The 72089-nt window shown below is 35.6% G+C and overlaps 1 protein-coding gene across 1 annotated transcript; it reads left to right on the top strand.

Moving 5' to 3' along the window:
• The first annotated feature begins 20683 nt into the window (after positions 1-20683).
• Positions 20684-64830, top strand: LOC124364560 (neural-cadherin-like). Its single transcript, XM_046820117.1, has 27 exons — positions 20684-20793; positions 39120-39263; positions 41849-41964; positions 43405-43569; positions 45698-45835; positions 45940-46126; positions 46947-47180; positions 48087-48259; positions 48436-48585; positions 48775-49080; positions 49559-49832; positions 51660-51868; positions 51996-52328; positions 53311-53517; positions 53622-53893; positions 54018-54223; positions 54309-54451; positions 54577-54837; positions 54948-55113; positions 55929-56113; positions 56222-56335; positions 56448-56634; positions 57174-57363; positions 58679-58920; positions 60668-60868; positions 61302-61463; positions 62323-64830. The coding sequence occupies exons 1-27, from the start codon at positions 20742-20744 to the stop codon at positions 62436-62438; spliced, it is 5133 nt and encodes a 1710-aa protein (XP_046676073.1). The 5' UTR covers positions 20684-20741; the 3' UTR covers positions 62439-64830.
• The last annotated feature ends 7259 nt before the right edge of the window (positions 64831-72089 follow it).

Here is a 72089-nt window from a genome sequence, read left to right as displayed (position 1 = left end):
ATATTTAACTGCTTTTTATTGCAATAAAGTAAATATTATTAATAGCTAAAATGTTGCAACACAATTTTTGTTTAATTAGGCTTATTTGATAAAGACACCTATAGTAAATTTATTTAAAAGAACATCTATTTCACTCTTTTGTTACTCTTTGTGTGTACCTAATACTTCACAGTTATGCCAAATAATAGGGAGTTTGCTAATTACTAAACTGTAACAGGTACCTAAAGTCACCATTAATATTGACGGAAGCACATGAAAGCCAGTTTTGCATGAAAACGAGAAGACATCAAAAGGTGTATTGAACTGAGACAATCTTATAGAATGTCTTGTTCGGTTGAAGAGAGATAGGGAGAGAGAATGGAGCACGATACAAAGGATTTAGGTTGTTGCTATAACAGTAAGCTCATTTTGTACCTCGTCGTTACAAAATCTGGTTGCTACGTGGAGACTTTGTCGTTTTCACTCCCTTACCGTGAGTTCCAAGATCAGTTCCTTATGTTTCCATCCACTGGAAATCTTTTTTTTATTTATTCGTTGGAGAGAACTTTTGTTTGCTTGTAAGTATTCTCAAAGCGAGTCTGCTTATATAAACATTTTTTGTTAACGCTATCCAGTTATTTTACCATGTCATACAACTATAAGAAAATATATAATGTCTTAAAATAAATACATAGTTTGAGTTTTTTCTTCATAAATAAAACATAATAAAAATAATACTGTCTTGTTTTGAATTTTATGCTTATAAATATAATTACCACTTTATGTAAGTTGTACCTATGATTAAATTTATACAATAAATTGTTAATAACATAAACTGGTAAAAATTGTCCAATTTTACTTATTTTACATTGTTACTTTAATTTTGTTCGGTCTGGTAAACTAATAAAACGCTGTTCAGTTATTTGAGGCTAGAGTTGGCCCAGTGCATAAAAATATATGTGGCTAGTAATTTTTAATTTGCTCAAAGTTATCAAATAATGAATTACCAAACATTTAATATATTACATACATGATCGAAACTATTAACAAAAACATGCCTATATAATTTGTAATGTATGGCACTAGCTTTTGAAATTATCTGATCTCATCTTTTTTTATATTCATCTTGCAATATCGTGTTATGAGAGATTGGTTTGGGAGTCCTTTAAATATCTTAATGGCCACAGCAATATTTGCATCATCTGAAGAGATATTGAAGAGATCTTCTTCCCTTATACCTATCCTCGTACACATGTCAAATCTAAGGACTCATTTTAGAGGCTTGAGTGAAGAAAGTAGGGTGAAAGTGGTGATTTTTATATGTTTTTTAGTTTTTCATATTTGCATTATAACAAACTAAACGTGTAGTTATTTTCATCATCAGTTCTTATCTCGGAGTCGTCCCGAGTTATATTTATAAAAATCTTATTAAATGAAAATATAAGAAGTACAATATATGTTTCGGGATCAGGTTAATATGAATAAGATTTTTTTCCGGTGATTCAATCGGTACTACTTCTAGAAAAGTTTGAGATAATTTTAGGGGATAATATCCTTAAAATCCTTATATCTTAAAAATCGTCTAGATGTATGTCAGATTCAATCATTGTGTTTTTAAACGTTAATCATATTCATAGCCATTAGCTCCATTGACCTTCTCGAAATACGATTAAGTAATTTACTACACGATAGAACATTTCTGTAAGTCCTTTTACCCCGGTCCATGGTGAAACAAACGAAAATGATTTCATTTTTTTACTAGATCAATTAAAAATGCATTAGTACTAGATTGCATCTAGTTTTTGTGGGATATCGAAACGTACATAAATGACTAATGTATACATAACATAAATTCGCGTTTCATAAAGTGGAAGATTTTCAGTGCCTTTACTGAAAAAGTTGGTCCATCTTTAACCAGTTTACATAATTTGTGGGTTGGAAGGGGTCCAGGCAGCAGCGTTGTCGGCCACTAAATTCAATTTACTCCTATCTGAAATCGTTCGGCATAAATTGGAGGTCTTTACCAGAGATTGTGAAAATTACTCTGGTAGTATAATTGTGATTGGTAATAATTGTTGTACATGAACGAATTTAATTATTATTTCGTGTTTTACGCACCTAAGCGTAAATATGAATGTTTTTTTATGAATGGCTTGGTAACAACGAATATAGCGCTAATTCAATTCGTACTTTTATAGGAAGACCTTCAAGAAAAGGAAGTAAATTGCTTGACGATGCCTCGACCTACTCTCCCCGAGTGAGCCTGAGAGTGGTTCTTGAGTACGTTTCTTAGCCTCTATCCTTGATCCTGGAACTGATTAAGGAAACTGGTTGGAGTTTCCTTCTGAAAGGGAAAAGCTAACTCGTCTCCTTCTCAGCCGAATGAGCGATGTGTTCCGTTATTGTTGAGATGTTGAGTATTACAAAATTACAATTCGGTTTACTGTAGAAATCTTTATTAGTGAGAAACGTAAATTTCTATTATCGCTTAGTTGGATTATACATCCATATTTATTTTTTTGGCATTCTCGAAAAATAAACTGAAACAAAAGAGACTAAGGATAAATTCAAGGAAGCGAAGGACTGATATATCTGGGTTTCTAACTGGGTTTTCGAGCAGCCCTCGTAGCTCTAGTAAACCTTTTATCCACGAATGCAGGCCTTTTGATATCTCAGAAACCCGACATGATTCCAAGTATACATGTTACAGCCCAAGTATATATTCCAGCTATTATATATGATATCCTGGATCAAAATAATTATTAACGCGTTATATATCAAGTTATCCGTCCATTGTGCATAGTAATAAAAGTATTTGTTAACCTAACCTGAGAAAATATAACGTAACCTAAACTAACCGGACCCAACCTAACCTATACTAAGATATCAACGTAAACTATTGAATTTGCCTAGGACTATTCATCGCGGTGGCTATTATGAATGGACTGGTTAATGTCGTTAATTTATCACTTTCACTAGTGAACTTCGTCATTGTCTGATTAATCACAATGAATGTAACATATACACTACAGTGCACACAATGGCTACAGATGTATTGTAGTATAACGCATTGATTACGATAGACATCTCCTATATCAAGGCTCTGTGAGATCAACAATGTACTGTGCTGCAGCGAAATTTAATACCAAAACTCGTCAAGAGCTTCGCACTCCCCAGCGATCGTGCACGACGTAGGGACGATGGTACAGACCCAACCTTCACAGTGGGATCGCCCAACACAGAGCGTCTATTTACTGCATTAGCTTTCAATTACTCATCAAAAGTCGTTACCCATTCTATAAGTGACCGGTTTTCACTTTTAAGTATTACGTAACTACACAAAAATGTGTGTCATGAGTTAAGATTGCGAAGTTAGCAACTGAGATCAGTGCATATCAAATCCTAATGTCCTGTTAATAAAAATACTACGACTGTACTTCGCATATTGCTCTCAATACTTTTTTCTGTTATGTGGTAATGGACCTTACTGACATAGTCCGATCTCCGTGGTCGAAAGAAATTAGCGTAAGACTACTTTTTATATGAAAGGGTAATAAGATTTCGGAAATTTTCTGTCTTTCTATGTAATAAAAGTTAAATTTAATACTGTATATTATCCTCAGTCTGGACTTCATGTTGTTGGTTACCAGTCAGGTAGATTCACCCATGTTCTCGCTTCTTAGTATTTAGTTTTGTTATGCATTTGAGTGTTTCTCACTTTCAAAGCAGGTTTACAATGGTTTGTACATATAACCATGCATATATAAGAAATTATATTCTGTTATCCTTTCAAATCATACACGTCAATAAAAAGCTTCAAACAAAGAATTGATTTTGTTACACCGTAGAAGAATTGAATAGAATAAGCCTGAACATTTCTAACATGCAAAATCGGTTCGCCTATGTACCAGATTTCTTATTTTGTTAATTTTTTTAATAACCAGTTACACTATCCACTTGATATTATACTGTGTTTAAATAATGAGGACGAATTTATGTGTAAAGTATTTCGATGGGAATGAAAATGTGTTACACATTTGAGAATTGAGAATGCCCTTTATGCATTCAGGAGATTTCACATTTACCAATAAAAAAGCTCTTACCAGGGATGGGAAAATGTTTAGGTAACACACTTGCTTTTCCATTAACTACGTAAAAGTACATTGTTTAACATAATTACAGTAGCCGTTATCACATGTTTACCTTCGAAATGTTTTTATTTAAGCTGGAAAAAATTAATGTTCAAAGAAATTCAATAGACTGACCAAAACAACTACGTTGTTGACCAAAGTTAATTCAAGGATCAGACTTCATAATATGGCTAACAATGTGAAGTGCAATGTGAGTTAATTTGGTGCAATAGTAGGTCTGGAGCTCTTTGTACATGCCTTAATAAAAACTAAACTAGGTACGAATGATATTGTGGTGAAAACGTATAATTTATATACACGATATTTTCGTGTCGAGCCAGCAAAATAACTTACTTTATGTTTTGAAATTAAAAGTAAAATGTTCAAAACCAATGACAATATTTTATAAAATAAGGAATTTCACCAACTTATTTTGAGATTAATCACCGATTTCATGCAACAAAAAAAAACTAAGAGGTAAAGACTACGCTATAGTTTTTCATAATCATGACAAAGTTTCTTCCTTGATTAATTGTGATTTATTTTAACAGTGGTGATATTTGGTCAATAATAATGGTAATAAATTCGAAACACTACTACGTAAAATAAGTCGAAGTTGGTCATCGTCGTGATTTCATTCAAGACAGAAAGGCACCGAGATAAGTAATTCCTTCCAGACAACGAAGTGAGCACAAGTTGGTTGGTCTTAAGATTAATGTCGGTCAGGCCAGGTGGGTCGACTTGAGGGGCAAATGTGGCGGGAATGTTGGCTTCTCTGTTTCCGGCTCTCCAACGATATTTCCGGTGATCCATCTTGGACAATCTTCCCCGTTTCTCCACTCACTTGGAGCGAATCCTAGCTTCAACGGCGTGTGTTATCCATATGTAATAAATTCTGAAATCAGGAAAAATGTAGCTAAATAATTTTACTTCGAAAAATATCTTTTTGTTGCAAAATACTGTTTGTTGCAAATTGGTTTGGATCTTTAATTTGTTTTTTTCAATGGGTTTACCAACATCATTGAGTTACAGTGAATTTTGTGTTAAGAAATGTTTTTTAATGCTAGACTTTTTAATTCCCTTATCATTTTTGTGGAGCCCACATTTTATCTAGACTAATACTTTAAAAACCCTTTATACACTGTTTGAATATATTATAAATAAACCAAAATTTTTGTACAAATTTTGTATACAGTGGCGCCTAAGATTTTAATCCTGGATTGTTAGACGTTTTGAGTAACCAACGCCTGTTCATCTAGAGTAATTTATCCCTCCTTGTTATGCCCAAATGTTCAAGGCATTTAAAACTCATCTGAAAATTACGTTAATTGCAAAAGCATTTTACAGTACGGGCGAGTTCATGGCACATGAGAGGCCGCAGATTTGGAACACCGTCCTAGTGCTAGAGTGGAACAATTTATATGATTAAGATTAGTGGATGTAGAATTTAGTGATTGTGCCTAGAAAAAGATTAAGATGGACGGATGTATATTTGGATTTATAAATACAGTATATGTCGATTTCCATGCAATATGAATTGTTAAATGCAATAAAACATTTATTATTATTAAAGCCCAAGGTCTAAGAGTACTCGACTAACGAAAGTGGAGTTTGTAATGAAAATTACGCTAAAATCATTTAGTGTCATTCGAACATTTTAGTCAGAGTAGACATACTCTCTCTACTTAACGGAGTAAAATGACTAAAAGAATCCAGTCGATGAATAAGAGTGAATGAATGATTCCCCAGGGCGAGTGGATGTGAATGATTGACTTTTACCGCGAGAAGAGGACCAGGGACCGTTCACAACTGCTCTCCTGGGATTTCTCCCGCTCCTACAAATACGGTGTCGTTCGTTTTATCGACTTCAGTTGACTCAATCTAATGAAATTGTGCGGCGAGCAGCTAAAGTCAAAAAAGGGGAAAGGGGTTTCTTTCTGGAGGGAGTGATTTAATTTAAATTTATTAAAGGGTTTTAATTTGATACAACTAGAGATGATCACAGATGTTCCAGTATTAATGTTTATTTTTATTATTTAAAATTTTAAATTTAAATTACGTTTAGCTAACAACTAAAAATTAGAGTTTACAGGCCTACCCTTATAGTGCCAACCTTTACGAGTGACCACTGTTATTTTCAAAGTTGGTTTCATGAGTAAACAGTTAAATATGTCAGACTACAGTTTTAACAAAGTTAACATATAAAATAGATTATTGTGCTGTTTTGATACAATAATACGTATAACACTGTGAGATTTTTCTTTTTGAAATCACTACTGTGTATCACTTGATGCGTAGTTTAGTACATGTACAACGGCCAGTAAAAGCTGGACTAACTTTATTAAAATAGTAACGGGCGTCAATAGAATTAACGGTAATGCATTGGAAAAAGGAAATTTTCATTGCCTAATAGAAGGCAGTTATTATATATTTTACGGTGGAAAACATCCGTGAACTGCCTTAGGTCGGACACAATGTGTCGGACACTGAACTGCTTTTATTTTAACAGAATGTTTTTCGACATAAATTGGAAACTTTTAACGAAAACAAGGTGGTAACGGTTTTTATAATTCTGTTAAACAAGTGGTCATTAATGGAAATAAAGGTACTGTATGTTGTTATTTTACAATTTCGCCCATCCCTGGTAAGAGCTTTTTATTCTCTGGAAAATGCAAACTGCTATGAATGTATTAAACCGTATTTGCAGTGAAATAATTTAATTTTTCGTCGAATATTAACGTTCTGTCACCACAAGTGTTTCTTCTCACATGTAAATAAACTCTGTATTTCGAATGTCATACATATTCATTTAAATGCATCAATGCTGTCCAAAAATTAACAATAATTGTTACCAAGTATACGGCTATATTAAAATTTCATTGTTGCAACCCAAAAATGCTGGGTCTACTCAGGTTGATACCCTCGCGACAACCCGTGTTCTACTAACCATCCTGCGTATATTTTCGTATATGTTTCTAGCAAGGCGTAGCTTCTCACCCTTTCTATCCCATCCATCGAAGGTTTGGCGCCATGAAGTTCACATAGAAGTTCATTTATGACAGTTTTGTATGTACTACACTAGCGTTTTGGTACTTTACATTTTCTATGATTATTTTATAAAGAATTATCACGAAATAACTAAAACAAACTTACAGCTTTATATTCATACATTTTAATGTCAAATTTCAATTAAGTCGTATAAAATTAATAGCTTTGATGCAGTTTTATACATGTAATTAACGTTTTTCGGTGGATTCTTGTTTACGTATATTTGCCATAGTCAATGTTATAAAAATAGAGCACTACGTTTCAAAGATTGGAAGCCATCTTCTTTTTAAAGTGTTAAAACTCACATATACCTTATGGTCCAGATGGATCAGAGCTAGTACCAACCATGTCGCTGCACAGAACTTGTGCACTGCACAACACGTCCGCACTCACTAGAGTGACTGACTCCTCGGTCTCTATCTGTTATCCTTTTATTGTCGATATTAAAATAAAAATAGTGATTTTGTAAATATTTTAAACTATTACTGAAAATTGTTACAAATTCCTTTATTACTCTAAAAAGGATAGTGTTTCAAGTCTATATTTTATTGATAAAATGTAACATATGTATATAATCTTTTATTGAATGTATGTGCTAAATTTTAATTTTTGTAATAATTGTAACACCGTTTTAATTAATTGACTTCACTGAGATATAACAGTAAAATTATTTGTATTTATTGATAGAACACCCTTAATTTATGGATGTACTCCAAGTAATGCCGTATATACCTCAGGGGATTTTTGGACTTTCGGTGTGTTAAGGAATCATTATCCCTGGCCAAACTCCAACTACCGACCCGGGCGGCGGCGGCCCGTAATGGGGATGGCGAGACACGTAAACTAGTGGTTACACACATTCGGGTAAGAGTTTATACCGAGTAGAATAGGTTTTATTACGTTGGAAGATCGAATTGTATATCATTATGTTATGTTGTGTTGTTGGTTTTTTCATAACTGGATTTACATATTGGTTACTTGCATACCATTGCTGTTTCGGAGTTAGCATTCAGGATTTAACATAAATCCTGAATAAATGCCTGATGGTGGGTTGTTGGTGGTTTATCGGTTTGTAAATAGTTTAACCCTATGTTTACAAAATAGTCAGATGTGATCTTTAATGCGTGTTATCATATAGAGTGTGACATATGATTAACATTAATGGAATATCCCCGCACAGCTTATTGGCCCTTGAGCACTTTCATAACAAGGCAAAAAAATAGAATTGGCTCCTCCTTAAAATATTTACAATCCTAACACTACCCAACTGTACCAGACACAATAAGTGGGTGTCATTGAGTCTTACCAGGTTTAGTTTTATATTTGATATGTTGGAATTTAGCGATTTTATTGCTTAAATTGGCGTACAGGTTTAACAAGCACGGTCTTCTATGTACAAGTTGTAATTACAACCTGAGTCGAGTAAACCACTACAACCACTGTCCTCGACTGAACAGTGTAATTGGTCCGGCAATTTACTCTTAAAGCCAACTAGGTCAAATATAGTTGAGAGGGTAGGGAAGACGACAGTGTAAGGAAGTCTAGTTGTTATTGACGCCCCAGACGTAAGCTTGCCAGCAAACTACCTCTAACACTATTTGAACAAGTAACGTAGTTATGATGGCGTAAATGATGCAATAAGAGAAAGCTTTGTCAGTTTGTAGAAGAACTAACTGTGGTTGCAATTAAAGGTTCTGTAATAGCTCGTGGCTGCAAGCGCCTTCCTGTCATTGCTATTCAGCAACAAGCACTTTTAAATTAACAATTATGAAGTTCCGTTGTTCAGGGAATTCTTCCCCAACATTATTTAATTGCAAATATAATTGCTAGACAATATTGTAATGCTTTTCCTAACTGTTCTTACTATATTAATCCAAACTGAAAATGTAATTGGTCTTTTTAATTAAACTATCACTTGCTGGCAAAAATATTCAATCAAGGATTGTTCAAAAACTTGTCTTGAAAAGGCGCTAGATAGCAATGTCTTCATCAACTTGCAATCTCCTTCAATCTCACCTATGAAGCACCCCAATGTGTTTCATAAATCTTACTGAACATATACAATGCACTTTACCGTACCAAAAGGTGACTTTAAATGTAGTTAAAAATAGTGTATTCTTTAATACCTATACATTTTGTGTTAAGAAGGGATTCATTTAATACTACAACGCCTATAGTTAACGATTATTTCCATAATCTCGATCAATCGAGTTCGTTCTTCCTTTTTAATCATTCTTTATTCCACGTTTAACTGTCGCTATGTATTTAGAAGGAGAAAATATACTAATCTTACACTCTCCATACCTTACTTATGGAAGTTTTACCCAGATGCTTTATGTTAAAAATGTACACGTCGATTAGATTTAGTTCGATAAATTGTGATGACGATCAGACGGGGAATTTGAGAACGTAGGCATTAGCAACTGTTATCAGTTTTATCCATATTCTAAAAATTAACAAACGCAATAAATAATTTTTCGATTTTTAAGTTTATCCACGGATTAGCTTTCTATCGGTTGATATTGATAGACCCATTACTTATAATGGCCGCAATTGTAAAAACTAGAGGTTAATTTTTAGTGTCGACGTAGAATGGTGGGTGGAGGTGGGGAGAGACGATTAGCTTGTGACGATGAATGGCTTTTATCGCTCTTTAATACCATTCAGGTTAAAATCGTTTGTCATGTTTTTACCTCACAGTATTTAATTATGTATGCAGTTAGTTTTTCTGTTTAGTGAACGATATTAAGTTTATAAAAATCATTTTGTTCAGCTCCATTTAAACAATCTTGGATTTTTAACGACCTTATTTTCCTAAAGGGGTAAAGTCCGATCAATTGCTCTGGCGTGAAAGATAAAAGCTTAAGGGAAGTCTGTCGTCTCACAACCTAATGCTAAATTATTCATATTTCGGTGCCATTTATGTAAAACTGCTATAGCCAGGTAAACTAAATTTCTTGCCATGTTGTTCTGACTCTTCAACTAACTGTTATACCTAAAATTAAGTTTATATACCTTCAGAATAAAAACTGTATATACATATAAACGCAAAGAAAAAAACCCCTTGAATAATTTGTATACTTTAAAAATAGTATTTTTGAATGGTTATTACAGAGTAAATTCAGTTATACAGTACAAAGATGGTAGAAAAAATATGTGATGAAGATTTCTTTATAAATATTAGAAAATATTTTCTTTATTCACACGACAGTATCAATTCCAGACCCTTAATGCTCTTCTTATTCTTCCATGTCTTCCAGCTTTCTCTTCTTAGTTCTTGCTGCTGCTTGGCCATTTTGGTCTCCTCCTTAGATTTTTTGTTGGATTTTATTTGCCTCAATTCATCAAGAGCCGATAGCCCAAGTACACAGTTTTCACAAACTTCACCAAGGAGTAACTAAGTAACCAGAGTTTTTAATTAGGTATTATTAGAATACTTTGAATATTTAAATTGCAACAAAAATCGTTTTGGTATTCCATGACCATTGAACATGCATTATGGTAAGAATGCATGGAAAGAATCCTTTGGACTTTAAATCTTTCCATGCAGACATTTTTGGTGTAGTCTTTTTTTGGCCAATCAATATAACTGCCAAAGGGATTAAAGAGTAGTGTATCCAAACATTATTAGTGGATATAATTCGGCGAAAACATTAATACGCGATCAGTTGTGCAGCTCACAGGGTACTGTTAGTGAGTCACGAGAAGTACTGTGTTTAATTGCGTATCTGCAGTTGAAGGCGTTGCAGGAAACTTATTCCAAATATATAACTACGATACACAATCGATATCTGCAACTGCATCAGTATAAAATGTTTGAACCAGATACTATATTTCCAATGTCTGCTGAATATAATGTCTGGAAAATAACTAATCGTTATCAAAGAGACTTAAAAGACTACCATTACTAGTGAGTGTTATGAAAATAATTTATATAAAGTAGCTATCATGATAGATTTCTGCTTATTGTGAATGGTTTTGTAACATAAACTTGAACGTAAAACAAACATTTCATGGTAGAACGTTGGTACAACGTTAATCTTTAATTAAACATTTTCATAGTTCGAACCGTCATTAATGAATAAAAACCATACAAATAATCGTAATATAATTTTTTTCATTATCAAATATACTGTAAATGTAAATTTATTAATGCATTATATGAGTTACATTGATTGAATAATAACTAATTGAAACTGCTAGCGGTGAAGCGCGAGCTGTAGACGCCTTCTATTTGCTAGATACCGCGTGAATGCTTTGGTGTACATTCGATAATAGGTCAGAGCCTCGTGACTTACCAACAGTAAAGCTCTGTCCAGTTCAAGGGATGGTGGCCAAAAATTGTTCACATCAATGAATAATGAATATCAAATTGTGATGTTACAAAATTTAAATTCCCAAACAATAGTTGTCCATTGGCAGAACCGATCTGGTGATTCTACGGTATTTATCCGTGGGGTACGGTAATATAATATATTACAACAGAGCGTGTCCAGCACTGCAAGAATATTATGTTTAATTTCGTATTCGAAACGAAACAACAAGCGGTATCTTCTGTAGAACGAAATATTGCAGTGTTTGCAGCCAAACAACACGCTACACCCTACCTAATGACAGGTTACAACATGTACAGACATGTCGGTAACAGATAGCCGCTGTCTTGTTAACCAGTAGATATATCATGAGCAATGTACTCCACCCATTCCAGTTCTGTCGGTCCTTACACATTCCCGGAATCATGACATGCATATTTAACTACAAACATGTAACACATTGACTGCATTGTTGTGCTGCTGATTTATCCTTTTTGGGTCATTGGAATGATGAGAGTGTTCAAGTTACTGTGTAAGTCAAAAGTCATGAGTGTGGTGTGAATAAAACATTCATATTAGTTGTTATTTATTCTATTTATATTCTTGGCCAATTATAACTAAAATGACTTTTTGTTTTATAGGTGAGCTTGGAGTGATGGATGAAATGCAGTCGTGGTGAGATTATTCCTTTTGTGAAATTAGTATAGATTTATATTGTTTACCATTTACCAATACTGTGGGTTTCAGGTCTCAGCCTATAATACAAAATCCAGTTATATTTTATTATATTTATCTCTTGGAATTCCCATTAGGTATTCAAGTTAATGTAAACTGCCACGATTTGAGTGTTTTACTGATGTTTCTCGGTTTTGTTCCATTCCATCTAAAATTATCTTGGATGAGTTTGTTAGCTTGCCAAATCTTACTGCAGACTGGGAGATATTTTTAAAAAACTTTCAGTTTTTAATATTTTTATACTTTTAAACAAATATTTCGTAATCTTAAAAGAATAAAAATACAAAACTGCATGCCTTGAAGTAGCTATTTAGGATTAATAGTATAAGGTCTATACGGGTGTTACACAAGCTTCTCATTATCTTATTGCACAAAGTTGTACTCCTCATTATAGTATTTCAGATTGATATATTCTACATAAGTTTATTACAGGAAGTTAAATTTCTCAATATCGTAATGCGCATAGCTCTACTCCTCATTAGCGTATTATTGATTGCTATATTCCACATCAGTTTATTGCAGAAAGTTAAATTTCTCATTAGCGTTTGCATTGTTGAGAGTTAATCCAGTCACGTCTCAACATTGTCTAGTCAGAAGAAATCGAGATGTTAAGTAGATCCGCAGTGTATAAATTACACTGCTGTAGGGTTTTCACTATAATTTATTTATAACAAATTTAACTCCTCTTAAGCTAAAAATATTGTTGTATATTTTTCTGTTGTTACAGAAATGTTTTTTTTTTAAATCACTCTGAGCAAAGAATTGAACAAATAATCAAAACACAACACCGATTGCATCCAGATTCAGGAATTAATATTAACATTAGGAGTCACGTCAAAAGTAACGAACTTTTTTGGGCAGTTCTTATTTTGAAATGGCTGTAGGAAGAAGATACTGGTATACCTTGTATTTCTTATTTTTTACAATAGCCGGCCATTATCTGTATTCAGTAACCCTAAGCTACTCAATATGTGCCGACGGAGACTCTTCTATTCAGACCCGTAATGCACCGTGTGGACTATTCAATAGCCATGGCCCCTTTCCCTCAGAACCTACTACACAAATCTTATCCAACAAAGCTTTTACCTTTTCGATTTATATTTATTCGCTACCTCCCTCCTTCAGTTGCGACGGTTACCTCGGCTGTCACGTAATGTATTTCCCTGACCTTCTGTAGAGTCGTGTCGGGCGATGTGTTTGTAAATTGCAAAGTAATCTTTATCAGTAGACAACTCCACGTGAAAAGATACAATACCGTCTCTGTAAAGTCTCGTCGGACAATTAGTTTTTAAATTGCAAATTAATATTTATCAGTAGACAACTACATTACAAACTTTAATTTTTTTTAAGGTTTTGTTCACTATATAAATTTTCACAATTGATTGCACACAAGACCAGTGTTAAAAGTTTGAAATTGACTTCTACAAACGTAAATCTTTGTGGAATTCAATCAATGCAATGTATTGATGAAGGCTAGAGTCTGGGGACAGAGAGCTAATTAGCTTTGTACGAGCAAACAATCTGGTTTTTCTTGAAATTGAAAGAGTAATTTATCGTAGGGAGACATTTTAGTGTATAATTGTAGTGTATAGTGTAGGTTTTGTGTAGTTCAAAATAGGAAGGTATCGAAAGGGTTAAAAATATAAACAACCTTTTTATGAGATGATATACTCGTATTGTATACTTTGATGCACATTAAACCAACCGTAAGACATTTAAATAAACTTAAATTCGGCGTCAACTAACCTAAGTTGAATTTTAATCTCTTCAATTGTTGTCTGACGGTAATATAACTATTATTTGTATGTCCGACGCTAATGTAACCATTATTTTTATGTCTGATGGTATTTATATGTTTAGCGTTTTCGATATAGTCATTTGCCGATTTCTCGTAAAACTTAGCATGGCTCACGATCGATTCCTTTCTTAGTAGAAATATCGCTATCGATTTCAAGATAAAACAGTTTGTCCGCTTATATAATGTAGATTGGATCAAGAAACCTTGGCTAATTCACTCTAATTGATTTATTTTCTAAGTCTATTAACTATCTAACTCAGCAACTCACCAAGTCTTCTCCTAAGTGCTTTTATGTGAATACCTTGTGATAGTCACTTGCAGATAGTCTTCTATAAATACAGTCTTCAACTAAGATAGGAAGACCCCATCAATCTGTCAATCCAGATTCTGTGATTATTCATTTAGAACAGGAGTATTTTAAGAACATATTCAAAGAAGAAGCTTTGGGAAAGTCTCCCTTTCTTTCCTTGACTAAAACTCATACATTTTTAATGGCAGGATAAGACTTGTGGTACATCAGATGAAACCTTTTTAAAACCGAGGATTTAAAATATAACAGAAATCTTATCAACCCCTTCCGTTTTTACTATGGATGATTTTAATGTGTTACTTCTAAAAGTTTCAAGAGTCTAAAATAGATTTATCGTAGCTGTTTAAAGGCTTGTAAACATTAGCATTGTCCTGCTATTGATTACTTAAAACCTTAATGAACATTTATATTAATTCTAAAATACAACTCATATATATGAGTGAAGCTGTTAAATTTTAGGGTAATGCTCCTGCAATTTTTGTAAACTATTCTTTTGATTAGAGGGTTACAAACGTGCGTGTATGTAAGATAATCGGTGTGCCATGGAAAGCAATCGAACACTTATTCCGAGGATATAATCTCCAAACCAGCCATAGTCATCGGTACGATTACAATTTTGGTAATTACCATTACCATTACGCTGTTGTCGATGACTTTCGGGTTGGAGATCGTGCAGTCAATTAACTTCCGACGTACCAAAAGACTATTACAATTCCCATTAGAGACACACTTGATTTATGGTATGACTAATACATTGGCTACCGAAAAGAAAGCGTTTATAATACGCTAAAACCTACGATGGTTTAAGGTATTTAGGCCGACCTCTTCTATAAGCATCTAACACTCCAAAGTACAAGATATTTATGGGTAATTTAGGCGAACAATAATGAAATAATCTGAGGTCAGTCTTTTAATACTCTGAAAATTTGCACTATAATTAAAACCAACAGTGTCTATAACGTTAAAAGATTCTGTGGCCTACTTTCAAGAAAAGCTGTTAATTGAAACACGGAATATTGAATACTGGGTTGTTTACTCTGATGTAGGGCATTTATTAGTAAACATATTGGAATATTTAGGATTATAAGAATGCAATAACATCACAAGTTCAAGACTGTGATTAAAAATTCTTTAGTGCTTCAGGAAAGATGAGTAAGTAAAGATTAAAACCGTGAAGCCACGCTTACTGGATTGGGAGGTGCGACCTGAATCTTGTAATATGTGTGGAACTCATTATCGCATGAACGTGTTCGCCTATGCACCAACCCGCCGACCGTGTGGCTAATGTGGAGATGATAAAACTTCCATATGCAAAATACTGCTTTTACACTTGCGATTTAGTTTTCAGTGGAGGAGAGAGTTTTGGCGATTTGAGGAAGTAATCCGTCATCATAACTTTACTTCAGATGTTGAAGTTAAACGTCAATACTGAAGACGTAAAAACTATAAAATATTTCTGGAATATGAAAGATATGCGTTTAATAATGAGTTTTTAGGTAACGAGTCATCACTAAATAAATAACAGTTAGTAAAACATATGGTGTGTAAGTAAAATTCCTACAGAATTGGAATCGGGAAAGTTTTGGATTGCACAATGCTCAGTGATCCCCGCCAAACATGCCAGTGTCAATCTTATTGTCTCCCTTAAGTCACTAGGACATTAAATCAAAACAGGAAGATCTATTCTTATATCCAAGTTGTACTTTGGACTACCATTGGGTCTTTTCTCACAATTGTGGACATAGTGAAGTTTAATGACAGTCCTCAATAGCAAAGGAATTCCATTATGAATCTTCTTAAGGTACGTGATGCTATTTGGCAGATATCTTCATCTCTAGATCAGTGTTGGAGCCTTGAGGTGGAAGAGCAAAAATTGTTCCTGGTGATGTAATATGTGGCAATTCATTCCATCCAGAGGGTTATAAGATCTCATTTAGTAGTGGCTAGTAATGTTTTTAAATGTGGTAGACCAGAACCGCCAATGTCGAAGGTTAACAATTAATTTGTATAGTAATTGTTCAAGTATAATCCAACTCCAAAAATGGTTAAGACAAAACTCTTAAACCAGTGAGCTCAACTGTTTTAAGTGACCCTTGGAAGGCCTCTTGAGATTTTCTTACGTGTTTTCAGTTATTTCCCTTGAGTCAATAGGAACATTGGTCGGGCACTTCTGAGAGAAAAGTAGTTTCTCATTGAGGGTTAGTTGTGTGCTACATACGATCTGCTAAAACTGCGTCTTATGTGCACGCGTGGAGCTTTTGTGCGATTAAACCCCTTCAGAGCCTTCTAAGGCATAGACATTATTTACTATGTAACTGTCTCCCTGTTAGAATCAGGTAATAAAGCCAAGTTTGAAATAACGTGATTTTGTCGCCGAGTTCGAGTTAATGGCGTTTTTGCCACCGAGTTCGAGTTAAGGGTGTTTGTGTCGCCGAGTTCGAGTTAACGGTGTTTTTGTCGCTAAGTTCGAGTTAAGGATGTTTTTTCGCAACTGTAAACATTTAATCTGTTAACGGAAAACAAATTAAAAGATTCCGTATTCTTTAATTGAAACGTGTAATTTTAACACTTGTCATGGTATATGGACCGTAAACTATTACTACTACTGTACTTATATTATAACAGAACGATTAATGGTATACGGTATACACCAGCCGCGACATTCAGCTTTGTTAGTCTGTCTATGTATATTTATATAAATACTTCGAATCTAGAAATGACGTTAATGTCTAGAAAGTGACCAAAATTAAACACAAAGTAATCATTTATAATGTTTCCACGAATAAAGGAGACATATATTTAAATAAAAGTAGTATGTATTCATATAATTCTAAGTAATATAAAGCAACTCTGTTCTGACTCAACGCGTAGGTAAATGCACTTTTAATAAAAACACCAGGAAAAGAGGAAACTTATTACATATTTCAATACAGCAGCTGTGTTGCGTATAATTGACTTTTTCCAAGAACTCCTTTCACGGCTGATTAATTAACCGGTTTAAAATATTAAAAGTGGCGTGTTCGGTGACCTATTTTGTTTGTTTTGTGTTGTAAATATTCTGCTCAAAAACTTATCTGATTAAGGAAATAAAAGAACCTGGTGAAAAATCCATCGTTCCAGATAAACGAGTTCAGATTATTTGTACGAGTTGTTAAGTGTATTGAAATATATTTCAGTTGACTTCAAAATGTATTGATAAATGTGGTATATTTAGTTTCCAAAGATTGTTTAAAAATATTAGTTTTGAAATTGTCTTTAATTTATTTTATTACTAGCAGTTATCCGCGGCTTCGCACTAAACTTTGCGAGGACTTGTGGTTTGAGTAAATTATAATTCCGATGCGAATGGTGAGTTTATCTTGTTGCAGTAGTAATTTTAATTTACTCCGGTTTTAGTTTTTTTTTCTCCTGTCGTTAATTTTGTCTTGTTCCTGATCCACAAAACACATATACATACACAGGTCTGAGAAGCTTACACTGTTAAGTTAAAACTTATATGGGTTTTATAACAGTCTTTAAATTTGTAATAAAAGTTAGATATTAACTTTGCCTTTTAATATGTGCTTTACAGTACTGACCAAGCACTGCACACTTAATATTTGCTAAAATGAACATTTAGAAGTATATTTTTTTACTAAAAATTTAAATTTTATAAAATAATTCATTACATTGTGCTCAACAGTGGTTCCAGAAAATGTTGGAATAAGAAGTGTTGTTACTATCAAGCTTACTCTATGCTCACAAAACGGCAAACAAATTCTAAATAGGGATTAAATTAAGTAAACATGTGGTTGTGTTTGTGGTTACAAATAACAGTTGATTACGTTTAACAGGCTCATTCAATATATACCGTTATATAAAAATAATTTTATTTTGCGTTTCCCTGATTTTTGTGTGGACGTTTGCGATATTTTAATTTACAATCCTGCTATTTGGAGAGGAGACGGTTCCAACAAATCTCAGATCATTATAATGAATACAACCATTCTAGCGGTATGAGTGATGCATCTAACCCGACTTTGTTTTATTTATATAGACAACCAACATCTTTATTTATTTTAGTACTTTTGATAAAAAGTATTAAAGACATTGTTAAATTTAGCAACGGCCAATCCAGTTTTTTTTTATACTTTTATCTTAAAGATGAATTACGTGCAAGTGTTCAAATAATAACATTTTGTCGTACATTTATTGTGGACAGTACAATTTTAATTCTTCAAAAAATTGTTGTACAAATTGTGATAGTTAAATTATGTAATTTAAGAAGTCCCAATTGATGCTTATAATAATATAATTTCATCATTAAATAATAAAATAATGATGCAATATAATTGACACGATAAAAACTGTATGGTAATTTTAACTGAGTTAATTCATTCATTAATTTAGACTATGAGAAATGAGGGAAGTCTTAAGGGAGATATATTATATAGTATTGTGCAGCAGAGAAGACAATTGAGGGCGTGGCTTATACGACCGCCACTAGTCTTAACCAACCAGAGTTATGCTGTGTTGCCAAACTGACCTCCCGCCTGACACAGTCACATAGTAACGTTCTAAATTTGTAACCTTGGCGTTCTGACAATATTTTTGACGTGTTCTTACTCAGATGGTATTTAAAAAAGGAGCCTGAAAAGGCCTACGTCTTTGTAAAAATATTATTTCTCTAGGATTTTTCTAGGCTCAAAACTAGGTACTCTATAATACCCTTCCGTTTGTTAACGTGAAAATGTCTTCCTACAGTATTTTCCATCTTGTATCGTCATACTATAGTTGTATATCAAACTAAAACAAAATGTTTATATTGTTGTGAATATCTTTTTTATTCTTTTTCTTTGTATCTTATTTTTAATTTTTTCTCACTTTATTAATAAATAAGAAATTTTACATAAACATTCATTTCTTAGAACTTATTGTTTGTTATTAACTATATACTATTGTGAATTTGTAATTTATATTGACATGTTCATACGCATACGCAGTGTAAACTGTGTAAAAATATTCCCTGGACACCTATAGTATTAAATATTGAACAAATCACATTTTTGTTATTACAACAAAAAATAAAAAAAAATCATACAAGTATGTACGTATTTTACAGTAATTATAAAATACTTCGATTAAAAATGAAATGGAAAGTTGTATTGTTGGGTCGAATGAAGGATTTGTGAAAAGAAGTGAATTATTCAATCTAAAATTAAAAACAAACTATTGAGATATGTTTTTAGTAGTGAGGCGATATGGCAACAGCGACGACATAGTGTGCCGCTATTGGCCGGACCCCAACCGTCTTCTTTGTTGCTCTGGAGGGTAGTATAACATGATAAAACAACAACAAAATGCTATTATATCTTAGTTGCATTTGCAGTTTGAAAAATTTCTTTTACACTTAGTACGAATTTAATTCAAACACTTTATTTCGATACCTGTAGGAAATGCATCTCTTATGAGATGTATTAAACTTATAGTTACTGTACGCTGATATCTTTGAGGTAAACTAATATTTTTATTTTGTCTCGATTTGTTAAATTATCAATTAAAATGCTGGCATATCTCATTAAAAATTTAATATTATTTAGTTGCCAAATGTATTTATTGAATATGATTTCGCTCAATGTATTTTTTCGCCCACTAGGACCAATTTCATGATAGTGTTTTGTACTTCTTTATTTGAAGTTTGTTTTTGACGATTGAAGGAATGTGAAAGAAATAGGATTTTTCCGGACACTTGCCATTGGTTATTGACACAAAATAAATCAGTAACACTACCTTACGAGATCTGCAATCTGATCTCTTCGTCAGATGAATGACTAACCTAACACATAATTAACAATTAGGTTAAAATAAACTAATCATACCAGAGCGTTATGACACGCTTAAGTCAGGAACCACAACCACCATGTTGTGTGTCAACTTCACTAACTCTAAAACATGCACAAGTAAAAAGTAAACACGACACTAATTATTAAAACTGAACTACAGGTCACAATAGGTCTGCATTTGCCGACCAACCACCTACGACTGAAAAGGTAAAGGTTGTGTACCTGAAGAAGAGATCAGATTGCAGATCTCAAAACGTAGTGTTACCATTTTGTTTGGATCACTGAACGATGGCAAATGTCCGGAAAATCCTGTTTCCTTCACATTGTTTTGTATTTTAAATATTCCCAGGACCACTCTTGAAGGTTAAGACTGGTCGTTACTACCCTCTTAGTGCCCCCGTGGCTTACATAGCTAAAGACCATGAACCTGACCTGCCGCAGGCCACCCATTGATGACCGTACGCCGCGCCGCCCCCCGAGGCCCCTGCCGCCCCCGGGCGCATGCCCCCGACCGGTCCGCGCGCCAGTCCCGCCGCGGCCGCCCGCCAGCACTCATGTGCCGCACGCGTGTCTTACACCCCCTGAAGTATGTAAACAATCTTCTCCATGGTGGATCCCCTCAAAGTTTTGTGGGTTCTCACCAACAGCACTTATCTGGGTCAGTCTCTTCTATTAGATGTATGACATGTGAGCCGTTACGCAATCTTTCGCTTTGTTTTATTTTAGTTGACTGCTTCGTCTCGCCGTGAACTATCAACTCGGTAACAATAGCCATTACATAATCCATATGTAGATTTACTTTTGAGTCCTGAAATATGATAAATCTTAATTGGGTACACGGTTTTCCTCAGTGACGTTTAATTTTTTCATGATATGAATAAGTAGCGTTGCTATCAATTGTAACCGAGGTCCCTCGTGAAAATGTTCATAAGGAAACCCGAAGCTTAAACATTTTGTAACATCGCAATTGTATTCAGTACACTGTAAAAAATAAATTTACTTTTCTGTCTTATGAAAACTGTCTTTTCTAAAGATACTATACTAGGAACTGTAAAGTTTTAACTGTTGATTAGTATATACATTGGATAATATAAAATAACAAAGATTAGAACATTCTTCTCTCGGGTTTTTGCAAACAACATTTGATTGGTTTTTGTAACAGATACTTTTCGTTGTCCAGGACTTTTGCACTACTGTTCGATAGTTTGACAGTCCAGAGAATCCGTGGATGCTTGTAATCTTTTATTTATTGCTCTATTTCAACCCTCAGATAATGTTCCAACTATTTAATGTACAAAATCTTTCCTTAAAATAGGCATTAATTGCGTAGCTTCATTTAGTATTGTTCCTATTAATTTTTAGAGCCGAAGTAACGATGACTAATAATGACTAATAGTTTTACATTTCAAAATCCTTACGGTTGAAAATGTTTTATGAGAATTTTTTGTTCGTACTGAACCAACTCAAGACTGTTATTCTTCTTCTTCATTAAATAAGAAAATATTTTTGATTTACAATTAACTATACAGTTATATCTAGATTACATCTATGTGTGATTACAAAATATGGTAAGTACTATATTTTGGTATCAGTCACCTCGTTTTTATTTTTTTAAGAATTACATTTATGAAGTATAAAGTTTATTTCACGTAAATTATATTATTCTATTTGTATTTTTATAAATACTTTTGTATTCTAAAATTTATATTTTGTATTTTGTAATAGTTCATTAATTAAAATTTGACTCTATTGGCTAACTAGATTTGTATTTTAGTGAAATCGTTTTACTAATCATGAAAGCAATGGCTATCAAATATAAATAAACGTCAAAGTATATTATAGATAAAATAAAATAGTTTCGTACTCGATTTACCAATAACTAACTATTATTGCTAAAAATGTGTTCTGATACTCCTTATTTTTATTACACAATAATTGCCCCGATGTTTAATTATGTTGTAATGTTACAATGTGTACGTCACATGGCATGCTTATCGGGTATGATAAATAGTCTATAGCTAAATGAATTTTCGATATGTTCTGTCAACATATAGACAGACAGAAAATCAAATAGAAAATACATTTTTACAGCATCCAGGCAAAATTTTCCAGAATACTCAGTGATAGACTTCAATGACGCTTAGTGCATTGATATAACTCATTTTTGTCTATGTATCATTTTTTGTTTAAAAAAATTATATTTCATGCAAAGTTAAAAATTCAAATATGAATTCCTTGCTGGTATATTGGCAAATGTCAAATGACTACTGAGTTAAAAGCATTCTATGTTCCATAAATTTTCTTGTTAGCAGGAGTCCCTTACATAAAACCTGTGTAAATAAGGCTAAGAACAATCCTGTGTCATGCGTTGTCTGTCTAGTAGAGTGACGTACACCACCATCGAACAGGATATATCCTGTATACAGATGAAGCATTACACAACATTTCAAGTGTGTAAGCCAGTTCGTTCTCGATATTTTGTGCGCACAGACAGACAGATAAGTAATGTGTTCCACTGCTGTAATGGCCTTCGCTAACGATCAGCCAATAAGTGTTCAATTAATAAGATATACGTCAATTATTTCACCACTGTAACGTACAGGGCATGGAGTAACAGTCTATTTGGACTTTTCCTCTTTTAACATGTTAAATTATACTATCGGGCTTATAGTATAATTCTATCAGTTGTAGAACTACTCCTTTAAACAATATTTGAGTGAGATTTGATTAACTAGATTTTATTTTTTGACAGCATGGTTCACACAACTAAAAATCGCTTTTGACAGATCCATAAATAAAGCAATGAAAATGCTATGTGGGTCAGACTTCGCGCAAATGTCGGTCTTTCAGGCCAATTGCAGCCATATGCATTCAGTTAGTCGATGCCCTATATTTTCATAATGGTCAGCCAAATCCCTCTCGCGATGTATAGAGCGTATAGTCGTTAGAGTCCCACAGCTGTTACCCACAAGACTGGCAGTGGCACATGTGGCGCGGGCTTATAAACTTCTACTTTGGGACAGGCACTTTGGGATACCCTAATCGCACGAATATTATAATGGAGTGCTATTTTCTAATTATATTGGTTTCTCATAGTTAAAGCTATTTTATTTTAATGTTTCAATTATTTTCTCAAATAGAAACCGCTTTGTAGTAATCCACTTTCGCTCAAATGTCGATAAATTAGATGACAGCGCAGTTAGAGATATAAATTTGTGGTAAAGCTTAAACAAGTAATAGAAGAAACGTTTAATTATCTGAAATAAAATTGAAAGATGACAGTAGATGAGGGGCATCCACGTTTTGACACTAATAGATAGGAAACTGTTATGTACCAAAAACCAAAGATTGACAGCTGCGATATATGTTTTTATATCAGTTTTCATCGCGAACTTATAAATTGATTATTCTTGAAATTTAATTTTATTGTTGTATATCTCAACAAAACTAACCATATTAGTCCATTTTTATTTTTGAGCTAGGTTGTATCTGAAAGATACAATTATTTATATTGTTTGCTGCTATGGGGAAAGGCAAGGTATTATTATAAAAACAGTCTGAATTGTATACAAGTCCCATTTTCAGATCACTATTTTCCACCACAGAATTTTCTTAAGGAAAAATAATGATAACTTTTGATCGGCGATATCAATTGACATGAACATGTTATTAAAGAACTTAAAAAAAGTTTTATTGATATACCTAAAATGTGATTGAATTAAATTCTCTCCTGGACTGTCCAATACAGTTTCGTTATTGTATGTTAATAGAAGTACTATAAACAATAATTTATTGAATTATTATCCAAAGCATAGGGGGATAAAATAATAACCGGTTGTAAAGGAAGATCTTTGGACTTTAATAATTGTTATGTTTAAAAAGAAAATACAACATGAATTTACCAAGCATTGTAATAAAACAATTAATTAAACTCAAATGAAACAAACTACCTTATTCTGTTTTTGTAACATTACTGTTCAATAAATACAAATAAATGCGTCGTTATAGTAATAACAGGGCTCAAAATAAATTATATCCTATTAAATAGTTTTGTAAAAATATGACTGACGTGTATATGAGTGACAGTAAAAACTTAAAATCCCCGGTTTGAGATCAACACGATACTCGGAGTTGCCTGCGGCAAAGAAACTAAGCGTCAGAAGAAAACTTAAACAAAGGCTTTATGAAGAGAACGCGGGAACTCCCGAGGCTGAGAACGCTTTAGCAGTATTCCCGAGACAGAAGCTGTTCATCAGACAACAAGCGGTTCCGCGTGGCTAACTGCGTTTGTACCGGTTATTTTTTGCAACTTAACTAGTTTTGTTGTTAGAACTCTAATTTAAAAATATTGCACGTTGCCAGTTTTTACACCCTTAAGATAGAGATATGCGTATTTATGAGATTATTTTGTTACACAGTGTGTGTACCACGAGGAACCCGACAAACTTCCCTGGTTTCCTGTCATTAACAAAAGTTCGTATAAACATATGTCCGAAAACGGTTTGATAACGAGCTACAGCTAGAAAAAGATTTACTGATCTTTTAATACAATATGATCCTGATCTTTTTTTTCGTATGTGCTCTGATTTAATTAAACATTATTTTTTTAACTTTGTGTATATTACTATTGTCCTATTTTACATTATTCACTTCAGAATTGCATTAACTATAAGTTTTGGTTATAAAGTTTGCGTGTTTATTAGCTATTTAACGAATTTAATGTACTTCAAATCTAAAGAAAGCATGTTTTTCAAGACCGAATTTTGCTTATTTTGTCTAATATCTCAGAAATGGGTGGCCTTACAGATCTGAGACGTATTTTATTCAATTTTTCAATCTATTTTACATAATATCCAACGAATTTAAGAACTATCTTTACGCTATAAAAACGCCAGTCAGGCGAAATATCGCTAACAAAGCGTTTCCGGACATATGTTTATATGAACGTTTTTCATTATTTCGATGAGACGAAACCACTTTAGGAGTTTTTTAGGTTACCCTTGGGACACTCTGTATATAATATATAAATAAAATTTTGTATTCGTGTATATGTATAAACAAAGCTGTAGTCCTACGCAGTCTCAAATTATCACTAAAATGCTGCCTCGTCACGTACGAATTAAAGGTTTACCTGTAAAAAATGCAAATAGTAGTATTTTTTAATCACACATTAATACTTACGTGTTCATTAATAGAAGCACGAAGTATTTGTGTGTAACATCATAATATTCAGTTACCGCTCACTCAATGTTGCAATGATTCCTTATGGCGTTGTATAAGCGTGTTGGCACCTAAATGGAAGTTAATGGAAATCTTAACTAGGTCACATCTAATTTCCGTTATATGCCACACCCAAGTCAGGAATTTCCAACATAGTTTCGTAGCTTCACGTATTGCATTAATTTGCACCAAAGAGGAGTGACGTAGAATAGAGAGAAATGGCAATTCCACACGCAGTGCCAATCGAAGATAAATATATAATTACCATAAGATATAGAACCAAGCAATGGCGAAATAAGAATGAACGAAAATATTACGTACCTTATATGTTATAAAGCGTTATTCTACTTACCTTTTTATTATCTTTTTACAAGAAGCTAAACAACCTCTTTTTACATTTAGTCTTAAAGGGACCTCTGCGTTTGCTTCCGGAGTGACAAGATATTCTGAATGGGTGAGGTTATATATCTCAGTCATGTCACCTTGGAAGAACAGGGGTTCAACTTTGTACCAGCCTCTTCAGTCAAAACTGACAAGGGTAGCACGCCCTTTTTGTTAGATTAGCAACTGCCTTTAACACTTAGGGATCCTCACCAACTCCAACTAGGAGTAGCCTGGACCTATCGAACTACCCTTGCACTTGCACCCCAATATCTCGACATTCGAGTTCAGTGCTTTACTGCTTCTGGCCCTGATTTTCAGTTAACACAACGGTTTTGCTTCAATTGGAAGGTATAAACCAGCCAGAAGTGAACCCTCGTGAGGAATTCTATTTATTTACTTATGTATCGTAAAATAAATGTCCGAATACTTGTCTTTGCATCGAATAACTTAGAGCTTTCATCAATAATGAAGCAAGGGATGTGGAAAGAACCTATTGTCAATATTACGGTATTGGGATCTTAAAAGTCGAATGAAAGATCTGGAGATAAACAAGAAACGCACTGATAATGGTTAAGATTTATAGTTATCAGCTACTAAAAACTGGTTCTCCATGTACTTGATTAAACATATGTTTGTTAGTCAAGTCGTAAATTACTTTCATACTATTCAATTAATTAAATTAAACAGTGATAGATACTGAAATTTAGTTGGTACCCCTATCAATTCCAAGAGGACATGCTGTGTGTGTGTGTGTGTGTGTGTGTGTGTGTGTGTGTGTTTTCGTATATAGCTAGTGTAAGATGCCTCAAGACATTGTTTAGGGAGTAATGAGGCGCCCGACTATCCTTGAGAGACGTTAAAGTGTTCTCTTGTGCCAAAAACATTTCTTCTGCTCCATCTTCTTCAATTAACTTTAACCCTCGGTGCTGCGTCCAACGTTACAATGTTTCTACTCAGCCACTAAGGCTGAAATTGCGTTGTAGATTACGACAACGGGATCGTAATCTGTTGTTACCTACCAGTCTAGTGGTGTCTGGACGCCGTACGGGTTTTACCCTGTATTCAAAGTGTAATAAATTAATTGTAAAGTCGTATTTGTGTTTTTACCATTGTAATTTTGAACGCTTAGCGTCATTTACACATTTTCTTATCTGTATTTATTAATATATTCTTTGTGTTATTACAAATAATGTTTTAGATAAATAATGGGTACTTTGATCGAAACTTTGAGGAAGATGTGTTTGTGGATGTTGTTATACATTTTTATGTGTTTAACAATAATAATTTGTTTCATAATAACTAATTTTATAAAAACTCGTGTTATAAACCTCTACAAAAGTTAATATGCCTTTACCATATACCAAAAGTTATCGTGCCCTTTACTTGTAAAACTAATTTAAATTATTTGAAACGTACTTGTCACAAATGATAATTCTAGCAATTTGATGTACACCATACTTGATTTTATCGATTGGAAATTTATTTCAAAATAGACTATAACACATGTTGTAGGCTCAATTTAAATGACTCGTATTAAATGGCCGTGATTGGGAAATTACAGATTCAACGCCGGTAAGTTTTTATCTTTGAATAATACTCTTTTTATTTCCTCCCTCACACTAAGGGAAGCGCCACAGCGGACCTGCAGTGCAAAGTGGAGACAATAGACTAACAAGGGAGACTCATGTTAATTGTCGAGGGCGAGCGAGTGGGGCGGAACTGGGAAGACAAACTCGTTGCATTTCAGTTGTCAGAGGAGTTGCATTTTTAATGACGGCCGGATGTGTTTCTCCACCATCGCGGTTTGTGTCACAATTTCGTGTGAGACTAGTTGCTTTGTATTGCTCTTTGAAGATTTGTACCTAATATGCACATTTTCCAGATAATTGTTAACAAGCAATTTATTTTTTCTGCAGTATGTATGTTTGTGATTAGATAATATTAATTTTGCAAACTAAAAAATAATACTTTATTTAACATATGACATCCAGCTAAGAACACTGATGTTAACTGGTCATGTTTAGTAAGGAGACTTAAGGATTGATTTATCGGTACGTTCGTAGAGGTTAATTTTGTCCATGGTCACAAATTACTTGTAGTAACCTGTAGCTTATCTGTTTTGAAGCGGTAGTCGGTTTCTGCCAACAGCTGTTCATACCCACAACATACACACACCTTACCGAGCGGTCTCATACGTTCTATGCTACATAACGTTATCTCGTAACAAGAATTTCAGTCAAGTGAATAAAGAAAGTAAGACAAATTTTCCAGGCTGTGTTTATAACTTATCGTTGATAATTTCTTTGTGAGAACCTTCGGGAAAAGTTCGGCCAAAATGGTAATGAACGTTTTGCAACTTAAACACTATATATACTGAAATTACACTGTAAAATGTTACATTGGAGTTAAAAGGATTTTTGATAGCGAACATATTTCAATTTATATTTCAAATTTATTAATTTAGAACTACAAGTCAATATATTTTATTTGTTCACGGTGTGTTATTTTGGTTTGAAGCGCGAACCACTACAAATTTATTTTATCGCACGTGTATCAGCGTTAGGTCTGGCTCGTCTATAATAAAACATCTATATTTATAATATTTTTACAATCTCCAAGTACAACAAATAAAAGTGAAGCCTAGAAAATATAAAAAGCGTATCCTGATCCTTCACTCACTGTTCCGTGTTGCCAAGGATGGTTCACTTCTGACTGGTTTATACCTTCCAGTTGAACCCACAGTGGGTACAGAAAAAGCCGATTTGTCACCTAAATCTGGGCTTTTTATGGATGTTAAGGGCGGCACATCACTAAACTCAAATGTCGAGATTCTGGGGTGCAAGGATAGTTTGATATTAGTTTTCTGTGGTAGAGGAAAGACTGTTGGGGTTGATGGGGTTCCCTAAGAGTCAAAGGTTCTTGTTAGCTAGCCTAGACATATAAAGGGGGGGGCGTGCCACCCCTGTCTGCTTTGACTTGAGAAGCTGGTTCAGAGCTGGTATCCCCTTCTTCTGAGGAGGCATGACTGATATTAATACCTTAAATTCCTCATAGATCTTGACAGGAGGAAGCTCCTATTCCCATCCTTACACCTCCAGAATATCCTGTCAATCCGGAAGCAGCAAAAAGGTTCTTTTAGAACTACGTGCAATTTTTAAGGTTCTTGTCTTAATAGAAAACACTGTTCCGCGTGAATTTAAAAATAATTTGTGAGTTAAAATTTATCGAGAGCTTTATATTTTAATGGTCTAAGTCATGGTTTGATACCTGAATTTGACAGAAGATAAATAGATGTTGCGTAAATATTGGGTATTAAATAACAACAGGAGGGGTTGCTGTAGGGTGAACTAAGGTAACAACTCCTGTTTCGATTAGTTTCTGACAAACATCACTACAGATTGTTAATCAAGAGACCCACCCACTCACTCTACGGTACAGCTTACATCAACAGTGAATAATAGTTTCATGTGTTGTTTACATGTAAAAGTTTCAATATATAAATCATGACTGTCTGCTTATCGCTCAGCGCAATATATGAGCAGGCCCTTTGGGACTGAATGTTTGAATTGATTAAATAAATGCCTTTACTGCTGGAAGTCTTGTGATTTGGAGCATTCTAAAACGTCAGATCATTGAGCCAATGTCATACTTATATAAATAAAACATTTGTATATTCAAATTTGGATGACCCTTACATAGACACCTGTCAGTATTAGTGAAATATTGGATATCGCTATCGATTGTACGATACTCCGACCAGATAGAATTGACCAATTTAATAATAATAATAATAATAATAATATTATATATATAATTTCAATATATATATATATATATATATATATATATATATATATATATCGTAAGTGAACCATCAAAAAATCACTAGGTTTCGCGTTGTGCATTCTAATATCTTCTTCGGGTTAATAACTATTCTAACATAATCTAGAGTAGAATAAACAGTACTAATTCGTTTTAACATGCATACGTTAGTGATCATAACAGGCACAATGTTCAAACTGTGTCAAGTATGCACGTACTAATATTAATACTCATTATAATGTAACTGAATCAAACAGTATACGTCACAACAGGTCTGGTTGCAACAACCAACCACTGACAACTGACCAGTGCCCAATAGTAAATCGCGATCGTAACGGCAGTAACAAATAAAAAATAGAAGAGTTTGTTTCTAATCGTGGCTACAAAATAAATATCGAACCGGTTGATTTGGAAGCTAACAATTTTTGTGAGGTTCCATCTTTTAACTTGAGGAAGTAAGCAGTTATCGATCTTTCTGACTTTGTTTTAAAGATATTAACAATAACAATGGTATTTGGAACGGAGTTTCACTGTTATTTATGGGTTACTACCTTATACGTAAATGATCTAAACTTTATCTCATATTAAATGATTATAAGTTTGAAGCCATCGTAATATAATAATGTCAAGTACAACCTATTGTGTGGGGCGCTGTGTAGCGGGTACTGCTTCTATAGCAAGATAAAAAAAAAAACAAGCAAGGCTTATAGCAAGGCTGCTGCTAGGACGGGTGACCGCTTGCAAGTATAGCTTGCCTACCTGATCATCGGTGGTGGTTGAGAAGTCACCTTTCATCCATCGGTCCCCATGTTGTATTAGGAAAGGCTTCTTATCCTTAATTTCGCCTGGTAGATATAACATTCTATACAACGCTGTACTTTGGCGAAACCACTAAGTGATAACAGCCAGAATGGTCTACACCTGTGTTACATCCAGTTTATTACTGTCCTGTATATTTTATGCATAGCTTGTATTAGCACAGTTGACTCGAATTGATTTGGGTAGAGTAAGATTTGCTAGGGGAGTCCCTTAGCAAGCTGAGGTGCTTACTAGCAAACGTGAACAAACTTACATACCACAACAAAAACTACAACAACCTAACCTACCTTTTTGTTTGGTTTGTGTATGGTATGTTGCGAGGCTTCTGGTGTACCTGTCTCCCGCGATGGATCAGGGGTTGACTTTGAAACAATTGACCTTGCAAATTTGTATCCATATGGGTATTGTGTATGAGAATCGTTATTCGATAGCAGTCTAATTTTTGTTAAGACAATTTAAAAACCTGTGACAATTTTATTGTTTTAAGCGTGTGTACATGTTTAATACTGTATATATACAACGTTTGAATGGCAACTCTTTATATATATATATATAGCATAGAAAGATATATAAGAGAGTTTGATGTGATATATTCGTTTAACTGCATCATAATTATAAGAGAGTTTGATGTGATATATACTTTTAACTGCATCATACTGAGAATGAGTAAAGAAAGAAGATCAATTTTTGCAAGTTTTTTTAGCAAAGTTTATTTTCAGTCTTCGGGAGATCTGCTTTTACAAAATATAACGAAAGATAACGCCCATCTTTTTACTGAAACTTTAGTTTATCCTAGAATCCGACACTAGTTAACGAGAGTTTCTAAAAGCCCATAGCTATCCTCGTTTAATCAACAGACTGTTTTCATTAACTTCGTGTAAGAGGTGATGAAATAAACTTGGAAAGTTTCTGAGAAAAGTGCAAAATACAAGAGATTCTTCAAAGGCAAGTAAGTGTGGCAAGAGAAGGGGCGAGACGTTTACATGAGATCTTTGAACCTATTCAAAGATCTCTTTGCTGGCCTTTGTCGAAGTGAACATATTTCTCAGAACCAGCTGTATTAATTTGAGACTTGAGAGTGTTAGGGTGTAAAGTGACTCAGATGTACATTAATTCGCTCACTTCTCTTAGTGTAAATTAATTAAAGAACTTAGTTGTTATTTTGTTATTTCAGTTTCTCAGAATGAGCCAACCTGTTTTTAAAAGACATTTCACTTTCTTTTGAAAGCTTAACATCTATTTTTGTTTTTAAACTGTACTTTTTCATTACTTAACGAGGACCAACTTTACACTGTCTAAGTTTGTCGTATGTATATTGTAAAATGCACATAAGCCACAAGGTATTAACTATAATGTTGTATTGTGCACCTCAGTCTACTCTGTAATAATTACTTGTAGTAAACATTTCCAGGGGCCTTTAAACTATTTTTTAAATTACCAGAAAATTGAAAGAAAATGAAACAAAACAAATAATACGAGAGTATTGGTATCCACAATACTGAAATTCGTGTACTTTAGAATTTAGTATTAGTAAAAAATTAATGGTCAGCCGCCTAGTTTTAATGGATGGTAAAATTTTAGTGTAACGAAATGGTTATGATATAATTTTTCTTCACGGATCGTACGCCTTTTTTGTGGATTTTTCCGCTTCCGACAGTCAGACTACCAAAAGTCATACCTATTAGTTAATGAAAATTTGCTTTGTTGGGTAACCCTGATTCATTTTTTATTTACTTGCGTGCCTGTTGGTTTTGAGTGTACTGTACAAAAATACGTACCTCTCAAAGGATTTTTCGTTTGTAACGTGGAACCATTCGTTTTCCATGGACACCTAAACTAGCACTTCTACCGATCGGTTTCTTTCTTAGGAAAATTATTAATTTTCTGGAGTAACTAGACTACGTACTCAGGCAATGCAAACTGACTTTAAACACGTATTACTCATTTAGTATTTATGTTTCAAAATCTGTACAGAAACGTTTGCTAGTCCATGTACAGGAAAGAGTTATACTGAACATCGGGACAATCAGTGTACAGGTTCGGCTGAAATCCTGGAACAACAAACAGAGACACATACCGCCGGTTTGATCAAATGCCACGCGGTCGAGTTTCTCTACAGCTGGTCATTCAATGGCCGTTTGGGATAATCAATGGCCAATCCTCGTTCACTGTTCAAACAACACGTGCAAGCTGTTGACATGCCAGTAGTCAGATGGCATGCTGTTGGTGCACATTCAAATCTCGCTGGTTGTTGTATATTCAATACAAATGACATATAAGTTCTCAAATAGGAATACTGTTTAATTGGAGTGGTTGATATTCATAACTAGACACTTGTGAAACTCATCCTCTATAATCAATTGGTCTAATTAGGAGTTACATATGAAATATCATGAATTTTAATGTATTTAGGGTATTTAATTGTATCGTCCAACCAAGTTTTAATCATTAACAAGGTTCTCAAAAGTAAAATATCATGTAAACTTTTTGCAGTCATAAATTTAAACTCTGTTAAAACTCATCAGTATTCAATAATAACAGTTCAGGAAACGAGAACCGGATTGCTTTGAATAAGCCTACAATTCGGTTTTTTTCCAATTGAATAATTTAGTCTAAGATGGAAATCGATTGTTTGCCGCCTTTCTTTTGGTGGGGGTCGAAATGGGATGGTACCAAAAAGGTTAAAATATTTAAATCTAAAATAATCTAAATTTTCCAGCTTATAAACTAAAACCAACCGTTTTACACATAAATAATTACTATATCAACGTTATTATATTTGGTAAAGGACCGAAATCACCATTTTCAGCCAACCATTCGGTCTCTGTAGGTTTGGATGACCCTGTTTTAACTTCGTGTATTATGGCAATCCTTAGGATTATTTTACTAACTATGCTTCTGAATATATCAATCATATTTACCGCTAGTTTTTAACTCATTAAGCTATTTCTAAAACCAGCTAGATGAAAGTCATATAATAATCTAGAAACTATATTCATTTTCTTTTGTAATTCAAGATTTAAGGTTCATAAAGTGAGTGTAATGTTCGTAGCTGTATAAACATATTTTACTCTTTGAGTTTTTCTGGTTTTTTCATTGGATGTTTGGCAATCAAACCCGAAGAGATAAACAAGATATCCTGGACCGGTAGCAGGAAAAAGGATGACGTATGTAGAACACAAAACTAAGGAATGCCAAGTTTTGATTCCGTAATATATTTACTTCCATTCTCTGCAGCGAGCATTGCAGTGTCATAACTTTGGTGGTACTATCATTTGTCTATCTACACTAAACTTATTTCCCAAAGTCCTGTAAACGATCAAATATAACTGATGAATATTTACTGTGGGATAAACAAATGGACTTTGCCTTCATTAACACATTTTTCAGAGTAAAATGATCAGCAGTGTACAAAATAAAACACGCTTTACAACAACATTATACTCAACAAAAGCGTCTATGCAGCCATTAGTTCTCAAATGACATAAGAGGGCCCTAAAAGGAATATAGGACGGAAATGAAGAACGGGGAAATTGGAAAAGAGATTGAAAACGAAGAGATCGGTTTCTGGAAAATAGCTTCCTCCCTTGTCCGTGTGAATATGGGCTGAAAATGGATCTTGTGGATGAAATTTGTCCTTAATTCCTTTTATACGAAACGTTTATTTCATATAAATGTATTGTATACCTCAATCGTTTATGTTCATTTGCAAAGGAATATATGTGTATAGAATAGATTTCTCGTTGTATTTCATTCATCCCTGTAGAAAATAGACAGTGATTGTGAATTGGTATGTCGTTATTTATGTAAATTTTTGGGGTGTAGCCAGAAAAGATTTTGATTTTAATGGTTTCGAATTAGTTACAAATTAGTAATTTCTTAATTATTATGGTAGATTCTCCAATTTTTCACATTTTATTGAAAGTATACAATATTCTAAAGAAGGTATACAACGGTCAGTATACAATATGTAGTTGGTAACGCCGTGATTTGCATAATAAAGCCTTTCATCCATGTACTACTAACGAAATTCCGTCTTTTTATTGTTATTAGCGTTTGCATGTTATTGGTTTTCATAATTTTTGTACAAATATTCATAGTTTGGTCCTGGTACAATATAATAAATATTGTTGTTGTGTTGTGCCTCTAAAGTAATATTATAACGAGGCGGTTGTCAATGATTACGTGGAGCGACATTGCTTTATCGTTGGATTATTCAGAGACAAGAACATTCAGAGATGATGACAAATAGCCACCCCCAGAGGGGAGGGGTGATGTTGGCAAGGAATGTTGATTGGAAGGCCAAAGACTCAACAACGGCCATCGACCACGCTACTTAATTAGTATTATTACACAGATTCATCAACAACCCTTTTGTCATATGGTTGCTCCGGCAGTCCCATCCTTTACTAATCCATGAGCTTATTTAATCATAAGTTAAAATACCAATTGAGATTTCAGTTCATTGTTCAAAGTGTTGTCCGTAATCTCCAAACGCCAAATTTAATATAATATATTTGACCGTAAATACTTAAAGAAAATAAATTATTTTGTTTGTAAACAAATATATCTCAATTTCACCAAGGTGGCTGTTTCTGTGTATTAAGCACGTCTTTAATGGCATTTATTACTTCTAAATTCAATAAAACTGCTTAATATGTTGCTAATTAAAAAATATTAATTACTCTTTAGTATCCGGTGCATAAAAACACCGGATAAGTGCGTAATTTAGAGTTCTGCGATGAAAATAAATTTTTGTCAAAATGCTATCGTAAGAGAAGCAGGACACCATATTTTTACAACATTGTTCTGTACAAGATAACTTCTGTAATTTTGTTTGGCTCTGTATTTAAACTATATTTGCCTTTAAATCCCCTATTATGGTTATTTTAAATTCATATGTTGGAGTCATATTATAAAATATAATTACTCTTATATAAATCTATTGTGCGATATTTGCCATAGTGGGGAACATCATATAATTATATGAAACTGACTCTAGGCCCGGGAGAGTGCTACCATATAATGAGACAGAAATAAATATTATCCCAGGAACTGTTCTAAAAATTATTTAAAATGAACACAAACTGTTACCTCGTGACAGTCATAGTTCCCGTATTTCCACTGAGGCCCTCCAATAAAAATCTGAAAGTCTGAAATGCTATGTTTCAGCTGAAGATATTCACGCTTTTCACATACTTAGTTTTTTTAAGGTGGTGGGCTACAGCCGTCAAGATTTTGTCAATAGTCAAATAATATGGAGATATTCTCAGAAGAAATATCTTGAGTAATCATAATAAAATATATAAACGGTTTATCTTAGGAAAATCAGTCAAATAAAAATACAATTAATTAAAATTAGGTATAGTTTACGTCTTTTTATGAATAAGACATCTAAACTCTCTGGGCATAATAGATCTAGGATCGAATCGAAAGTTTCCTGCCGTAAATGGGATAGTCACGCAAAAAATGGATCGATCTGGCAGATAACCAAAACATATCCCAACAAGTTGCGAACTACACACTATGTAATTCTCTTACGCAGTTTTCAAGGTGGTTTTAATAATTTAATATAGGTGAATTGAAACCTGTACTGTCGGAGATGATGTAACCTATTGAGATTTAAAGTTGAAAGAGCCGTATGTCAGGAAACCTTATTACCGTTGCAGGATTTACCTGCTTATTCGCCGTAGTACTCGTATGCTAACACTGTTGGATCCAAGCGGCTTACTCTATTGATGGCAGCCAACCAGTGTTGGAAATTACATTTTCTAACCATCAGCTTAGGTGCGCTTTGGTAGTGTATCTTACATTACATCGAATATTTGTATACATTGTCCAGTGATTCTCTGGATTTGTTAGTGTATCATACATTACATTGAATATGTGTATACATTGTCCAGTGATCCTTTCAGTTTGGTAGTGTATCTTACATTACATTGAATATGTGTATACATTGTCCAGTGATCCTTTCAGTTTGGTAGTGTATCATACATTACATTGAATATGTGTATACATTGTCCAGTGATCCTTTCAGTTTGGTAGTGTATCTTACATTACATTGAATATGTGTATACATTGTCCAGTGATCCTTTCAGTTTGGTAGTGTATCTTACATTACATTGAATATGTGTATACATTGTCCAGTGATTCTCTGGATTTGTTAGTGTATCATACATTACATTGAATATGTGTATACATTGTCCAGTGATCCTTTCAGTTTGGTAGTGTATCTTACATTACATTGAATATGTGTATACATTGTCCAGTGATCCTCTCGGTTTGGTAGTGTTTCTCATATTACATTGAGTATTTGAATACCTTGTCCAGTGCTCCTCTCGATTTGTTAGTATATCTCACAGTACATTGAACATTTGTAGTGTTATTGTTTTCTGATGAACTGAATTGACTTAGACCAAAACGGCGGAACAATTTTTATTTCAGTAGTAAATTATGTGCGATTTTTAAATTGTAAGTGTTACCCGAATACATAATATTGAAGTTGTCTATACATTGTTATTACACATTATTGGAATAAAGATGATATAAAGCAGCGTTTTGATGAAGGCCGACATTGTGGCAAGGAACAAGTTATGAAGAGCAATTGAGAAGTCTCCACGACCTTTACCATAAATAATGCAAACTCGTTGTTATTCGTCGTTTTAAACTACAACTGAGCCATAACAGCGCAGTTAGAAGTTTCGTATCGTCTTGTGTGCGTTGTTAAGTTTGTTAAAGAATATCCCTCTTTGAAAAAATATTCCATTTGAGACCCAAGTTTATGCTAGGGCTTTTTTATGTTATGAAATATTAATACAGTTTACAATGTTGTTGTGTTTATTACTTTAGTTCATTTGTCACGAACATGTGCACGAACGTGCGCAAATAAACTATTATTTACACAATTAATTCTCGATCTTGTTTAAGATTAGCTTTTTTAAATCTTTAAACTAGGAACACTAAATTAACTACGTCTCAACACATTTTACATTGTAATAGTACGTATATGCCGGTTCTGCGCCACCCAGAAGACGAGATGAGCAGGAAATTGTCCATCAGTGTGAGAAATTTTCGGGCATGTAATAGGAATGTAAGCGTAAAGACTGGATTTTAAAGTAGCTTTTAGTTTACAAAAGGTGATCCACATGGTGTCACGTATTTGCATCACACATCCTACGGTCTTTTGACACTGTGTTGCTCTGCGCTTGTTAACTTTGTTAGTGATTTTGTCACCAACAAAATGTAACGGTGTCAAGTCTTTTGAACGTGCGTGCCAATGTACATTTTTAGTTAGAGTAAAATAGGTTCCGTTAAAAATTTAATTATTTTGTTTATTTATTATATGTTTGTTATTTCTATTTTTATAAAATTATCAAACATGAAATGAAATGAAAAATGCCTTTATTTACAGAGGCGAAGTTAGGACAACAACGTGATACAATCTTAAACTAACTTGCTAGCCTATTGTGCTAATCAGTAATAAAAAAATGTCAGTAACAGTCATTTATAGACTTACCTAGTCATATAAAGCTGTTTCACTTAAACAGCTGATTAAAATGTACATGTAAATTAAAATATCAATGAGGTTTACCAAGCATCCGAATAGTGTAATAAAAATTCCCTTTTAACAACTACACAAATAAACGGTCTTTTATGAAGCCAAATATTTAAATAGATACAACCCACAAGGACACTATAACTTATTTGTTTTTTTTTTCAATCAGTAAATATTTACTTTCTTTTGATTAATAAAAAATGGGTTGTCAAAATTTAAAAAAAATATATTTTAACCCTACACCTTATGCTTGCTGGCATTGAAACTTCTTTCTTTATAATATTTAAAAACTGGAAGAATTTTCATGCAAATATCATGTAAATAAACGTTGCATTGTATGTAGTAATAAGAAAAATGTAACATTTTTAATTATAAATTTAAGTTCATTTTATAATGACGTATATTTGTATATGAACATATAAAATTTACACTGACTTTATATGTACATATGACAAGAGGAATAAATAAACAATATAACACACGAGTTTATCATTCGAAATAACACTGTGACTGAAAGATGAGTTTTATCGATGAAGTCAGACGCAAACGATACACCACGCTGTCGATACGCCAAACGTGTTATTAAGTGCATCATTAAGTGAAAAGCTCCCGGAAAGTCGGACATTGCTCTTTCAAAAATTCCAGCCGGCGAGATATTTCACGTCTTCCCTGAAAGCCAATTAACATCACATCTTCCTTGCGGTACCTGCCGTCTTTTCTTAATTTGGTTTATTAGTGAGCTTGCTTTAAATTGGCAAATGAAGACTGTAGCGCTTCATTATTTTCGCTAGATGGATACCAGGAGTGAACTCTGGAGTGTAAATGTAATTCTCGCTTTATTTTTTTAATTTAAAAGCTATTATTTCAAATTAGCATTTATAAACCTTTTGAGTTCCTTTCAGACGTATATCTGCTAATTCATAATTGAGCACGTTCTCTTAGTTTACGGTTTTGTTTCTTTATAATCCTGTTTCTCAATTTATTATTTAAGCCCAGTATTTATGTATTATTTCATTAAGTATTGTAAGATCACATTCTCCCTATTTTACCGCTATAAATTAAAATTGACCTTTGTAAAGGTGTTGGATCCTGTGTAATTTCCTCAAGACTCTCCTCTTCGTCCAGTGATCCTCTCGATAAGTCCAAGTTGTCTTTGTCCTGATCGTACTCTTGTTTTGTTCCAGTGACCAAGTTTATCCGCATCGGTATTGCAGACAAGAATGACAACCCGCCCTACTTCGACAAGGCGCTGTACGAGGCGGAAGTCGATGAGAATGAAGATATCCAACACACCGTGCTCACAGTCACCGCCAAAGATCACGACGAGTGTAAGTACCTTTTAGCAAACTCTAACAATATTTGTCTTTTTAGTTCAGTATTACTATTAAGAAAACATTGTTTTTATAATTTAATGCAACCTTTTGTTACTATTGTATAAGGTTAGATCAGAATTGTATAAGTGCTGTAATCGTCGTTCGGAAAAGCATTTCTGGACAAAGCATTGGTAATGTGTAGGTTTAACTTGATAATTATTTCTTCGATATTCGATATTACAAATTACGAAGGTATAAATTATTATGAAGATATCGTCTGTTACTGATCACAGAGCACTATCCGGTCTATGTTCTACTGAACAGAGGGGAACCACTTGAGAATAATCCAATTTATTCTCTTACTATTATTTTACAACACCAATAAGCGATTTTAGTTTTATCGTCACAGCATTCGACCATACCAATTTACCCGATATCTTACACCACACACTACATTCCATTTAAAATGTTGTCATACTCAAATTTAGCAAATATCGTGAGGATACCGTTGGTTATTGCTAATCCACCACTATCCAGCCTATGTTCTAGTGTACAGAAAGAAACTATTTTAGAAAATCTTGCTCTCATACTATTATTATACAATACATATAACCAATTTATAATAATGTAGTGCCATCGCAGCACCTGACCCTATATCTTAGGATCACATTGGATTCACAACAGATCGTTATCAATTATTGTGAAGATAATGTCTGTTATTGTTCACCGACCATGTTAAGTACAGGAAGAAGCTATTTTACAACATTCCAGTGTGTGTTTATACTGTTATTGTCCGATATAAATACACGAATTATAGTGCTTGATGCCAATTTGCTTTGTACATTGCACCACCTCTATAACTGCCACAACATTATTTCGTATAAATTTCCCTTGTAGCAACTATAGGTTGAGGCTGCTTCAGTTTGTATTTTATTGTGTGTTTTTATATTATTTGTGCTCATCTACTTTAGTACAATGTTACTAACTTACAGTGCATTAAATAAATATTGCATACATCAGTAAGGCTAGCTAGCATTTGTTTGCTATAATCAATAATAATTTTAGTTGTATTGGTTATACATGAGATAAATAAATCATACAGACGAGGTGTGCTGAAGTTAGCTCTCACGTTTGGACTGTGGCTTGTAACTTTGGCCTCTCACTACACACAGAGCAGTCCGGGCGCTCACGTTGTCTTTCTTTGTCCCCTCTAGGCCTCTCACTCCACAGAGGATCGTCCGAGCGCTTACTTTGTCCCCTCTAGGCCACTCACTCCACATACGGTAGTTCGGGCGCTCGGTTGTCCTTGCTTAGGCCTCTCACCCCACTGAGGATCGTCCGAGCGCTTACTTTGTCCCCTCTAGGCCACTCACTCCACAGACGGTAGTTCGAGCGCTCGGTTGTCCTTGCTTAGGCCTCTCACCCCACAGAGGACAGCCCTAGCGCTTACTTTGTCCCATCTAGGCCACTCACTCCACAGACGGTCGTACGACTGCTCGGTTGTCCTTGCTTAGGCCTCTCACCCCACTGAGGACAGTCCTAGCGCTCACCTTGTCCCCTCTAGGCCACTCACTCCACAGACGGTAGTACGATCTCTCGGTTGTCCTTGCTTAGGCCTCTCACCCCACAGAGGACAGCCCTAGCGCTCATTTTGTCCCCTCTAGGCCAATCACTCCACATACGGTAGTTCGAGCGCTCGGTTGTCCTTGCTAAGGCCTCTCACCCCACAGAGGACAGCCCTAGCGCTTACTTTGTCCCATCTAGGCCACTCACTTCACAGACGGTAGTACGACCGCTCGGTTGTCCTTGCTTAGGCCTCTCACCCCACTGAGGACAGTCCTAGCGCTCACCTTGTCCCCTCTAGGCCACTCACTCCACAGACGGTAGTACGACCGCTCGGTTGTCCTTGCTTAGGTCTCTCACCCCACAGAGGACAGCCTTAGCGCTCACCTTGTCCCCTCTAGGCCACTCACTCCACAGACGGTAGTACGACCGCTCGGTTGTCCTTGCTTAGGTCTCTCACCCCACAGAGGACAGCCCTAGCGCTCACCTTGTCCCCTCTAGGCCACTCACTCCACAGACGGTAGTACGACCGCTCGGTTGTCCTTGCTTAGGTCTCTCACCCCACAGAGGACAGCCCTAGCGCTCACCTTGTCCCCTCTAGGCCACTCACTCCACAGACGGTAGTACGAGCGCTCGGTTGTCCTTGCTTAGGCCTCTCACTCCACAGAGGATTAGTCCGAGCGCTCACTTTATACCCTCTAGGCCAGTTACTCCACAATACGCGCGCTCACTTTGTCCTTGCCTTAATTTACAGCATTGGATGAGTTATCTCTACAGAATTGGATCTCTATGGTATTGGATGAGTTATCTCTTGTGAAACTAATACAATCAAAGGTAAAGCAGTTTGAATGAATGTTTAATTGAAATTAGGTTACATTCCTTACCGTCTTCTAAAACAACAATTCTAAACGTCATATCCTCCAGGACACTTTGATCGTTTAATCTAATATACAAACATTCAAATTAAAAGTGACATAATTTACTGTATACTTTGCAGTACAATAACCTATAGTCTAATTGTATTTGAAACTTTTCAGCCTCGCGTATTCGATATGAGATCACAAGCGGTAACATAGGCGGCGCCTTCGCCGTGAAGAACATGACTGGGGCTATATATGTGGCAGGAGCTCTCGACTACGAGACAAGGAAAAGGGTGAGTCGTAAACACGTGTTGTCACAATAGGAATGTTACGTATGTGTTAAATCCAACTAAAACATTTTATCAATTGTTTGGAGGAAAAGAGTGGAATTTATACATGTACAAATTAATTTTCCGATACTGCTCGTAAACTTAGTTGGCTTTCGAGAGTGTACGTCTTGTTTGTTAAAATATGGAGGCAGTTGGCAAAGGCTTGTAGCCCCGGGAATGTATATTGGCCAAGTTATTGGCAGCGGTTAAGTTACATCCGGCGGTTAGCAGTTTAAATATCGTTTGCGGTCCTCAGCCAATTAATGCGTCAGCATTCTTTGCCATAAATGTAAATTGGGAATTGTTCAAGAAGAATTTTCAATAAGGAGTTAATTGAATTGCGAGAGGAGCGTGGTATTTATTCGACCATTAAATTGTTAACGGAGTGAGTACTGCTCTTCATTGACTTCTAAAGTGCGATCATTGGATTTATTAGTTAACATCGCACTGCGATCATTAGATTTATTAGTTAACATCGCACTGCGATCATTGGATTTATTAGTTAACATTGCACTATTTCAGTTCATTCCTGTTCACAATATCACGTTTAGTAATGAGACCTGTAATTTACAGAATATTCGTATTTTACAACGTTTAGCTCTGAACGGAAACTATTTTCTGACATGCGAAAACTGATTTGAAAAAAATGTTGCACTCTAAAATATTCGTTTTTCTTAGAGGAAAGATGGACGGATGGTCCTATCTCGCCTGTCCTAAAGTTTTCAACTTTTCACAAATTTTTCTCTGGAATTTATAAGACATAATAAAGTGTTTTCTACATTTTTACCTCTTATGTGAATGCAAAAAATAAACTGATGATTTAACAAAATACAAAAAATAAAATTGTTAACGTATTATAAAAATTACATATAAAATATTTCATATCCAAAACTGTGTATAGATTTGTGTAAATATTCTCATTGCATTTTAAAGAGCAATTAGTAAGGAACAATTTGAAAAAAATAATGCAGATGTATTTTTGTGTTCACTGAGAAAAATCTTTCTAAGTGTTATAAAACACTATTTTTCAGGAATCACATTTAAAGATAAGACTTGTGTATGGTGAGTACTGAATTAACCCTTAAAAAAATTGTGTACAACGTGTTGTTTGTATTGTTAAAAATAAAAACTACTTACCAGTATTATTTTGCCCTCATTTTAAAGGGAAAAAGGCATGGAACAAAAAATTATAATTTATTTTCTTACCACAACAACCATCAAAAGTTTCCTAAAAGGCGAAGAGCCTGATAAAAGCGTTTTTTAATCACTTTGTATATTGTAATGAGAAAAGGTAGTTAAAATGTTTCATACAATGGCGAAGCCTTGAAGCCGACATGCCCGTTACGGCTGCCTTGGATATTGACATAAGTGTAATATAAACTGACATACATGGTGGTGATGTAGTATGAGCTGCGACTGGCAGCCTCCGACAACCTCAAGGAGAACTACACGACTGTGGTGATTCACGTGAAGGACGTGAACGATAACCCCCCGGTGTTCGAGCGGCCGACATACCGGACCCAGATCACCGAGGAGGACGACAGGAACCTGCCCAAGCGAGTTCTTCAGGTCACTTTGTCATTTCAGTGGCTGCTGTCACCCAGCATGGCGTTTTGCAGACTGCATGATTGTCATCTGTGTGTTGTCTGTGTCAGATGTAGAGTTGGAGAGAACGTTGAAATGCTTGCAGTTCATATGTGCTTGATATAGAGAGATGTCGAGTATCGCGCTTCATATATTTACAATTTTTTGAAGGTAACTGAAACTAGAAGTAAAACAATGCCTTTCTATGGGCATAAAGTATTAAAATTCGTATTACACCTTCAAAAGGAAGAGATATAAATGGAAATGTATTTTAAAATAACGTTTTCATAGTTCCCAACGGTCGTGGTCTTTCCTCTTCAAATGAAAGCTTAGTCCTCTGTAATCCTCTTCTTCCATTTCTACAATTGAAATTTTTAAAATGCATAGTTTATGGTCAATTTCGTCACTGGTTAATTCTTTTTGAAAAAATTATCTGAAGAATTAAAAATTATACCCTTTACATATTCTGCTTTGAGTTAGTTCATTACAAAAAAATCCTCCGTCTGGAATACGTAACTGCTTAAAAAAAATAAAAAAAAACAGCAACAACAACATTACAAGGTTTTGTTTTTTTTTTATTTAGATTCTAAAAAATATCTAAAAAATTAAAAATTGTGCTCTTTACATACTCTGGTTTGAGCTAGTTTATATATATATATAAAAAAAAAAACTTATTCGTCTGATATACGTAACTGCTTGTGATCTGAAGTTTTAAATTTAGTTTACAATTATATGTCGTGATTTTTATCATTTGTAATCATTTCTGTAAAAATATAATTTATTCCTCCTAATTTTATCCAACAATTTGTATATAGATTGGGTTTCATCTGTCACAACAAATCAAGAACACCGATCTGTCTGCGTTTATTGTCTTCGTGATTTGTTTGATTTATTTTTGGCATGTTTTTGTGATCGCTTCAGTTTGCATGAGCTTACGTGACTCTGTTTGCATGCCAGTACGAGCTGACACTGGTAGCCTCTGACGGTCTCAATGAGAAGGCCACGACTGTTATAATACACATCAACGATGTGAACGACATGATGCCCGAGTTTAGCCAGCCTGTGTACCAGGCCGTGATGGCGGAGGAGCTACCAGGGCCGTACCCGTACAGACTGCTTCAGGTAACGTGCTAATACCAGATTGGAAACCCATCCAAACATGTTAATATTGTTTTAAACGTAATTTGTAACAGATAAAAATAGTTTTAAAACAATTAAATTACACATATCGACCAGTTTGGAGGGCCTGAGTATATTAATCTTTTTTTATTTTAAAATTTATTAACTTTATCTGCTCGTTCTCTTGAGCCATTGGTCTGTGCGAGGATCTTATCAACAGAACAGTGGAGACAATAACAACAAAGTTCAACATTAATGATAGAAATTTCAAAAGGCTACATACAGAATTTGAACCTCTAACTCTGACACAGAGTCCGATGTCTTATACCACTCGGCCACAGCTGTCCCAACCTGATCATAGTATGAAAGGGTAAACTCACATTGAGATTATTTATATATTATTATTCTCCTATCTGACATCTGAAATTATTCACGGCATTTTACAATGTTTTGCAATTCTTTATAGTGTAGCAAATATTGTGGTGAAGATTATTTTTCGCAGTATGGAGGTAAAATGCATGTTTGTGTTTCAACCTAATACGCGTAATGCATGAGTGGGTATTTCCAAATGCCTTTTAAATCAAACAATTGTCATTTGTTTTCTATTTAGTCAATAATAAGAGTTGTTCTTATTGACTTTTTTATCCTAAAAGGAAATTTTTAAAAGTTTTTTTGCTGCATGATATGTGTATTATACGCTCTTCTAGAGTTTGTTATTGTATGCATGCGAGTGTGTTGAGTTTTGTTATGTAATTCGTACTATAGTTTGTTTTGTCTCAATTAATCGATTGTCTTCTTTCATAATATAAACTAAAAAAGTTAAAATTATGTATCTTTTACAACATTTTTTCACTTTATTTTATGATTAGCATACATAATGAGACATATAACAACCACAATACATGTTTAAACGGTGTTTTCGTTAATATATCCAAGAATACTTGACTAATTGATAGAAATAATCATAAATAACGTATGACAATTGGTACAACAGGTGACTGCCTCTGACGGTGACAAAGACAGGCCGCAGAACATCGTCTACTTCCTGACGGGTCAAGGCATAGACAGTGACAACCCTGCCAATAGCAAGTTTGACATCAACAAGACCACTGGCGAGATATTTGTTCTGAAGGTAAGTCGCCATTACTTCTTATCAGTGACTAGGATGAATTGTTCAAACTCAATTGTAACTTGACTGTGTCCAGGATCTTGACCATTCTTTGGTATACGTTGCAGCCGCTGGACAGGGATCAGCCCAACGGGAGACCACAATGGAGGTTCACGGTGTTCGCCCAGGACGAGGGTGGAGAGGGACTGGTGGGTTACGCCGACGTTCAAGTCAACCTTAAAGACATCAACGATAACGCCCCTATCTTCCCGCAAGGGGTTTACTTTGGGAACGTCACTGAGAATGGAACAGCAGGTTTGTGCAGAAGTTCCAACTGTGCACATACAATATTCACTTATCATGAGTGCGCTCAAACTTTTCATTTGGTTCGTCTGCCGTTTGGTGTGGGGATGGTTCGGCAACACTGCAATGCGATAGCAAGCACCCGCCTGGCTTATCGCGGATTCGCAGTGTAATTTGCAAGATATTTTTTTTTTAATTCTCTTACGACATTTTTTTTATTTATTAACATTGCTTTCATTTCACTAAATATCTAAACATAATTCAAAATCGAATAATTTAATTTTAATGATCATAATTATTCACTATTATTATTCATGATCATGAGAAACCCCTTGGTTGTGAGTCATGTAAGGCCGGACACGTGTGGCAGAGATAGTGAGTCCGCTGTGTTGCCAAACTGTGCAAACCCAAGGTAAAAGTAAGGGTGCACTCACTATAACAACATCCATTCTGTTCACAGTTTGTGGTTTGTTGGTGTTCAAAGTTATCTCTAAAATACCTTTCATTCGGCAGAAAAACATTGCCTTCATTTCAGTAAATATTTAAACACAATTCAAAATCGAATAATTGAATCTAAATGATCTTAATAATTTAATGACTATTATTATTCATGATCATGAGAAACCCCTTGGTTGTGAGCTTTTGGCTGTGAGTCATCGTCAGATCAGACACGTGTGGAAGAGATAATGAGCTCCGCAGTGTTGCCAATCTAAACAAACTCGAAGGTAAAAGTAAGGGCGCACTCACTACAATAACAACCATTCTGTTCACTGTTTGTAGTTTAATGGAGTATAAAGTTACCGCATCTCTAATAATACCTTTAACTCGACAGGAATGGTTGTGATGACAATGACAGCAGTAGACTACGACGACCCGACTGAAGGGACCAACGCGAGACTCATCTACTCCATCGAGAAGAACGTGATAGAGGAGGAGACTGGATCGCCGATCTTCGAGATAGAGTCAGAGACCGGAGTGATCAAGACGGCAGTGTGTTGTCTGGACAGAGAGAGGACGCCGGACTACTCGATACAAGTGGTGGCGATGGATGGTGGGGGGTTAAAAGGTGAGTTAATCCTGAAGTTGTGTCAGCTGGAAAAAATTCATGCTCCAATTCTTAAAAAGATATGTATATTGCTTTTTGAAATTTTTAAATGATATCATTTGTCATTAAAAATATTGGAAATAAACAAAAGAATGATAAAAATAAGAGCTTGTGGTTTTGAAAATAAAACTAACATTTGAGATTGTGTGCTCGTTTATTATCGTCAGTCAAGCAGAAAATGAACCTGAATCAGGCTTCCTTCTGAAGTTAGAAAGGAAACTATTCATTGTTCTTTGTTTAAAGTTTGTTATTGACGATGGAAGTTTTGACAGGATAACATGACTTCGGACCTTTGTCATCGGTAAATGGTATAACAGATATAACACAGGTGTAATACCTGTTGTGAACAAAACAATGGCAAATGTCCGAAATCCTGGTACTCACTGTTGTTGAATGTTGATCTGCATTTTTAGTGCTATTTAGTTTTACACTGATAATATCAACTTTCTCCCTAGTTTCCTGACAAATCTTTTACAACTGTCCCTATGCAAGCTTAAAGATAAATTTACGTCAACAGGAACGGAAACGACATCCTTGTGAAGTTAGAAAGGAAACAGCTCGCTGTTGCTGGATGTTGATCTGCATTTTCTTTTAGTACTATTTAGTGTTTTACCCTTCAAACATCAACTTTCCCCTAGTTTCTTGATGAATCTTTTACAACTGTCCCTATCGATGTTTAAAGATTAATAATGTACGTCAACAGGGACGGAAACGACTTCCTTGGGAAGTTAGAAATGAAACAGCTCACTGTATGCTGGATATTGATCTGCATTTGATTTTAGTACTTTTTAGTTTCACACTGCAAACATCAACTTTCCCCCAGTTTCCTGACGAATCTTTTATAACTTTCTTTTACAACGTCAACAGGGACAGGGACAGCCTCGATACGGGTGAAAGACATAAACGACATGCCGCCGATGTTCACCAAGGACGAGTGGTTCACGGAGGTGGATGAAACTGACGGCACAAATCTTCCAGAAACCCCCATTCTAACCGTCACCGTGCATGATGAAGATGAAACTAACAAATTCCAATATAAGGTAATGTTCGCAGCTAAGTATCGTATTTATCGAAAAGTGTTGGTAGGGAAGTTCATTTGTGATTATCTTTGTTACAGATTAATATTTAAAAGACAAAACTAGTATAGATTCTTATTTGTGTTATTCATTTAGCCGCAATTGAAATGTAAGTTAAGTATGTAACTTAATTTGTACAGGTGATAGAAAACAGTGGGTATGGAGCTGATAAGTTCACCATGGTCAGGAATAACGACGGCACGGGTTCTCTGAAGATAGTGCAGCCTCTGGATTACGAAGATCAACTGCAGAGCAATGGTTTCCGCTTCAGGATACAAGTCAATGACAAGGTTCGATACAAATTTTCTTATAACATCGGTATGGCCAATGTTTTAAATTCCATTTACTTTTTAATATTTGCATGTTTTACAAACTATGCGTAAATTCTTTTAAAAACGTTATTTCTTAAAACTTGTCTTGTAACATTAAAAAATCTGAATATTTCTGACGATCACAAATTAAGTAACGGTTATTTGCAGGGCGAAGACAACGACAACGACAAATACCACGTGGCTTACTCGTGGGTGGTCGTCAAACTCCGGGACATCAACGACAACAAGCCTCAATTCGAGCGGCCGAACATTGAGGTGTCTGTGTACGAAAACGCAGAAGTTGGAAAGTCCTTAGAAACGTTCAAAGCCAGTGATCCTGACCAAGGCGGCAAGAGCAGAGTTTCCTTCGCCATAGACCGCTCGTCGGACAGGAAAAGACAATTCCTGATCAGTCAAGAAGGCACTGTCACTATCCAGAGGCAACTAGATCGAGAAGAAACTCCAAGACATCAGGTAAAGGAAACAAAACTTTCTTTTCACTCTCACACAAATCCGATATATTTACAAAGAGGAAACAAAGGTTTCTTTTCACTCTCACACAAATCCGATATATTTACCAAAAAATAATGTAAGCTATCTTTTCACTATTACACAAATCCGATATATTCACCAAAAATGAACGAAAGCTTTCTTTTCACTCTCACACAAAATTAGATACATTTACCAAAAATGAACGAAAGCTTTCTTTTCACTCTCACAAAAATCAGGTACATTTACCAAAAATGAACGAAAGCTTTCTTTTCACTCTCACACAAATCAGATACATTTACCAAAAATGCACGAAAGCTTTCTTTTTACTCTTACACAAATCAGATTTATTTACCAAAAATGAACGTAAGCTTTCTTTTCAATCTTACACAAATCAGTTATATTTACCAATTATAAATGAAAGCTTTCTGCCAGTTTTAATCACGAAAATCCCTTTTTCCAGGTCAAAATCCTAGCGATAGACGATGGAGTCCCGCCGAAGACGGCCACAGCAACCCTGACAGTGATCGTCCAAGACATCAACGACAACGCCCCCATGTTCCTGAAGGACTACAGGCCGGTGTTACCGGAGCACGTTCCTCCTCGGAAGGTGGTCGAGGTTTTGGCCACTGACGACGACGACCGTTCGAAGAGTAACGGGCCACCGTTTACGTTCAGGATGGACCCTAATGCCGATGACATCATACGGGCATCGTTCAAAGTTGAACACGATCAAAGTAAGTGATTCTTCTACAGAATCATTACAAAATTTCCTGAAGCATATAGTTATTACTATCTTTATAATTCTTAATTGCTGTGCCTTTCTCAAATGGCCGACTCATTACTTAACTGACCTTAAGCTTACTTAAATATTTACTTAAGTACCCGTTCTAATTATAATAATAGTCCATTTATAGAGAATTTCTTTGTATTTCTCTAAAAATAAAATATTTTTCATTTCACATCATAAACTGTAATATCTCATCGTGAAGATTAAAGAGCAGTCTTGCGTTATACCAAAATATACTTTAATCTCAAACATTTTGAAATATCTCTGTCACTTTCATTAGAAGGCCATCACGTTTTTGAACACAATGTAAATGTATTATTGATATACCAGGAATTGTGCTCATATAAATTATAAATCTTTCAACTGGCAAAAAATTTCATTTACTCTTATTTATATGCAACTAGCGGGCCCGGCGCGCTTTGCTGCGCATTTCAATAATTTTTTGCAAAAGTTGCCCGCGGCTTCGCACGCAATTTCCCGTTGAAAACAGTACACTATATTCACTTATTCTTTTTCTATCACATTCTAAACATTGCTGAGATAATTGATAGTCGTTCCATCGTGAGCCTCTTGGGCGTATTATGAAGGTATGTACCATATTCCTGCCTCTATCTAGCTGTTACCCACGGCTTCGCACGCAAATCTTAAGAACCGAAGTCCTTATATTACTTAGTAAATTTTTTTTTTACTATAATAAATTTTAGGTTAAATTAGTTATATCTCCGATGCCACGATTGAGCTTTCTTTGTTGTCTCGATCGAGAGAATATGTACACACGGAGTTTTGAGAACCATACTTCTGTCAAAAAAAACAACTAAGGTTGATTTTATAACATTCTTTATATTTGTAGCCAACGTAAGATAGTAATTATGATATCTGCATTACTCTTCTGATCAAGCATGAGCATGGTTTATATTAAATAAATATTGCAGTTAAAGGTGAATTTTTACGTCAAATTTGAATTGTATTATCTGGATAGTAAAGTCTATGTTTAACAGTGATTGCAAAAACAGTTTAAACAAAATTTGTCGTTTCTCTTAAGCTTACTCTATGCTTTAAAACTATAAGTGTAATATATGTTTACAAAGAACAGCTGATTAAAAATTTGAAAAGACGTTAACATATGTTTGCTGCAATGCATTTCTTATGGGTATTTCTGTAACCAGTGGGGCGGAATCCTGAATCGGGAAAGGGATGGGCATAGCTTATAAACCTTCTCCGTGGAAAAATACATATACGTACAAATTTTCATCATGATCGGTCCAATAGTTCACGATTCCATAAAGGACAAACATACAAACATTCATTTATATATATATAGATAACTCGTGCCTTATCGTATGCTATATCGAATAAAAATTCATTAATACCAAGTTAAAAATGATCTGCTATAAATACGATAACTTTACAAGAACCTCCATAAAAATATATTCAATTAACTATCAATTTAAATGAAGCATGTTTTAAGTCATGTAAAAGACATTGAAGCATGTCTAATTTACTTATAATTTTGTCGTATTTAAGTTTATATAAATTGAATTAGTTGTAATAGTTTTGAATATTTAACTGTTTAAACCCTTTAATCAATAACGTGTTTACTGGGTTGGAATGGACAACAAATGCTCATTTAGATAATACCAATAATCTATTAAGTCCTACAAGTTGTTAGATTTCCAAATTTCTTATTATTAGTTATAACGTGCCGTTAGGTTTAAGCATTTGCGTTATTCCACGTTAAAAATTAATTGATATAATAAATCTCTGAACGTTCCAGAGGGAGCAAACGGTGACGGTATGGCGGTGGTGTCGTCGTTACGATCGTTTGACAGGGAGCAGCAGAAGGAGTACCTGATCCCCATCGTCATCAAGGACTCCGGCAATCCAGCGATGTCAGGGACCAGCACTCTGACAGTGGTCATTGGTGACGTCAATGACAACAAGATGCAGCCTGGCTCTAAGGAAATCTTCGTCTACAACTACATGGTCTGTTGCTTTTCTTTTTCAATTTAACTAGATTTTTACTCCAATTCAGTTCAATATGATTTTAATTACTATAGGTGTAACATTATTAACGTAATCGAGTTTTCACCGAATACTGGGCCACTTGCAGGGCCAGGCACCTGATACGGAGATCGGCAGGGTTTACGTGTACGACCTCGACGACTGGGACTTGCCCGACAAGAAGTTCTACTGGGAAAGTCAAGAGCATCCGAGATTCAAACTGAACGAAGATTCGGGGATGATCACGATGCGGCAAGGGACACAGGGAGGACGGTACCAGCTGAGGTTCAAAGTTTACGACCGGAAGCACACCCAGACAGATATACCGGCCAATGTCACTGTCACGGTGAAGGAGATCCCTCACGAAGCAGTGGTCAAGTCCGGATCAGTCAGGTTGGCCGGTATCACGGACGAGGACTTCATCAGAGTTTGGAACTACAGGGTGAGAATATTTAACGTTATGATCTTTTTGAATTAATATTGTATATTACTTTACGGCTTTGATTTGTTATATATTAGGTACCACGCTTTTCATCCTTAAGTCCATCTTCAGCAATGTTTAATTCTTATGGAAGACTGTTTTGTTACCTTCTATCTGGAAAATTATTTGAAAGCCTTAGAACCTCGTGATCACCATTTATATTTAAATACATTATTCGACAATACGTCTGCCTCCTCAATATATTCGATATTTTTTTATAGATTCGTAGAAGTTCACAATTCAGTATCGTCACAGTTGATGGTTTTCGGTATTTTTTATGACCTCTTTTATTTTACTCCGAGAAATTTTTTCATTCAATATTCAATTACCGGTCTACAATATGAATGAATTATTCCAATTTTACTAATATTCTTTACTCGTCTGTTTTTATTTGTCCATAATAGCGCAAAACACACAGGCAAAGTCTTAATTATTAAACGGTACTGATCTGATAAATACTTGCCTCATGGATTGGGCATTCCATAGACTCCATTGTCATAAGGACGATGTCTTGGTGTTGCATTGCCAAAATAAACACCTTGAATGCATAATGATTTTTGTTTAAACACAAGTAAAAGAGTAAACATTTACTACTCCATACAGTTTTTTTTTTATTTCTTCAAGTCCAAATTTTGTTCATCAACTACATTAAATGTTTTGACAAGTTATAAAGTTAAAGCAAATTTGTATTAATCCTGCAGGCTGATTACTAATTAAAAAACATCTTACACTTGTACAAACATCATATATAAAATAAATAACTTACATTATTATTATTTTTTTTTTTTTTTTTAATAATTGTTTTGAATTTTGAAGCTTCATTTATGATACAGTGTGTAATGATTAGTTTTGATGTAATGTGTAATGAAAATATTGTATACACTCCAATTGTTCAAGCGCTATCGATCGTGCTCTTTGTTAAATGCTTTATTTTCTGTTCCAGACTCAAAGCATAGTAAGGAGTAAAGCAGATAGGTTCAGAGATAAGCTGGCTGATCTGTTGAACACGGAAAGAGAGAATGTGGACGTGTTCAGTGTCCAACTGCGGAGGAAACACCCGCCTCTGACAGACGTGCGCTTCTCTGCCCACGGCTCGCCCTACTACAAACCTGTCAAACTCAACGGTCTCGTGCTCATGCACAGGGAGGAGGTCAGTACCAGTCAGCATTTGTCAAACAACGTAAAATATTGTTCAGCTTGAAACAAACAGTACACAGTTTTTATGCGTATTTTAAACCGCAATGCTTGTTTCAGATCGAGAAAGACGTCGGAATAAACATTACAATGGTCGGAATCGACGAGTGCCTTTATGAGAACCAAAACTGTGAGGGGAGCTGTACCAACACGCTGGATATCAGCAACTTGCCGTACATGGTGAACGCCAACAAGACGGCCCTGGTGGGAGTGCGCGTAGACGTCATAGGGGAGTGCACGTGTGGTGCGCGGAACTTCACCAAGGGAGAGTCTTGCAGAAACAGCCCTTGTCACAACGGTGGACGCTGCATAGAGGGCAGATACGGACTGACGTGAGTTGCCGCTGGTTATCTTGGAATCAATAATTTAATTCATAATATTAACCCAATTCCTAACTAGAAATATTTTTGATCACCTGAAATTCCAAGATTCCATTTGTTTTTGTTCATATTTTAGGTGCTCGTGTCCAAGTGGATACACCGGACCAAGGTGTCAGCAGACCGCCAGGAGTTTCCGTGGCAACGGCTGGGCGTGGTATCCGGCTCTGGAGATGTGTGACAACTCCCATCTCAGTCTGGAATTCATCACGAGGAAAGGAGACGGGCAGCTGTTGTATAATGGCCCTATTGTCCCTCCAGAGCCTGAAGAGGTCATGGTGTCTGGTGAGTCTATAACTCGATAGAACCCTGAACAAACAGTTTAATTGAACAGTGGAATAAATTAGACTGATGCACCTTCTCTGTTTAGATTATATTTCGTTGGAACTGGAAAGAGGTCAGCCTCGTCTCTTGATCGATTTTGGATCGGGGACCCTTGAATTGAAAGTGAAAACGAAAAAGAGTCTAGACGACGGAGAATGGCATAGGATAGACATCTTCTGGGATACTGAGGTAAAACTACAACTAGACTAATTATAAAGTTTATCAAGAATTGTAGCTTGTTTCAAGTTGAGAAAATCTTCGGCTGTTATCTACTCAGTGTGCAAGCAGAGAAATGATCGGGGAATTATTTTCAGAACGTGAGACTGGTGGTGGACTACTGCAAGTCTGCCGACATCTCGGAGTTGGAAGACGGAACGCCGCCGGAGTTCGACGACTCGAGTTGTCAGGCTCGAGGCACCATCCCCCCTTTCAACGAATACCTGAATGTAAACACCCCTCTGCAGCTTGGAGGCCGCTACGTTCAGGAATTCGATCCCACCCACTACCACTGGCAGGCCATGCCCTATGGCAAGGGGTTCGATGGCTGCATAAGAAATCTCTTCCACAACAGCAAGGTAAACATATTCAGACGTGTTTCAATAATATCCAAAATTTGGTCTATGATTGAATATTTTGGAATGCTCGTGACTTGTTGAAATGTTGATTCCACGTTTTCTCTGTGCAGCTGTACGACCTTGCACACCCTGGACTGTCCCGGAACAGTGTGTCCGGGTGCCCGCAGACCGACGAAGTTTGCAACAGCCAAGAATCAACTTTCCGCTGCTGGGAGCATGGTGTGTGCGTGGGCAGCCTCTCTGAGGCGAGATGTCAGTGCCTTCCGGGGTTCACAGGTACGCCATCATCATCATTATTTATGTCAACTCCATATAAACAGTTAGAACAAGATTACTATAAAACTATTTACTAGTAGCCCGCACAAAGTAATCCTATAGCGGCTAACTGGTCTGTTTTAATACCCCTCTACACCTCTAGTCGAACACTGTTGTCAGATTTACATCTACAGAAACAACCACTCCGGCTCAACATTCGTTCTAATAAGCAAACATCATCAGCTGTTCAAATATAGGTACATTTGATTTCATTCATCTTTTGCAGACATGTAAATGAAGCAGGTTAATGTTTGGCTTAGCTACGTGATGGGGATAAAAGTTCGTAGTCAGGAGCAACATTTCAACACCACCTCGATTTCTTTTAAGGATAAGCCGATCTCCATTTAAGACTTATTCTGCCCGTCTTCATGGGCCACTGGCCTGTGCAATGACCTTATCAAACAGAATAAGGGGGAGAGTCGATACAGTACAAGGTGGATGGTACTGATAAGTGCACAGACAGGATTCACACCTGCACTATCTCTAACTCAGGCTCAAAGTACAACGTCTTAGACCGCGTGGCCATCGGCACTCTCATTGTCATCGGATTGTTTCCGAGCGGGTTACACTAGTTACTATTACTTTAACCTTACGCATCCTTAACTTCTAATTTAGGCTATTCGTACAGTTACAGTAAAAGTTAAAGTATTGGTTTTGATTCATAATACCTTATTCTGAAATTCTTGAAGGGCTATATTTGTGCTAATGTAGCCTTCCTTCAAAGTTATACTGATTATTAAATTATCTGTACTGATTTATTGCGTATTTGATGGCAGGACCTTCCTGTAACACCCCGACTATTCCCACCACCTTCAAGCCTCAGAGTTACGTGAAGTACGCCCTCAGTTTCGAGCCGGACCGTTTCTCTACACAGATGCAGTTGCGGTTCCGCACGAGGGAAGAGCACGGGGAGCTGTTCCGGGTCAGCGACCAGCACAACCGAGAGTACGCCATCCTTGAGGTACTGTTTCTGATCAATCCATACGTGAGGAACACTACAGGAAAATAAGTTGTTGTTATAGTGAAAGATATGGACCGTTTTTAAGTGGTTTTGAACATTTTCTTTCAGATCAAAGACAGCAAACTCCACTTCAGGTACAATCTGAACAGCTTAAGGACGGAAGAAAAGGACATCTGGCTCAGTGCGATCACCGTAGATGATGGACAGTGGCACACGGCTAAGGTATTTTTTGTTTCATACCTGACTTCTCCAAATGTAACACTGGAATTAGCAAATAAATAATAAAAGCATTTTTTTAAATGGCCTGGTTCTGATCTGGTGCGTAAATGTTCAGGTGTCCCGGTATGGTTCATCTGCAACTCTTGAACTGGACGGTGGAGAGGGAAGAAGATACAACGAGAGTTTTACGTTCGACGGTCACCAGTGGCTGCTGGTGGATAAGCAAGAAGGAGTATACGCTGGTGGAAAGGCTGAATACACGGGCGTCAGAACTTTTGAAGTTTACGCTGACTACCAGAAAGGTAAAAACTATATTTCAATTATATAAAACTGGAACAAGAGTTTTTTGTTAATAAAATAAACTGCTGTTTTTATTTAAAAGCGACAATTGTATCATTTTACAATTTGGTTGGAGTTCAATATCGGTCATTCTATCCATGGATATAAATAAAAACCAAGATAGTCCAAAGAATGCAACCTTGTGGAACACCATATTAAAAAAAATATTAGTTCGGTGTGTTATAAACTATGTGATACACTACTTTTTATCGTGCTGTGAAATCCAGTATTTTACTTAGGATAAAATAGTTTTAACAAAATCTAGTTACATAATATTATACATTATTCCTAATCCAACGACCACGTAATTTTTAATTTCTTCAAAGTTTAAACATGAAGAATGCCTATGTAGATGGGTGTACGATATCCCTTAATAAGTACTTCCGAAATGAAGAGAATAAGTAATTCAAGATTACATTTTATAACTCATACATCCTTATTCTTAGCAAGAATTATCAAATTTAAATTCAGTCTACTATGTATACGTTGTGTTGTTGTGCAGGTTGCCTTGATGACATCAGGTTGGAGGGAAAACACCTGCCCTTGCCTCCAGCGATGAACGGCACACAGTGGGGTCAGGCGACCATGGCGAGGAACCTAGAGAAGAACTGTCCTTCAAACAAGCCCTGCGCTAACGTGATCTGTCCTGACCCGTTTGAGTGTGTCGACCTATGGAATGAATACGAGTGCACGTGAGTATAAATTATTGCTTGACCATCAATTGCTGGCGAACAAAAGTAAAGTTAAAGGCATCAGATATCCTGAAATCTCTTTAAAATTGATTATTCATAAATTTAAAAAATGCAGCTTTATCCAAATAGTTTTACACTAACACTAAAGTAAAGAATTTGCTTTCATAGATACTTTTGAATTAATTTCAGCATTTTTTTTAAGACTTTTTAAAAATTGTTAACATGCACTATGGTTTTCCTTTTTCTGATTTGTCTAATAATAAGTAATCATCAGAATAAATGCATTCATATTGTTATTAAATGCGACCATATAGAACATTTCTAAAATATTTCAATATGTAAACTATAAATATAATATTAATGGTTTGAATTTTTACACTGTGATAGCTTCATTCTTATAAGGCTCCCAATCCTGATGATTGGTCGAAAAGTCTGCCTTTTTAAGATATTTATATTTACCTACTTAAAATCATAATTACTGGATAAAAACCTAGTTTAATTTTTTTATATTATTTGTTCCAGAAATTATAACGGTAAATTTATCAAAATATTATTTTCAAATTTATAAATTTACGAGAATTAAGATTACAGGTTTTCAGGAGAAGTTTATTTTGGGTGACGAGAGCCAAATGTCTTAACACTATAGTGTACAAATGAATTAAATCAAATTATTGAAAATAATTTTAAAATACTAATAAAATATTAGATTTGAAATAAAAAAAGGATCAAAGATGTAGTCCTTTAATATTATTTGAAAAAAGTTCTCTATTGTTTGAACAATGTTAGTTTACACTTTCTTCAGCTTGAAATGTTTACGTCGAAAATGACAATATTGTCAAAAGGGGATATTCGAACAACTGTGACAATCATATTTAGATGAAAGTTTTGAGCAGTATGCTTTACAATACACTGTTACTGGATAATTTGTTGGGGTACTGGGTAATATACAGAAAGTAAGTTACCACATTTTTTTCATTTCTGCTATTGCTGGAACTCATTAGGAGAATCCTGAATAAGTTTTGGGAATTGGGTAATAATTAAATGGGAAGTAGGGATTGGTTAATTGCATCACTATTGAAATTTAATTAATGTTAGTGGAAATTTAGTTCCAAAAACTGTGGTGAAATGGACATCATATTACTAGGACTTTGATGATTAAAATAATGAACTAGATTACTGGCGTGGTGAATGCATAGTAAACATTTAGTGATAGTATTCAGTCTACTATATTAATGAGGTTCAGAGTTGAATGAGACAGCCAACAGTACTTGACTAACTGTCCTCCCCACTAACTTGCCGCCCCTATGTTGCCCAGCTGTGGCGAGGGCCGCATAGTCTCCCCTGACGGCAAGGGATGCACGGACAAGAACGAATGCCTGGACAGCCCTTGCCGCAACGGTGGTGTCTGTATCAATCAAGACCCGCGGTTGCGGTACCGCTGCGTGTGCCTCGACGGGTTCTGGGGGGAGAACTGTGAACTCGTCCAGGAGGGCCAGACCCTGAAACTGGGCATGGGAGCTCTGGCGGCCATTCTCGTCTGTTTGCTCACCATTCTCAGTAAGTCCCCCTCCCCCTCCCCCCCTCCCTGTTGGTGTTGTCTGTGCTGTCCTCACTGTAATTGAAGGAAATCCTCGCTTTTGGGAAAGGGAGACATCGTGCCAATAATACAATGTGGGAATAAATTAAGCTCACATCTCTTCAACGCTTTAAATGGTAAACATTACAATAAAGTCGGTTACGTGTGTTCATTGCATTATTTGAGATTTGTTCTGGAGTAACATTTTATTTTGAATTCCTCTGTATTAGGGAGTTTGGAAGTAACCCAGAATTCCAAAGTAGTCGAATAGTCCATCAGTGGAAAGAACAATGTGATCCGAATCCAAATATACTTACAAAAATGTGCCGTACTCATTGAGATACAACAAACTTTTTCATACATTGTAAAAGTCTCCTATCCTAAAAAAATCACATTTTGTCCGTGTTTTGATTTTGCCTAACTTGTTACACAATCTCTGCGAGTTATTTTGAAAGTTTGTAACACACTAATGTTTATATAGATTTTTATAGAAATATTTAATTAAAGTTTTAATAGTTATAGTTTCGGAGAGGGCCATTTATGTATTTCATTGTTTAAAATGAAATTTCGTAAATATATTTTGAAAATAAAATGGGATTAATGTTGTTTGTTGTATTAATTTGACTGTCTTAAATTTGTTATTGTTAAAGAATGTTGAATTTAAATGAATGAATGAAGGAGCATCAAAATTAACATACACGGGACAAACTCAATGACGTGAAATGAATAACCTGTAAAAAGTGGTTATTTTTTGCATAAGATATTTATTTTTTCTCCGATCCTCGAAGAGGAAGAAAATTGCGTTGAAAAATGTATTTTCCCATTCCCAAAAGGGTGGATTTCAGCGTAGTGTAGTTTGTGTTGAACACATGTAGACGTTGTGTGGTGTGTATCAGTTGCCCTGTTGGGTTCCGAGCTCGCGGCATCGAGTGTATCAACGAGAACGAGTGTGAGTGGCAGCCTTGTCTGAACGGCGGCATATGCCTGGACTACTCCGACCAGCGCCGCTATGCCTGTAAATGCCCCACAGGCTACACCGGACTTCACTGCGAACTGGAACTCCTTCAGTCCGGCTTTATCCGACCGTCTAAGGACTTTATCATCGCCCTCATTATCTGTTTGATTTTACTTCTCAGTGAGTTTTGTTTTAATTTTATTTCGTATTATTATTTAACCATTATTATTTTACACAATTCTTTACATTATATTTTTAGTTCGATTTCATTTATTGTAAGTGTACGAGTTTTTATTCATTACTTTATTGTTTCCTCATTTTTGACCAATTTTTGCGTTCTTTACAGATGTTGGTCACAATTTTTAGAGTTCAATTGCATAGTTGTTTTTCAAATATTCATACTTACAAACATTGATACTACTCATTGTAACTCCCAGTAATTTATTTTAGTTTTAATATTTATAATATAAACTTATATTTTACTAAATCTTCAATATATTGCTGTTAATTATATTTATTAAATTAATAATATCATTTTTCATTATTTTTCTGTACACACAATGAAAAAATACTTTACTAGTTTTTAATTAATTTTTAACGAAATACTATTTTTACTGACATGTGAATAACGACGCATTTACCTCATTTTGATATTCCCAACTTCATTCATTTTGCCATTGGGCATGTGTTTTATAATTTGAAAATGGAACACAATGAGTTATTACTTAACTAAATAGCAATCAGTTAATACGTGACTCTCGCTTCTTTCACAGTCTTGGTCCTGGTGTTCGTTGTGTACAACCGGCGGAGAGAAGCCCACATAAAGTACCCGGGGCCGGACGATGACGTAAGAGAGAATATCATCAACTACGATGACGAGGGTGGCGGGGAGGATGATATGACAGCGTTCGATATCACGCCCCTGCAGATTCCCATTGGCGGCCCGCTCCCAGAAATGGCTCCAAAGTTAGCCTGTAAGTATGATTCTGACTTGTACTGATACCTTCCTTCAAGTTATCTGGATAACATAGGCCAATCCCTTGAGTGGTTACCTACATGAATCGATTCCACAGCCCATTTCCATTACTCTTGCATGTCTCACTGTAGTCCCGTATTTTTTCACACTTGACACTGATATTTGGAATGCAGAAGCCAATTCCTTCACTGTTTACCTCCACAAGCCCAATTCCACAACCCATTTCCATTACTCTTGCACATCTCTCTGTAGTCCAGTATTCTTTCACACTGGACACTGATATTTGAAATGCGGAAGCCAATTCCTTCACTGTTTTCCTCCAAAATCCCAATTCCACATCCCATTTTCATTTTCCCAGTTCATTAGTCCAATATAAAGTAATTAGAATTGTGGCAGGGGATAATTTTCATACATTTCTGTCTTTGTTACAGATCCTCCATTAATTGGCCAAGAACCTAACGTCGGAATATTCATCGAAGAGCACAAAAAACGCGCGGACTGCGACCCGAACGCTCCGCCATTCGACGATCTGAGAAATTACGCTTACGAAGGCGGTGGCAGTACGGCGGGCTCCCTGTCTTCACTGGCATCAGGTGACTACACGTTTCGTAGACTACTCGTATACAGTTCTTTGTTGTAAAGTAGTCACGTCAACACAGAGTATTTGAGCTACATTACACTAGCTCATTTACAGAACCAATTGAAAACCAAAGAAAATACAGATACACAATTTAATAGGTCAGAATACAAAATTAACTACGAATACAATTAATTGTCATTGGCCCATGTGTTATGAATAGACGTTTTAGTTTTGCCCATTCATGATATATTGAAGAAAAAATCATGAAACATATTTTTTGACTATTTATTGCGATTTGATGGCATAAAAAACAAAAAAATACAGATATAAAATTAAAGTTTTCTATAGTACCTACCCATTATTTAGTCTTATCTCGGAAATGAATCTGATTTATTTAACGATATTTCCTTTTATATTCATGACTTTTTTTAATTGTGATCCCTTCTTAGATTTTATTTCTGTGAGACACTATAGCCCGACATCTATTCCCTTAGCTACACTGGTAAGAACAGTCCGTTCTGAAAGAAATTGCCTAAACACGAATCGTCGCGCCAATCGACGGCGTCAATTTACGAAGTTTTTACCGAGTCTGATATCCCGATTCCGTGTGATTCAAAGGGTTAAAATTCATGTATTTTATTAAAACCGGTGTTAACCATCTATATTTGCAGTAATGAGATGTTTTATTTTTTATTTTGGAGTTAATTTGGCACCTTCTATTTACGTAACTTCCAAACGGACCAATTTTTACTTTTCTTTTGTGACTTTAATTTAGGTATCATAATAAACATTTATATTGTTTTGAAACCAGTCCTACTTGTTTCACTGTATCATGCCAGTAGAGTATGTTTAATAATGCACGTTTTTCTCAGGTACGGATGATGAACAACAAGAATATGATTACCTCGGTGCGTGGGGACCTCGGTTCGACAAGTTAGCAGACATGTACGGACAGGACGGAGAGAGTGAAGAAGAAGAAGAACAATAAAGAGGAAACTGAGAGAATGAAATGAGAGAAAGAAGATTGCGTCTGTTCTAGTCACCCCCCACTCAGGACATAGTCGTGTAAATTGTGTTCTTCTTCCAACATAACTGTAGTGAGCACCATGCACGTACCGTATTTATACAGGAAACCTTTAGTTAGTCGTAACCCGCTGTTTGTACATAGTCTATGTAGCCACCGTATTTGTATTTGTGGAAACATGTCTTTGTTATTATCAGTAAGTAGGAGTAACTAATGTACATAGAGGTGTGGAGTTTAAGGGACACCCATAGGTGCTAAGTTCTTGGGATGCTAAAGTGAGTTACATTCCATATCTAAACACAGGCATCAATCAAATTCGAGATTTTAGGTTTCCCTCATGTTGAGGTATCGTGCCATTGTATATTTGATGAGGCATAGTCACGACAAACTTTTGCTATTTATTGGTTTTATTTCGACGTACGAGGCCTACTTCATGTGCGACCACCGAGCCGACCGAGTAGGTTAGGCACGTTTCTTTTGCCTAGTTTCAAACAAAGATGTTCATAACAAATGTTTTCCTAATTCGGTTTAGTATTATTTGTAAGCTATTATTTGTTACTCATAATGTTCCTGAGTATTTGTGAATTTAGTTTAAACATCACACTTGCCACCCTAGGTTTAAGTTTAATTTTAGTATTGTAAATGTCTGCACTGAGTACAATGAAGAGAACGTGTATTAAGAAGTATTAACTTGACGGAGCAGATCTGTTTATTTCTTGTGCGGGAGTGAATTTAAATTTCCTGGTGACTATACGTTAAGGACAGAGTGGTCACCTCTGCTCAAATATAACCTGCTCTTAAGTATGATACGTTCGCAACATTGAGTTTTTATATAAGGAATATTATATAGAAGTGTCATAAAATTTTCATCAATTTCTATTGTTTATAAACGATATTGAATTTTGGAGTTTTAGTTTAGCGTATAGTTTCTACGCTTATTTAAAATTAAGAAGTGTCATACTCGTCATAGTTGTCAATATAACTGGTACAATCACTTGAGAGACCGACTTGGACAATGCACTCAATGTAACCTAAACGTTCTGTGTCTCATTTCTCTACCAGTTAAGTACCCCACTTGTGTTTGTATGTAAAAACGTTGAAGAAACCGTTAAACAGTTTTTATATCGAAAATCTGTGTATTCTTTGCTAAACCGATGTTACAGATCGTCTAAAACTAAATCTACTAACTAACTGTATAAATGTTCTAACTATATTTACAGAATTAAACCGTTTTTGTATTCTATTTTTAATACCCATCACAGTGTTCTCGAAGATGACAACAATATAGGCTATGGTACTGCTCAAATCCTACACTGATAAGCCGTATGTAATGGTATACTCACTGATTTACTATTACGCCAATAGTTTGCATTGAAACCAAATCAGTTTTAAGGACGGAACATTTGACGTCTGGATCTGACACACTGCCAGCATGATTTGACAACTATAGCAATATTTATCTGAATATTTTCATTTATACTAACAATGTTCGTGGTAATTTGTTTTTTTATTTTTTCCCATCTTCTGCATTTTTGTTTTCTTAGTTCCTACACCTACTTAGATCATTAACAATTAATATGCTTTGAATTTTGTTAATTTTATGTTTTCGTTAAAACACTGCAAAACTTTGCATTTGCTGTCAGTGGGTGTTTGTCCATTCTGCATCCAACACGAACGAACACTATGTAACTGTAACTTATATTTGCTTTGAGTACCTCGTTTCCTTTACTCAACCAATGTAAATACATTATGTTAATTTTATGAGGTCTGCATTTAAATATTAAATAGTAGTGAATTGAAACAATCCACGTACACCTTGTAAAAACTTAACTAAAACACATTTTTAAAATAACTGTAGGTGTAAGTGTAAATAATTTTAACAATGACTATTTTGTGCATTGTTTTTAATATTGATGTTTTTTATCTGCATTTAATCTGTTTGTAAATGCATTATTTGAAATACAACCAAACAAAAAGCTAGAGCAAACATAGAATATATTGTTGTGTTATTGCATTAGAGTTACCCTATATATAGTTTTCAGTTATATATTGACTGCCTAACCATATAGACTGAACCCCTCTGTTTGTCTATTGTTTATTTTAATATATGTTGATTGCTGCATTATAATTTTATATTAATTTTAAAGTCTGTAAATGTTTAATGCAGCATTCCTAGACATATTTGTTAAACCTAGGTACACAACTGTCATTATTTATTTTTATATTAGTATGAGTGTTGTTTGGTTTTATTTGTAAATTGTGTGTTTTGTACAATTATGTTTAAGTTCAGCTGTGATTTACTCCCTCTAGCTGTATAGTTTCAATATTGAAAAATAATAATAAATTCTCACACCTATGTGCATAGCAACATTTATTTATACCTCATTTCTCTGTAGTTACATAAGACGACTCACAATAATACAGTGTATTGTGTTTAGTCCCCCCTAGTGGTTTAAGTCGTATAAGTACATACAATATTTTTTTAAACATGAAACATATCATGTTTTGTTCGATGAAGAAATGGCATTTGTTTTATTTGAGAATATTTGGAAAAAAGTCTGAAAAATATGACGAAGAAATTTGGTACAGACAATTCAGAGATATGTTCTATTGTCTTAGAAACGTTTTTTGAATTGTATGGATTTAAATGAGAAAAAATGCATGATGAATTAGTGCACGATGTAATTCGAAGTGATGTGTAAAATACTTAAATGAACATAGAAACAGTAGTAATATTTAACATTTAAAATAAAAGAAGAGAGCGGGTAAGAGAGGTCTCCATATAGCAGGAGAGAAGAGTCACAATTTGTCAAGTGACTAAAAAGTCGTTTTCCACCTGTTGTAACCCCAAGCAGAGTTATCGAGTTAGCGAAGAGGCGAGAAGAGATGGATACCTTTTTTAAGGCTGAAAATGACAACTGAAAACTGTACCTGAGAGTTCATACAAAAGAAAACCAAGAGTTTTCACAGTAAGTTATCAGTGATAAGTTCACACTATCATCTGCATTGAAGTTATTTTTGTTTCTGGTTATTTCTGAAATTCATTGTATTATTAAACTACCCCTTAGATAATGGAGAATTTTCGTTAGTACTTTTAATTTTTCAAATTCTATTACTTTTTTTAACTTGAAACTAAATTCAGCTAAGGCCGATATTTCCGGATCTTGACATTTTATCTGTTCACTCACTCGTGTGGATATTAAAAATTGTTGTCTTTCCAATGTAGACTGGGACGCAGCTACATGGGATTTTGTAGACTCAGACGTACAAAGTGGAATTTTGTCGCTCATTGGGCTCAAATAGGTCTTCAACTTTTGAGCTGGCTTAAATACAGTTCTAATAATGTGTCTCCTTAATAACCTTCATATTTTATCGGCTGTTCCTTAAATGTAAAGAAGATAGGTTAGTTTAGTACGTTCTTCATTTTCAATCTGATCTGTAGGGGGTATAGGTTTTTTATATGTGAATTTTGTAATTGGTTTTTAAATGCCTTATTTATCTTTTTATTACTGTACACAATTGCCTGCAGTGTCTTGTGCTTCTATGCTGTATAAAGGGTAGAATAAACTTTTATGTGGCGTGACGACCACACGTAATTCAATTTTAAATGTTCTCCGGTTCTAACTCGGACACGGTGATGGAATCTAGCCCGGATCAATCAGGTTGTTGTAATAAAAATGCTCTCCTCGGATGGCCAAATAAAACAATGTACTTTATTGTGAAAACAATTTGAGTTTTGTTACATAATTTAAAACCAGTCCAACAGTTACAAATTTAGAACGTGAGAGAGAGCGATTTCACGGGAGCTTGCGTTCAAAAACCCGGCACGACTACCACTCCGAACTCCAGGGAGCAGCGCTGTACCAGACGCTACCTCAGCAAAATTCCTGCTTGTTTACCACCCAGTACCTGCGCAGCTGCTCTGAGTATGGAAAGTTACCAGGCTTACTGGTGACAGACCTGGACTTACAATTCATGTGTTGAATTAAACTATATATCTTCTCCACCTGCACTGCTTTACCTAATACGTCTGACTGCATATATTCATTACTCGTTACTACAATTAGATGTTATGCTGAATAAAAATAAAATATATTACTGATAATTTAATATTTTAAATCGGCTGATTAAGACCGCATACGATGTTACCGGTCTGGTCTTATAACATCTGGGGGTCGTCACATTTAGATATGTTAATTGTGTTGGTTCCTATAAAATGAATGTCCTACAGTTCATCCTGGCTTCCTGGCATTTAGTTAAGTCAACTACGTATATCTAAGAATGAACGCAAAGATCGCCAAGAAACTTGGTGTGAGTGTGCTTGGAGCTGTTTACAACTTGTTTAGAACTCAACCACCGTGAGATTGCTTCCGACTCTGGGATTGGCTGAGACTAGCAGGCGGCTGACGATTAAGTGGGAATGACCTTCTAGACTATATTTAGACCAACAAAATGGCCTTTATAAAGACTCTCCTTAATCTTTTTCATCATTATTAAATCTTATTGCCATAAAGTTGAGTATGAGTATATGTACCAAATAAAATGAAGAGAAACAATAGATTCCACCCTCTCAAAGAAACGTAGGCAACGGTAAAGCATGACACATGCAATATGAAAGGAAATAATAAGAGTGAAAATTAGAGATAACACCGAGAGGAAGGGTTATTTAATAAGAATGGCCGCGCACACACACACACTTAGCTGCAAGGTGTTTACTAGAAGTCTCAAGGATGAAAACCTATCCTGGATTTATAGCAGTAATTTTGGCGGGAGACTCATTAAAAAGAAATAAAGTTAAGTGCATGAATAGCAAATGCCATTCACAAAATTGCTGGTAACTTGATGTAAGGCAGTTAAGGTGGGAAGGGCTTATTTAATGTGGATGTTGATGTTAGCTCCAATTCACTTTCCTCTTAAGTGGACCATCTGAAATTCGATGCTGTTACAGACTTGACTTCCGAAATCTGGAATCATGTTCGTCTGAAGGGATCCTTAAATAGTAGGCAACAAAGATCGAAGAAGCTTTAAACGAACACCCCGCATCGTTTCAACATCAGAGACACCCAGACTACAAAAAGTAATGCGATCTAGGTGAATAGGTATTATCATTTTTTCATCAGATGCATAACTGAGTGCACTACGATGTTGACTGACACGATCTCAAAGCAAAGTGGAGCAACCGAGTCTTCTACACATAACGCAGCAATAATAGGAAGGGCCGATTTAATGCGAATGTTGAGTTTAGCTCCAGTTCACCTTCTTAAGTGCCGACTATTTTTGGATCCCTTCAGACAAACATGACTCCAGATTTCGGGAGTCAAGTCTGCAACCGCATCAGATTTTTGATGCTTTACACCAAAATACTGAAAACACAAAGTTGCTGATCTCTTGTTTTTCTTGCTTTTTCTAATTTTTAGTGAGTAAATGTTGAATAACCAGAGGTGAGTGAGTATGATAATACACAAATGGTTTGTTACATTAATACGATTAGTATCTGATTTCCCATAGCCGGTGTCATGTTGAAACGGAAAGTAATGTCTTCAAAATAGTTTGTTGAGTAAACTCTTTATCCTAGCAATATATCACTATGTCTTTTACGATATACGAAATTACTTTGGTTGATAAAAATGTTCTTGAGTAGCAATTTTTATAATTATTTGACAACTAAACTTGCCAAAAAAGATTAAATGTAGAGTGAATTAATTTCTAGAGTTATGTTCATTATTCAATAGGAGCAGCATCATACTACTGGAAGTCAATCATCTTAACAAGCTCTCGATGCAGTAATTTAGCTTACGTATTGGTAATTATATTTATGGTTGGGACTTTTCTTCAGTTCACCCAAGTTAGAAAATATGAATCTTGGTTATTATATGTGTGCCTGATGTTACGTCGCGATGGTTGTCATTTATCCACTACAGCGTTAAGCGAGAGACCTCCAATTACGTTGTAATGTTAAGGTGGCTGTGTCTTTATAATATGATTCAGTTGGGTTCGAATGAAATGCTTCATAAATATACATCAATTAATTGCCATAAAACGTAAAATGTATTAATAATTCAATATAATCTTAAACACTTTTATCGATAAATTAAACTTCAATATGGCAATGTGCATAAATCATGCTAACAGTTATAACTCAACAAGAAGAACTGTAAATAATTAATTACCGGTCAGACATATTTGACGTTACAATTCATTCAAACATGCGGCTATTACGGTTGACTGCGGTCATACTGGATCAGTCCCGGCACTTGCCGCCAACCACCTGGTTGACGGCACTGCTCCAATTGGTTGACCTATTTCAACTACTTGGCAATCGCCCATGTTCGTTGGTTGTGCCTGTCTCTTCAGTTAAGACGTGCAAGTTAAGGAGCTACATTCCTGCCTCAAGCATGCCATACAACACTCCTCCAGACCTGCCCTGGCCTATCCTGATCACCGTCGTCACCTACCTCAACACCTTCTTGAAAAAAATATCCAATGCGGCTTTTAGCCATCTGTCCGAAAAGATTACGCGCCTACTCCCAGCGAATATGTCTTAACCTGGATAGTCTTATGTGCCCTTAAATGTCTTTCCACGGCACTTATTCATCTAGGGTGTAGAAGGACATGTGCACCTAGAAGGGTGATGTAAACCAGTCATTCAGCAATGCCTTCAGCTTGATTCCTTTAAGAACTTTCAATTCTTGTGGCAGTGTGTCGTACAGCTTCTTGCCAGCATGTTGTGGTTTTCTTTCATACAATGTTAGATGGTGGGCTGGTAATAAGTAGTCTGGGCAGTCACCAGCTCGAGGTAGGTTCTTCCTGTCAACATACAGTATAAACTCCTGTATGTGCCAATCACTGTCATGGATTTTAGATCCTTCTGTCATATGGAATCGAGAGAAAATAGACAGAAGTGGTAATTGGACCAACCGCCTTGAGTACACTGCTGCTGAAAAGGCGGAATTTTCGCTGTCTGCATGCAAGATCAATTTTCTCCGCATCGAGAATCATGATTGCCCACCAGAACTCCACGAGAGTTGAGACATTCATGGAAGAAGCTACTCGAACTGTGACGACGAGGACGGGAAGTTCCCCCAAATACCGTCGAGGAACTCTCCAGGAAACTCTCCAAGTTTTGACACAAAAAAGTCCCAAGGCCTGGGCAACATCGGATTACCGGCTCTTGGGAGACTTCCATTCTAGACTATTTCTTGGATCACGACCTTTCTTAATCATTGTTTACAGTTTCGAAACTTCCCTGCTCCTTGGAATATGGTGAAGGTGATTTTCATACCAAAGCCGGCGAAGAACCTGACGCTGCCGGAGAGTTATTATGCGATTTCTCTCCTATCAACCCTCACCAAATTAAAGAATAAAATTCTGCTAGCTAGATTACCATAGGACATCCATCTTTTGCTCTAGGACGTTCGGTACAGTTTTCTAAGACCAGAGTAGTTACTCAGCTGACAACATGATCATGGGACTGGGTACCAATGCGGTTACAATAGTCGTAAGAAAGGTCCTCAACCTCGTGTGGTACGATGGACTCGTCTTCAAACTCGCACACAATCCTCCTATATTCCAATTCCTGGCTTCATCAAGACTCGTTTTGCTGTGTCAGTGGGACCGACTATCTGAAGTCTTCGGCCAGTCTCTGCCGGTACGCCACAGGGTTCAGTCCTTGGACCGTCGTTATGCCTGTGGTATACCAATGACATCCCGCTAACTCCCAGGATGGACCTTGCATTCTACGACAAACAATGCGTTATTCTACGTGCGGTCACCCCATCTTTGTCAATCGTGCAACAACTCCATCTCTTGGAACCATGGAAGTGGAAGATAAAATTGAACACTGCCAAATGTTGAAGCTACATGCTTCACTTCCCTCCTTAAGCCGACCTACCCTCTTTCAGGAAATATAAAGCTTCTATTGTATAGGGCCATCGTTCGTCCAGTCCTTCGCGGTGTACCTACGCCGCGCCTGCCTGGTACACTACATCTGCCTCGTCCAGGAAAAGGCTAGAAGCCTTTCAAAACTCCAAACTGCGTGGTACTTCATACCACGAGTCTACCATCGATCACAACTACTCAAGGACCAAGCTACTCAGCGGCTGAACAGTCTGTGAGGGTCCATATCAAGAAGTGGGCTTCCCGGGAAAGAAACTGCAGAGAGACCTAAGGCACTGTTGGACAATCTGCCCTAGGCAACACTACTACCCGAACATCAATGACCCAATGAATGTCCATCCTATCCGATTACGCTCTTTATTGAACCCCTCTCTCAAAGGAAATGTTCAAGAAGTTAGTCTTCTAATCTGCCCTACTGCGCAGAAGCTCCTCGAGAGCTATGCCTATCTGCTCTTCAGTCATTGGGATTATTTCCCTGCACAATTAATATCCCGGTCCACCTGTCTGGTCTGGAGAAATAATTCGTGAAGAACCATAACATTACTAATTTTTACAGTTGGTATCTTTATAATAATACTGCAGAATAAATCTTCAGCCAGTACAATCTTTTTTACCTCAAATAGCGCTTCTTGCGGTGTTCTACCCAACTAGTCTTCATTTAATTTTGTTGGCCTGATTTAAAATGTTATCTATTCTGCTAAGACGCCATAAAATGATCCTTTAAAATATTTGTCGCACGTATGAATTATCTTTAAATATATTTTGTAAATGTAAAAAATAATTAATAGGTTTCAATCTAGGAACTTTCCTATAGTATAGTGTTGAAACCGTTACATCGCCGCTCGCACACCCACAGCAAACATCAGGGAAGCGCGCGCCCATGGCGGCGAACGGGATGCCGGATCAAAACTAACTAGGTAAAATAAGAACACCGTGGTCAGTATACTCAGGTTCATTCACTAAGACAAAACATAGGCCTATCCAGTCAATAGAAATATATAAGTATATATACTATAAATAAAAAAAATAAAAAGTGCCTGCAGTAGTAGATACCTCAAACAATCCTTGTCAGGTGCACCTGCATACAAAAATTAGAAACGCCATAATTTGAAACAAGAAATGCCAATTTCACCCGGTATCCTTCGGCTAAGGGCGGGCTCCTAATGAAATCCAAGAAATAACTAAATATATCTAAAACTAACTTAAAATTAAATAACAAAATATAAACTATATAAATGGCAACAATAACAATAACAAATAAATAAAGAATATAAGCAGGGTATCACAGAAGACTAGAAGCAGGGTGTTGACTAGAAGAAATGTCCATCATGGTGGCCCTCCTTCAGCAGAGCGCAAAAGCGAAGGTTCTCTGCGACCACGCATGATGGAGAGATGACAGGAGGAAACAATTCATCTCTTGGACCTCATCAGTGAGGGGCCGTAAACTTAGCCGCACATGTCAGAAGGAAAACAGCTCAGCAAAACTAACAAAAACACTTAATTAAACAAAATTTTAAGCTGGAGCTACTCCTAACTTGTACACCACGGCTCGGAGTCTTTGCCACTCTACCGGAAAAGCCAAACGCCTTCAAATGGTCAGTGGCCTCTGCAGCCAATAAACCACACACACATACACTATATAAAACACACATGAGCCGGGGAGATATAGGTATTGAACCGGCTCAGACTCCCCCCCCAAAAGGAGGAACTCCCCTCTGT

This window comes from Homalodisca vitripennis, chromosome 6 (genome assembly GCF_021130785.1).
Source record: "Homalodisca vitripennis isolate AUS2020 chromosome 6, UT_GWSS_2.1, whole genome shotgun sequence".
In the NCBI taxonomy this organism is placed as follows: Eukaryota; Metazoa; Arthropoda; class Insecta; order Hemiptera; family Cicadellidae; genus Homalodisca; species Homalodisca vitripennis.
The sequence above is the reverse complement of the archived record's forward strand: the minus strand, read 5'-3'. Positions and strand labels throughout refer to the sequence as shown.

Bases quoted from the DNA above. Each gene is read 5' to 3' on its own strand.
- LOC124364560 (XM_046820117.1), top strand. From the start codon at position 20,742: ATGGTGGATCCCCTCAAAGTTTTGTGGGTTCTCACCAACAGCACTTAT. The intron at 54,838-54,947 runs GTAAACATATTC...TTCTCTGTGCAG, and splicing joins ATCTCTTCCACAACAGCAAG to CTGTACGACCTTGCACACCC. The intron at 56,114-56,221 runs GTACTGTTTCTG...ATTTTCTTTCAG, and splicing joins GAGAGTACGCCATCCTTGAG to ATCAAAGACAGCAAACTCCA.